Here is a 72089-nt window from a genome sequence, read left to right on the forward strand (position 1 = left end):
GACACATTCACCTCAATAAGAACCACAAACATCAAAACAAACATCCATTACCAAAATCAATTGCATTTCACATTTTCCTTAATAGCAATATTTTATTCCTTATTGAAACACATTATTATTTTAAAACACTGGTTCATAAATGGATGGGAAGACCGGCTCCCCTCCAGTCCACAAGAGGGCACAATGGGAAACAAGGTGGCGGCCATCTGGTAATTGCTTCCCAGGCTTTAAATCCGGCCTTGCCTCTGAATGTGGTTTTGACTGTTAAACCAAAATAAGGTGCAGTGGCTGCAGCCAGCAACCAAACAAACCACCCATGAAAAGGTAAGAATTAAATTTACTTCAAACTTATAGTTTTTGGGACCAGGCCCATCACAAAGTTCTCTGGTCAAATGGCACCTCCTTGACCCTCTCCCTGTTAAACTATCTAGCAGACACGGACAATGTTTATAAAGGGGTAGCTGTGTAGGGGGCAATTAAAAAGCAGAATGCACACTCTTGGCTCCAATATGATTTACAGTAATTGACACTGTTAACATTTATCAGGAAACACAAACATGCCTCAAAAGAGGCTTTACTCTATTGTATCAGTAAACAATTTATTTTTAAGGAAGTGATGCTCTTTTAAGGTAAGAAAGTTTAGCTGAAATACCTCAAAACAAGAGTGAGCAATTGACGAGGAGGACAATTTACAAAAATTAAGATAAAATTAATTGCATTCTAATTTATTAAGATGGAAATTCCAAGGTGCATATCTTTATAAAGCAGCAGTAGCCACATATCTGTCTGTGTAAGGCTGCCATCGTAATGAGCCACTTTGTTTGGAACACAGCAGTTGTTTTATGTTTCCACTTAGTTGAAATAAATTAACCCATTAATTCAGCATTAATCCTTTGCTTGATTTGCAATGGTTACAAAATTCTAATGAGATAGCATGCCAGTAAGTAAAGTATAAAGTAATCTTTCATATTATGTTTTCAGGTCTCCTAATTTATTTCTATACCGAAGCACAATTATGCAATATTGAAGTCTAACAGATTCAGTCATATACTGTATGTTAAACATAGACCCAATCAAACAAACACACAGGAATTGTGAAGAGAAATATAGATCAAATAATCATTTTACAGTTCAAAGTAAATATATTATATTAACACTGTCAGAATTAAAGCATTGCAAATGTATTCAGGTATGAGTTATGATCTGTTTGGTCAACAGATCTTCTACTAGACTCAGGTTAGGATAGAAAGCTGGTCAAAGTAAGACATTGTTTTCCTAAAGTTCCATTTCCTCTATACCAACGAACTTTTGCAAAACCCTTAAAAAACACATTCCGAAGTCCTTAGGATCATTGTTCAATAGGTCACATGCATAACAGAGGCTGTTTCCAAGACAGCAGAGGACATCAACTCCTGGAACTCTTCACTTCCTAGTTTCCAGCCAAGTCTTCCTCCAATTAATCAGGTGACTGAGGGCAGCAGGTCATTCTCCACACCCGTCTTGGAGATGTACTGTAGTTCAGACAAGATATGACTATAGCAGGTTGCCTAGTTTCTCTGCATTTTAATCTTTAAAAATAATTCACCTTTAGCCATTGAAGCAAAAAAGTTTTTTCTGACTTCATTACAACTACAGTTGGTGTTCCCTAGTCACACCAGTCCACTTTTGACAAATTACTTATGTCTTCTAAGAGTTTGAGTACTGTATTGATCTAAGGATCAGTTATATAAGCCACAGGACAATTATGAAATTGGATGGGTGTCATCGTTTCGTATGATTTTGTCCTTAATGCTTTTCAATACGCTCAAGCTTTCCTGAAAGCCTGTTTTTCTAGTTATGAAACTTGCTTCTTGGTGTACTGTAGCCTATCATTTGAGGAACTGTTAACTATCAGCATGTTAAACATGCATTTTTTCATAATATGCTAATCAAGTCAAATTTTCCTTAACTTTCTCATCAGAAAAGGCTTGTCCCTCATTTGTGAATGGCATACACACACAAGGGGTGTAAGCTACTTTGGCAATAGCTCCAGGAATTATTTCTGTCTTTAGTATGTTTCTAGTATGTCTAGGTGTGTTTGCAATGTTAAATGAGGATAATTTCACTTTAGTCCTTGAAGCAGATTACTGGTAATGCTGGTCCAGATTTGACCTTCACACTTCCACTTCAGGCATAACCCAAACCATCCTGTGATCAGCCTCTTTTAATCCGGACAGGTCAAGGTAAATTAAATCTTTGTTTACAGAGACAGTAAGATGTTACATGGGGCCACCTCTCATTAAAGTTCTTTTACTATAGTTCTTAAGAGCTGACAATTATTTCGAATGACAACGCAAGACAACAACACTAAGGTTGACAATAATAGTCAAACAATCAAAACATGAATCTGTTCACTGTATTGAACATAAATGATTTTATATGTGACCAGTGAGCTATTGATATAATTGTGCTTGTCTTTCTTGACTTCTGTCAGTGTCTCTCAAACAGATAATCCCTAAAAGCATTTTGGTGATGAAATGTACAAAGTAGAACAAGTACAGTCAGTATTTTGAAAGGATGATCTTCATCTAAGATCAGGATTGCAGTATCCTACTTTTGTCATAAAAATAGTGAGCAAAAAAGAGCCTGTGAGCCCATGCTAGGAATATATGTGGTATTATAAACACAAAATAAGAAAGATTCCAAACAACACTAAGACATTTGGCCCATCTAACCTCTTTGGTAGTTAAGAACTAATTTATCCAGGGATCTCAACTGGATGTTTCTTGAAAGGAGTCAGGATATCAGCTTCAACAACATGACTGGTTAGCATGTTCTATACTACCACATTCCTTTGCATAAAGCTATTGGTATTAGTATTGCATAAAGAAATGCCTTCTATTCTCAGTAATAAATTTGAATTAATTAACTGAAGTTCAGGAGGGGTTAAGTCACACTTCTCACACTCAGTATTACAAGCATTCACAAGCACTCAGTGAATTCTTGGATATTGTTGTCCCTAGTGATATACATTTTGATGAATGCATTTGACTTTATTTACATCACCTGACAGGTGGTTGAACATTTATTAATTTAATTTGCTGTTTCTACATTGTTGACTAATGCTAATGTGTTGGTATTTAAAATTTGACTAGTTTACCACATCTACCAGAATATAGATCATTGATATAAATGAGGAAGAGCAGTGGTTCTGGTACAGATCCCTGAGGTACTCCACTAATAACATCACCTCAATTTGAGTATTCACCCCTCATCTGAACTCCCTGTTTTTGATGTATTAGTCAATTCTGAATCCAAACGCACAGATTTCCCCAAATGCCTACCACCTGTAACTTGAGCATTATTTTTTTATATATAAACAGCTTAATCAAAAGCCTTCTGAAAGAAAAATGCCTCGGGTCCTTTATGATGCTACAGTAATTTTGTTCTAATCATTGTTTCCATAACCTTACGTCCAATGGAAATCAGACTTCTTGGTCTTTAATTACTTGGCTAAGTTTTGTAGATTGGTACTGCATTAGCAATTCTCCAGTCTATTGGTGTTACCCTTTCTTGAATCACTGTTAGAAGATTTGTGTCAATTATAAATAACAGCTCTTTTTCACTTGATTACTATTGGAAAGATGCCAGTTGGACCCCGGGAATTTATTAATCCCGAGTAAAACCAAAAAAACATATCTTCTACTGTATTAAAATTATTTAATATTATTTAAAAACAAGTATTAAATAATACTATTTAATAATAAAGAAATTTGTCCTTCAACTGCCTGGGGCAAGAGATTGATTTCTGAAGTGAACACCTGATTAAAATATTCATTTAGTACATCAGCAATTTCCCTGTGTCATGAGTTTTCCATTATTGTCCCAGAAACATTTACTTCATTTATGGTTGTTTTGCTGTTGCGGTACAGAATATTAATTTCCATCACTCTCTTTCAAAGTTTTTACTAATGCCCGTTTTTTTACCTGCGTTTGCAATTCCATGTATTCTACTCAATTTATTTTTTAAATCATTTTACAATATTCTTTCCCTTTATATAAAAATTATTTCAAAATTCCCAATCCAATTGTAAGCTTGGATGCTCGAGTCAAGTAACAAGTACTTGAAACAGTTAAATGTATTTTTAGTGTATTTGTAAATGGTAAACGGTATTTAGTTTTACATGTTTAAAAAAAAACATGTTTAGAAGGTTTTCAGTGTATTTGACAAAAAAATATCAGCAAGTATGAAAAAATTATGTCTTGGATTCTTCCTGTGAGTTATGAGAACATTCTGATAACAAATTCTGCTGACTAGATTAAAACACCGTACTGTAAATAGCCCTATATTTGTATTAGCACTGAGCCCATAATTCATCATTGTAACTCCATTATTTCCATTATTTAACATAAACAAATTAATTAAATTAAGATTTGAAGTCATGTTACCATTTAAAAAAATAGTGTTTCTTATTACTAAGTTTAACATGGTTCGTGTGGTCTAATTTATATAATTTGTAATTCAAGAGTACATGATATTCTTCATCAGAGAAGGAAAGCAAGAGGGGCCAGTTACATTCTTCCAAGTCTTTATTTGTTGCTTTTTGTATGGCCTCAAATTCCAATGTAGGGTTTTAATTACATTTTAACACGCTTCAAACTTAGTGGCATGCTGGTACAGTGGTTAATGTTGCTCCCTTGCAGTGCTGGGGCCCTGGGTTCAATTCCATCCCTGGGGTACTATCTGCATGGAGTTTGTATGTTCTCCCTGTGTTCACATGGTTTTCTTCTGGGTGCCTTGGTGTTCTACCACTGTCCACAAATATATTTGTAGGTTGATTGTTTCTAGAAAAATATGTCCTAGAGTGTGTGTGCGCCCTGTGTACCCTGCTTTGTGCCAGTTGCTTGACAGATAGACTCCAACTCCCCTGCAACCCTGTACTAGATAAAGCTGTTAGAATATTTATTGATGCATGTCTCCAAGCTTATATACAGAAAGCAATGAAGAGTCCATTCTAAAACACAAATTGATTATCAGTTTGGGACTGTTTCACAGTCATTTCAAAATATATACAATTGGATTGCATTGATACACTCATCTGCGCCAGTATGTTCACAACTCATAACGCATCAGTGGGGTGGAGAACCGCGCGATGAAACCAGTTCATAGATGGGGATTATTAGGAGGCCATGATTGGTAAAGGCCAAGGGGGATATTTGGCCAGGACACCAGGGTCACACCCGTACTCTTTTTTTTTTGAGAAACACCCTTGGATTTTTAATGACCACAGAGAGTCAGGACGTCGGTTTTAAATCTCATCCAATTGACATAGCCTTTTTTGCAGTATAGTGTCCCCATCTCTATACTGAGGCAATAGGACCCACACAGAACTACAGGGTAAGATCTACTGTACCTACTGGCCCCACTAACACTTCTTCCAACAGCAATCTTACAGTATCTTTCCCAGGAGGTCTCCCGTCTCACACCTGCTGAGCTTCAGTGGGGTGCTAGTTCAGTTGTAGGGTGATATAGCTGCTGGCATTTCAGCTGGGCAAGTAAAAGTGTAGGTGTGACATGAAGAAACATGAAGGTCATGAAGAAAAAAGTGAAGGTAAAAATTGTCTTCATCATTTTCATTCCTTTTGGGAAGCTTCTGTGATGTACAGAAGCAGACCTAAATGCATCAAGCATTCTGATATAAACAGAAGGTAGCTAAATAAACATTAGCTTTCGCATTACAGACCCCAATTATAAAGAAAAATTAGAGACTCCTTGAAATCAAATTTACACTTGTAAAGTGTAAGTTCATTCACTCAGCACCATGGCGACCATTAGTCTGAAGTAACAAAACATGGCAGATGAGATGAAATGAAATATTCATGAATGACGAAATCATGCTAGATTGAGGAGAGTATCAGAAGGGAGGAAGAATATAACCAGGATCCTGCAGAAACCCCTTCCTCAGTTAATTACAGGAACTGAGAGTTAATGCCAGTTACCATAGCAATGAGCTCCTTTGAGCATTCCCTGTCTCCTCCTTTCCTCTGGTTTCTGCTAATGTGCTGCATTGCCAGAATCACAGAATATGGCATTTTTCAGTTCACTCTTGTCACTGTCCCCACTCTTCCCGGACAGTTTAATAGCTTTATGGTGGAGAAGATCAAAAGGTGACAGGTAAAAGACATATTTGAAAAAAATGGAGGATTATTAAAGGGAAAAAAAGAATTTCACTGTTTTGCAAAGTTGAAGGCCTCATGTACATGTGATAGTCACAGTTCCACGCAGGGTCGTGCCCCCCAACACCCATTCCATCCCCCACACCTGGGGTGAGAACCCAGGTCTCCGGCGTAATGCAACAGGGAACCAACTGTGTGAGCTGAAGGAGACTTCCCCCAGCCCAGGCAGCTGAGGCCCCTGGTACGCGCAGTGAGGGCGATGACATCACCACACTAGCTCCACTACATATAGTAAATAATATGTAGTGAAATCATGCAGTAGGGAAAGAAGAAGAGTTATAATTCATAAACACACATAGTGGTTCCAAAGTTTCAGGCAGTGATCTTGACTTTCAGATGCATATATTTGATTTTAAAGGATACTACACCTTCACACATATAGGTCTGCTTGCGGATCAAAGCCCATGTGGAAAACTAAAGAAACTCTCATGCCTGAACCCAACTGAGTATATCTGGAACAGAATCAGATTTCCAGTTACCCACCAGGGTAACCCAGGGAGAACATCTAAACTTCACACATAAGGTACCCAGACTGTAGTCAAGACCAGGACCCACGATCTTTGAAGCTGCAGTGCTAAGCTTTACACCACAATGCCACCCCACTAATGTACCAAAATGAGAAAACTAAAAATAATATTTTACAAATTTTGGGCAATGTGTCAGTCAGTGCCTGTGGTGCAAATTTGTGTTTATTGTTCTTCATACTGTAATGCACAATGCCAAAGTACAAATGTGTTTTTGTACGGTTCATTTTCTGCACGGCGATTTGTAGAAATTCCATTAACCCTGTTTTAAGGGTTTTCATCATACTGTTTACAGTACACATTGATATATATTAAGGATATCTTCTAGCTAAAAATACAGTCTGATAGATCCATGTCTGGGCTGTTAATCAAATTCTGCTACTCTTCAATAGTAAAAAAAATTGTAGGCACAGTTTGAATATCAGCAGCATGTACTATATTGCTATATCTCTAATGCTTCTGTGCAAACTTGCTGAAAGGACTCAGACGTATGGTGTGTGTGTGTCTCTCTCATGTCCTTGAGAGATCATGTCTCTCAGGTGGGTGGTCTAGTTCTAAAGAAAATGCCTAAGACTAGACCAGATGCCTGCAGCAAACTGAGGTTTTCTGCTTGGCCACTGCTTCGGGAATCCCGGCTAGAACTTGCTCATGAAATAGTCCATGCTCCACCTGGTAATGGCAGGACTATGAGTCCTTTTACTTGTGGAACACAGAGGCTATTCAACAGATTCATATTTGAGTGTCTTTCATACATTTCTTAAAAATATGCACTACACCATAGCACTACACACTACAAGAGACCATTTTAAAGCTATGCCCTGAAAATTCTTATTTTAATTAACATAATCGCCACAAGCAAGGAATGTGGATAGTTTAATGCCATTTCCCCAGACCACCTTTTCGCCAACCATTCTACACCTAACCTGCTTATTGCAGATTTACCTAAGGGTGTTCTTTAAAACAGATTAACCCATTGTACAATTATTTTGAGACCTTCTGTGGGCTCATGATATAAAATAACAATATTTTCCATGATAATGCTAATCTATAATGATTAAAAATAAATCTCTCACCCAGGAATGATAAGCCCACTAAGAAACAGAAATGCATTTTCACTAAGAATAATAAAACACAGTTCAAGTGCTCGGAGTACCCTGCACAGCCTCTCTAATGAAAAGGATTTTGCTTTCCATCTTGGCACATACTGGGACTGAAAAAAAAAATCGTAGTCTGTTTTTCCATTAACTGCACTACTGGCACTGCCAGCTGCAATATTGTATAAATCAGAGAATCTTGAAGCAAGCAGTGGTTGCCATGGAAATTCAATTTCTAGCATAGCTGATTTTACCTGTGCTGTAGTGTAGATGACCAGATAGTTCGGCTCTACAGCTGTTATATTACTTCTAGGCCTGTGTAGGGTGACCATATAAGTGTAGCATAAAAAAATAAATAAAAAATAAAGTGACCCAATCTCTCCATAGTTAAATATTAAAACACAAACATGTTACAGGCCATGTGAGGGTACCGCCATCATAAAGGTTTTTAGGCTCACATTAAAGGCTTACATTTATGTAGCATCTTTTATCACCCACATAAAAGGGACCCAGCTCATCCAGTCATCGTGCTTATATTCTTGGGGAAAATAGATTTTGTTTCCCAAATTAATCAATGGGAAGTTTTAGGAAGATCTAACTATATATACAACTGCAGAGTGGAATTTAGCCAGGACACCAGGGTTAACACCTTTATCCTTTAAAAAAAAGGATTTCTTGGAGACCAAAAATTAAGAAACTCTCATCTTATAGGACACAGGAGGCACCACATGAAGGCTTTAGCACAGAGATTTTGGTCCAGAGAGAAAAGTGCCAACTACACCATCACTAGCAGAAACCTACATATATTTCCTTGGAGGTTCCATAGCCAACTACCAGTCCCAGCCTAGCTTAGGTTCTGAGATCTTTTGAAATGTTACATCAGAGGCAGCATTTTGCGAATGAAATCAAAATGTTCTGCTGTTTGTAATTAATGCAGCGTATAAAATTAAGTTCCCTTGTATTTGATTTTGGAAGCTATCAGTGAGAAGGATCACAGAGTGATGAAGCCAATTTATAGATGGGGATTATTAGGAGGCCATGATTGATAAAGGCCAAGGGAAATTTTGGCCAGGACATCGGGGTTACACCCCTACTCTTTTCTAAAACACACCCTAGGATTTTTAATGACCGCAGAAAGTCAGGACCTCAGTTTTACAGTATGTCTCTTTCAAAAGACAGCACCTTTTTACAGTATAGTGTCTCCATTACTATACTGGGGCATTAGGACCCACATAGGCCACAGGGAGGAGGTCCTAATGGAGATTCAGGAGGTCTCTCATCCAGGTACTGTCCAAGTTCACACCTGCTTAGCTGCAGTAGGTTGCTAGTTGTGATTAGCAGCGTTATATGGCTGCTGAAGACATCACTCATAATGGTTTTGGTCCAGATTTTGATAATTAAGATCACACCTTGCCAGCCTCAGTTCTTGATCTCTATAATCTTTAATGCTTAGGGCATTGCTATGAGCTGTTTTGGAAGTGGAGAGATTACAATACATGACGCTGTATTTACTGCTTTTCAGGTTTAAACCTACAGTGTTATATGGGATTCTACACCAACTCACTGTGCATAACAAATACAGTATGTCATGTCATTGTTGATTACTTACTATACAATGCCCCCACCACAATATTTTATGTTTGTGTAGGTGATCTTAATCAATGGTTGCAGTTATTGTACTTTTCCTCTTTAACCCTCTTCATCTCTTCATGAACACTGAATTGAGCCACACACTTCCCTCTGTATGCACATCTTATCCTTTTTTGAATGTTCTCAGCCATCTGTTCCTTTTGTGTAGAATTGTATCATTGTTCTTTGCTTAAACACATTTTCCATGCAGAACACTATATTAATTGGGAAACCAATGCCCTCTAATGAGTGAGAAAGCAATCACATTTCTGCCTCTTGACTTTTCAAATGATGATGTCCAACCTGCTTGGTCATATTTAGCATTCATAGACAGGATGATATCATTTTGTGCATTAAAAAATCCAGACATTGTCCAAATTATAAGCAAAGAGCAAAAGAAGATTATATTGTGGAATCTTGGGTAAGTGCTCACAATTTTCATAAAGTTGCCCTCTGTAAGTGTTTCAAAGGCCTCATCAAACATGTATTGTATTGTAAACTGTACACATTTTATACAGAAGGCGGCAGTTTTGAATGAATAAGGAATTTAAATGATCTCAGAGCTCTGTTATTTTGATTTAGAATAGAAGTGTAAAGAGGATCTTCAAAAATAAATGAATAATGTATGTAAGCAACATCCCTTAAATTTATGTTCTGTTTCTCTTTTTAGTATTCACAAGTATACTTTAATGTTGCATTTCCAGCAATACCAATAAGTTCCCCACAAAGTTTTTTGCAGCCAAAACAACATTAGTCTGAAGTAATTTCATTATAAAGACATGGTAAAAACATTGTTGAGTATACAGTCTGTAAATTGGTGGGAAATGTGTAGAAAAAGCATACAGTATGTACAGTATCTCTAACCTGTATAGCAGACTACTGATACAGTACAGTATGTAATCAGTGGACATTTAGCCTAGTGATCACAAGACTACCACACAGATTTACCATTGTGAACTTTCAAAATGAAAGTCTTTTTACTCTGCCCCCACAATGCCTTGCCTATACATAGAGTGCCTTCAGAAAGTATTCACCCCCCATTGATTTTTTCTCGTTCTGAGGTGTTTCAAAGTCAAATTAAAGCATATTTAAATGTGATTTTTTTCCACTGCTGTATAAGTAATTCTCTATAATATTAAAATGAAATCAAGTATTTTGATGTCTTCAGAATTATATTAAAAATAAAATTCTGAAAATTACTTAATTGATAAGTTTTTACCCCCTTTGTTTTAACAACCTAAATTGGGTTCTCGAGAGATCACACTAAATACGTTAACAAAGTACACTCTGTGTTCATTTCAAATCCACTTGTGTTCAATTGCTTGATTGCACAGTTGTGAGGTCTCACAACTTAAACAGCAAATCAGATCAGTCCTGCTGTCATGAAGACCAAGGAGCTGCCCATGGAACTTTGATAAGAAGTTGTTAGCAGGAAAAAAGCTGAAGAACGCTATAAAAAGATTGGCAAAGCTTTGAACCTTCCTAGGAGCACCATGAAGTCCATTGTAACAAAATGGGAAACAATCATGGCACAACCCAGACACTACTAAGATCAGGCCATCCTACCAAATTGAGCAACTGGACAAGAAAGGCAATTGCCAGAGAAGTGACCAAGAGGCCAGCTACAACACTGACAGAGTTGCCGAGCTCTCTGGCTGAAATGGGAGAAACTGTCCAGACATGAACAATCTCTTCAGCAGTTCACAGATTCGTCTCTTTGGGAGAGTGGCTAGTAGGAAGTCTGTTCTGAGAAAGACCAACATTAAGTCGCACCTGGGGTTTGCTAGAAGGCATGTGACAAAACCTGAAACCTTTTGGATGAAAATTATGTGGTCTGATGAGACTAAAGTTGAACTCTTTGACCTGAAAGCAAACGCTATGTTTGGCGCAAACCAAATACAGCCCAACACCCAGGTAACATTATCCCTAACATCAAACATGGTAGTGGAAGCATCATGCTCTGGGGTTGATTTTCAGCAGGAAGAAATGGACAGCTTGTTGCCATTAAGGGCAACATTGATGGAGCCAAATACAGGCAAATCCTTGAGCACCTGTTTCAGTCAGCCAGAGCTCAGCGTTTAGGGCAAAGATTCATTTTCCAGCAGGACAATGACCCAAAGCACATGGCAAAAACTACCAAGGAATGGCTTGAAAAAAAGGAGGTTAGTATTCTGGAATGGCCCAGCCAGAGCCCAGACTTGAATTAAATTGAAAATGTGTGGTATGACTTGAAAATTGCTGTCCACTGACGCTCTCTGTTTAATTTGGCAGAGTTGATGCAAATTTGCATTGAAAAATGGGCTAAAAATCCACAATCTAAATATGCAAAGCTCATACAGACATACCCAAGAAGACTCACGGCTGTAATTGCTGCTAAAGGACTATGTACAAAGTATGACTCGGGGGGGTGAATACTTTTGTAAATGAGAAATGTAAGTCTTTAATTCTAGAGAAAGGAATGTTCCTGAATAAAAAATGTTTTGATTCATAAATGTGTTTAATTTATTGTGCTTTTGAAGGGAGAAAAATATTTCAATGTGTTAAAATTTGGAGGTGTACTAGGAGCAAAATCAGAAAAAATTCAAGGGGGTGAATACTTTCTGAAGGCACTATAGTTCATCATCTCTCTGGGAGTTCCAATGGAGCCACACCAACATCCCTCTGAGGAATTCTGTGGTCCAAAACAATGGGGAACTTTGGACCTCTGCCCCCTTATTGTGACAAACCTCCCAAGTAAGGAAAGATATTCTGAAGTGTTTCTGCAGTTGTAGCATTGTTTAACCATGTTAATGCTATGTATTTACTAGGTTTGGCAATTGTTCATATTTACTTCATATTATCCTTTTAGCCCTTACCATCATTTCACTCTTTTTTTACTGCACTATACATTTCTTTTACCTTAATGATTCATTTTTTAGATTACCTTATGATTTTAAGAGGTTGCCAAATGCTTGTATTTCACATTATTAATCCTTTGCAACTCTGTTTTATTACCTTGTAATTGCATATGTTAAACATCAGTGTGTCGGTTGTCAGATAGAACAATTAACATTGGATAGAAAGCAAGATTTAAATGACAATGGGGCAAAGATTTCCAATCGGTCAAAACGGTTTACTCCATTTAGATGATGTCTGCTGGGATTCTGATACTTCTGTGACATTTTCCTCAACTCTTGATTGTCTTCTTTCATGGCGCACCTAAGCCATTCATTTCAGGGAGCTGTTGCTGAATAATACATGCTATCCTTGAAATCAGAGACACAATAGAAAAGGCAAACATGAAACTCTACAAATGTGCGAGTAGCCTTTTAAATGCAAAGTACATTACAAAATGAAACCTGCACATTCCATGACACCAGAAAGTATTGTATTCAGTACAACAACATGGAAACAGTTTCTTAGATGTCATTATGCATAGTCCAGAAGTATCCAGCTGTTCTATTACTTCCCAGGTTGATTTATTGGACATTGAATTGATAAAAGAACTATGGAGTTGAAAGTTGCTGTGTCTCATTTCCACACAAATACCTTAACCTAGAATTAGGAACAAATAACTGTTTTTCTTTTATCAAAGACAAGTAACACATTGTGACATAAGACTATGGCACTGAGCCCTTCCACAGATTGTCCTGGACTGTCACACTAACGGATGCAGGACACTAAATTTATCTTCCTTACTGTGGATGATACAGTACATTGAGCAAGCACTGTAAAATCCATTTTAATGTCACTGGGCAGTGTCAGGTGTCTTCAGGATTGCGAATGAAGCAGGACAATTAGTGCTACTTTCCTCTGTGTGATATTAGCAAAGTGTTTTTCTCTTACTTGTAATGGATGTAGATCTATGGTCATTGATTTCCTATACCGGCTCAGGGGTATTATGAGAGTCAAGTGTTTTGACAATTCTAGCTGAATTAAAATATCTAATAATAAAAAGTGGCTGTGTATGACAATACCATCATTTGCAAAATAGCCACCTCTTTGCAACAACAGATGGATAGGTTGATGTATCGATTCAAATACTAATTAGAACTTTTTTGTTCTGTTTGTATAGTTGCTGCGTTTCTGACAATTTCCTCAAGAAAAAAACTGCCACCAACAATTTTCAGTTTGCATTTCATCCACTGGAGGGATTTCAATTCTGCAAAGCAACACACTTTATATTAATGCAGCATGTATTATCTTCTGCACCCTGATTTTGAATCTATTGCTTGAAGTGTTTGAAAGGTTTTGTGCAAAGCAGCCAAATTATGTTACCCCAGCCTGCAAATTCCAAGGCCATCCTGTCAGGATTAATAAAATCAGAACTAAATCTGCGATGCTGAACAGCATCCCTTACAATCTGGAGCCTGTAAAATGTTTTTTTTTCAAGCTGTCCTTGCTAGTGCTACCTTGTGAATGTGTAGGGAAGTTTATCACGTCTAAAAGTATAAAAACTGTTACGTATAATGTTCCATGGTACTGTATGCCAGTGCAGAAAATACAATAGAGTAAATCATAAGAGTCAATATTAAAAAAAAAACTAAGTAATTACTCAACTATCTTGCATTTGTGCAGTATTTTTTGTCTCGGAGCCCTTAACATATAAGACCCACTTTATTCAGTACTGAAGTACTGTCCACTTGGGTGACACATAGCAGCTATTTCACAATACACAGCAGGTCAGGTGGAGAATGAAAGAGAAAATTGCTGTGGAATTTTTAAATGGCCGTATAGACAGGGCTTCAGTTTAATATATGATTTGACACAATATCCCTTCAACAGGATTGTATCCCTACACACCAGGGGCATTGGTTTTTGGATGTTTTGGTCCAGTAGGAAGAGTGCCACCTGCTGTTCGACCAACACCAATTGCAGCAGTGACCCATTTTCCTACAAAGTGTTCTATCCCTTTGACTAAACACCTTTCAGTCTTTCTGATCTTGTGAGATCTGACGAGGTTAGGTTACAAGATAGTTATGCTGCTGTGTTACTTTATTTATTTGGAACAGTTCCAAATTTTCATATTGGCCCTATAGTTGCTGCAAGGATGATGTGTTATGGCTCCATGCACTACATCGCCCTAGATGGGAATGATATTTTAATTACCTTAAAAGCAAAAGTTTGAAAGAAAGGGCTTCAGCTTTTCAAACTGTTGCATTTGGCATTTAATGCACTGGCATTTTAACAGTTACAGCTAAAATGTATTTGCTCTTTCTGAATCTTAACCTTTTTAACCCTGAAACAAGGCTTATCGAGAACTCCATTCAACACGCAATTTCTAATGACAGAATACTGGTCAAAAAATAAAATTGTAGCATGGTTCATACATTTTCTTTGGTTTGGCAAGATTGCTGAGTGTTTTAAAGCTAATATACCGATGCCCTGAGGTATATTTTCCACTCAAATGAGTGGAAGGTTGTATTGATTCTTCGGAGACAATCTGAAGCCCTAACCCTAACCACCCAAACCCTTAGCTAGGGTTAGGGTTAGGATAATTAGAAAACATAGAGGATGTTTGATGGCATGGTTGTGTTCTAGGACAGAAAATAATTTTAGGAAAAGTGATATTTCAGTGTTGTCTCCACATTTATTTTTCTTGCCTATATGGCTCCATGCACTGCATTGCTCTAGATGGGAATGATTTCTTAATTACCCTAAAAGCAAAAGTTTGAAAGAAAGGGCTTCAGCTTTTCAAACTGTTGCATTTGGCATTTAATGCACTGGCATTTTAACAGTTACAGCTAAAATGTATTTGCTAATTCTTAATCTTAACCTTTTTAACCCTGTAACAAATGCCAGTGAATTAAATGCCAAATGCAACAGGACGCACTAGCATAACACAGATGCAGAACTCCTCACTGATGTTGTTTGTAGAGCACAAGATTCGGATATGCGCCAGCCTTCATAGGAATACAGATTTATGGTTTGATGCAAGAGATTGGAATTACTCATAGCTAGTTATCCTGATGCAGACGTGGTGCAGGAGCCCTTTGAAAGGTACCACTAGCTGTCTGTGAACAAACTGAATGGCTGACTGAGAAAATAAATGAGACTCTTAGGACTAATAGCAAAAGTGGGCTTGAACTACTGAATAAAGAGCACCTGTGTGTTCTTTTTGTTATGACGGAATAAATTAATGCAGATTCCAGGTGGAACTGCACCCCCCACAAAAAAAGACTAATGGTCGAAGTGGTTAGTGTTGCTCAATGAGAACAAATAGGTGTTTAACGTGCTAAAGAATCTTCACTGGGGCCATAGGTGGAAACTGGAGGGAAAGGGGGAAGAAAGTCGGGGGCCAGCACTGCATCAACTGGACACCAGCAGTTTGGAGGGGTGGGAAGTGGTTGTTCCAGAGATTGAGAAAGAAGCTCAACAGAGGGCTCAGCAGGAACAATATGAGTAAGAGAGCCAAAGTGAGGAGATTAGGAATTTGACCTCCACTTTAACATTTGTATTACAATCACCAAAAATAATGGTTGAAAGTAAAAACTTACTAACCTGTATAACACATTTCACAGCGCTCCAAATCACTTTCATGTTGTGCATTGAAGTTAATTTCACCTAAGCAACAGAAAACCTCACATCGTGATTAACAATGATGAAAAGATTTTGAAGTGAATGCAAAGCAGCAGATTCCTACAGTTCACCCAAATCTGCCTTTACTTGCTTCTTGGCTTTGCTATCTTGCACCTCTCTGCCAAGTTAGAACCCTCAAAACAGGCAAAAACTCAGTGTGGCTGCAGGTAGTTTGTGTAGCCACCATTGGAAACAATACAAGCAGTACATCTACACGTTATGACATATTCATAGCACAATGTTGAGGATGAAAAACATGGATATCCCTGTGCTTGTTCACTAGTCTCTGCTCATCACAAAATTGTTCAATGGTCTATATGTCTGGTGACTGCATTACTACTAAATTCTTATTGCATATGAAAGCTGTTGTTACACAAGCAGCATGAGAATGCACATTGCTTTGTGGGAATGTTGGTTAAAGAATAGCAAGTGTTGTCCCAGCATTTGATCAATGCAGTCTGCTTATCATCAATCACTTCAGGTTCTAAGGCAACTGTTCCTGGTCAGATCATTTCCCTTGGACCTTCACTACATTTTGGCGTGTTTATTTTGGGGAGGTGTTGGGATGAATAGTCTCTCAGGTTGTGGCCTGTCATTGGACTGTTTTTTGGACTGCGATTTTGTCTCAGTCCAATGTCTAACGTACTAAATCATTTTTCTCTGTATAAAAGGGGCATACTCGTTAATTTCTATTAAGATTTTCACAGTTCACAGCTCAATGGGTTAAGTGACCTCAATAGGTGTGCCTAATATACTCACTCATAAGATTTAGTGTTTATGCAGCAGAGTCACACGTATCATGGTCAGTACATGATAAACTAATCAAAATGAAATGATCAGTGTTTAATAAATATCCAAAATCTGTATACTTCATTATAAATAGTGCTGTTAATTTAGATGCTTAGTATGTATATACCCTATAAAAAGCATGTATAAAAAGTCTCAGATTCACAAAGAATGCAGTGATTCAAACTGAAAAACAAAATACAACAATGGCCATACTGTAGCTCCCAATTTGGCCATATGCCTCTTAGCACCACTCTGCTTATGTTCATATCCAAAGTCTGCTCAGTGACGTGCATTGTCATCTTTAAACACTGTCATTTTTGCATATCAAGCAGAGATGGAACGTCTGGATTATCACGCGATTGAGGTCTTTTCTTCATGGGAACTAAAAATAACAAGACAGTGATTACTCACCATACGTAAGCAGCTAACGCCTTAGTTACCTAATAAAATACATGTTTAATTACCTTCTCAGGGTATTTAAACCAGCATTGTTTGTAAAGAGCTTTCATTATTCACAAATGTGCTTTGTGTTAATAGAAGATTAAAGCAGCCTTTTCACTCTTCTGTGTCCTGAGTATGAGACATTGAAAGACAACATAGCACATTATATTCAACCATTTGGGACTGGTGAGAGCTCTTTGTTATATTTTAGTGGCATAAATGCTTTTAGAAGTGTGAATACACTCTCTATAGTACTTGCCCTCCAGAAAATCTTAATTTCTTATGAATAAAGAAGGAGCTAGATTGCTGTGTAAATTACCATGCCTTTTTATTAAAGTTATTGACATGCTCTGTGCCCTTTCAACTTTATTGGCTTCTTTTCTTAATATTTTCTTCATTCCTTAATTCATTCTTTAAATCATATTTTTAAATGTTTATTTTTACAATTTTACACCCACTGAATTGAGTTTGCATGATACACATTTTATTGATAGTGTGATGTTTTTGATTCAAAATTTGAATGCTTAAACTGGACACTTTTGTGTGTGAAAGAAGTCAAATGTCAGCAAAAGACAGATCAAAAACTAAAATATCTTGATGGAGGAAACTTTGGTATTGAAAGTTTATAAAGACGTAGTGACGTATTTGAGAATTTGTCACCAACAATTTTTACACCACAATCATGCAATCAATTTTTACCCATTCTTCTTTGCAAATTTGCTCAAGCCCTGTTTGCTGATGGACAGGAAGCTTCTACTGTAGTTGCCAGAGATTTTGTTTTGGATTCGTCACGATTTTGACTGGGCCACTCTAGGACATTGCCTTTCTTTTTGTTCAGCTACTCCAGTGTAACTTTGGCTTTCTGCAAAGTCCTGAGTCCAGTGTAGAAACCACAGTAACAATGTATTATGTAAATATTGCATATTTAAATTAGAAAACATATTATTTCACAGTAATTATTGCAAATCTTTTTAGGCTAAACATTTTTTAACATGAGCAATTTCAATGGTTTAAAATGGGGATATTCCTGGAGAATCCCAATCCAGTTAGCATCTACTGTAGATAGCCTCTTTTTGAATATTTTGTAAAAACCTAAATGTTTTTGATCAATTATTCAAGTAATTTATTAAACTAAGAGAAGATTATCGAGCTTTGGTCCCAAAGGGTTGCTAAATCGTTAAGTTTTGTATACTGTATCAACTGCGTGATTTATTACAATTGTGTAATAACATTCTTGAAATATTTTTTTTGTCAAAAGGTCTTATTTGAAAATCATTTGTTTACATTACACATAAGGTATGAATCACAGGTTGACATTTTATAACTTTTCTGTTTTAATAATACATAGTTTCACTTATCAAATACCAAATGGGACAGTGGTCAGATGTTTTCTTTAGCCATTGGAATCCTAAACCTAAAACATGGAAGGACCAAAGAGGTAATTGATAATTATTTGTTTCATGTTAGCATTAAGTATTACTGTATCTAAGTAACCATTCCTTCAAATCACCATGAATGAATTTGGATGACTAACTGTGATGACAAAATGGATCATTTTAATTCTTTCTCAATATATAATAAAAGTGAATGTCCTGATCATGCCTTCAACAACAAAATATCTTTTTTTAATGAAAAACGTTTGCTATAGATAGACCTTACAATGTCTTTGGTTTATGTTATACCATAATTAGTATGATAATCATGGATGGTGGCAGTAGTGTACCAGTTAATTTCTTATTGGAATGATGATGGTCCTGGTAGATTATTGCTGGATTTCCATGTGGTATCAGATCTCACAAATATTTAGCAAATTTTGAGACCAAGACAATCAGACAAGCTTTAATCAACCATCCACCCATTTTCTAACTGTTGCATCCAATTCAGGGTCACGGAGGAGCCAGAACGTATCTATCCTGACAAGCAAGGTGGGATTCACCATGGACAGGATTCCAGTCTATCACAGGGTACACACACACAGACACAGAATAACACCCACCCACTCCAGGTCTGATGTTTCCAGACACCATATGACCGACCAGCACATCTTTTCACTATGGGAACAAACTGGCGCACATGAAAAAAACTCACACAAACATGGGGAAAGCATACATACTCCATGCAGATAGCACACCAGATCCAGAACTGAATCCAGGGCACCTGTGCTGCAAGGCAGCAATACAAACCACTGCACCACTGTGCTGCCTTGCTAGAATCAATTATACTGAATTCAGATTTTTTAGGAATGACAAAATACTTTGTGTCATTTTGACACAACACACAAAATACACCATAATGTGTTCAGTATGACTTTGGTTCATTTTCCATAAATGCTACATTGAAAAACAAAGAACACTAAAGCCGTTTAAGTGAAATAAAGCAATGCACACTGCATGTGAGATTTTCTTATATACTCTCTCTTAACATGTAGGAGGCAAGAACTTTCTCATGCATTTTAATACTAAATATAATTCTTGTCCATGACACACAAACCAACAGCATTTATCTTACTTTTTTATGGATAGTGTGATGATTGCTTTTTGAAATCATTTCCATGAACATCATAATAAATTGTTGAATTTCCTCCTTCTACATTTATGTGATGTGAGATCAAGTTAGATATTGATCTCACATCACATAAACGTTTTGTGTATTTAAATTAGATGTAGGTTTGCTTTGACAGATAATCACTGATATTGGCCAAACTCATTTGAGTTTGCATGTATGAGATTAGATGATTTACTGCTATTTATTTCTTTTTCCAGGAAAGTGATTTAATCAATAAAAACTCTTGCTTTAGCATTTTCATCTGTAATCTTAATATTGGGTGGCTCTGTGTAAATTACCGGTTGTATGTGAGAAATGAAAAAGTGGAAAATTGGCTTGAGTTTTTTGTTATTAACCCAGTGTTAAAACCCATTTTTATTTTTACATTTTATGCCAGTGAACTAGCAGTTCTATCCGAAACTGTCTACTGTTTTATCTACAAAAATGAAACATTTTCTCACAAAGTCTGGAAGGGTTTGTGAATAACTTGTCTACATGAGAAGTAGACGTTCTCCGTATGTATATGTGGAAAATCCTCCCTATGCTGTTTTTCTGTATAAATATTATTTTTTTGTTTTGTTCCATCTTCTTGGCAATAATATTTAATACATTTCCACATAATCTGGAACTACATGTACTTTTTTTTAACACAGCCCCTTACAGTATATATGATTCCCGTACCTCTTGTAAGAGAATTAGTCAGGCAGACATGCTCCTCTGACACACTGCTCTTGCAGATCCATTTGTCAGTTGAAACTTTGTGAGCTCCACAGAGCCTGGCAGGAGAGTCAGTGCTGATTGGAGTAGTGCCTAATCACTCACTGATGTCACTGCAAGCCTGCAGAAGCCTAGCAAGTTGCAGCAGTCATTACTTGCTATTGGGCCAGTTAGAAGGAACTGCTGCTTGTCTAGGTTCCATCCCTATTCCTGGAAGACTCCTGGTCACTGCTGGTTAGGTACATGACCCAGCTTTGAGTTTGCAACATCTCGGCCACAGAGATCACCCAGCACACTGAACAAGTGTGTTTACTGGTGGAGTTTCTTGAGAGGTCTCTTGTTTTATTATTTAAACAATTGATTGTTCATGTAGACAAGTAGTTAATGTGCTAATTAGCAAATAATAGCTTTTTTATTTTGATATTTGTGACCACATTCAAAATACTACAAGTTGTAGTAGTATTTATTATCCAACTGTGACCATGCCTTGGAGTTACAGTAACTTGACTCGACTCTTTAAAACCACATTAATAACTGTTGGGCCCAGGTCTAGAACATGGACAAGAGCCACACTGTGAAAGTACAGTATGATGACCTTGATAATGCTGACAGACTTTTGAACTACACTAATCATTGAGTGACATGAATACAAAAAGCCAGTCCTTTTCCTATAGTATAGCTTTCTATTACTGTATACTTATTAAATACTCATATTGAAACTTAATGCTCTTTGCCATATGCAGTATTAATTTATCAAAGACTCATTTCATTTCACGCTAACAGTGATAATACCACAGTCTCAGTTCAATACATTTTATTTTCATTTTACAAAAAAATAACATTTTTCAGAAAATGCATTTCCCTGGAAACGATAGTTGACTAATTTGTCGAATCTGTGAAACATACAGTAATTGTATTATTTGTAAATGCAGGAGTTCATTAATACATACTATTGTCTGAACGGGAAGTTGTATAACTCTTTAGAAGTGACTCATGTTTTCCACTGACACATTGTAACACCTGGTGATGATGTAAGAAGATTACAGAGATTTTATTTAAACTTCCAAGTGAATCATCTCCATTCCTGTCAGAGAGACCTAAAGTTATTTTTATTCTTTGAATTTAAAAACATGCAATTAAATTATAAGATACCTTTCATTCTGCATTTAATGTATATCTCTTTATACTTAATAAGTGCTTACTAAGTCATACCATTACACATGATTTCTATAATTCAAAGCACTGGAAGAGGAATACAGCATTGAATTAATACTAAATATATATATTTAAACTCTATGACATTATTATATCTTGCTCAGCAGGTAAGAAATTATGCATTAAGTAAACACAAAAAAATCATTCAAAAGCAGTAGAAAAATAAGTAAGAAATAAAAATGACTAAATGTGTTTGATGATAGAAGAGCAATGCCTTTGCAGAGCAGAGTGAAATAAATCTCCATCGAGTGGTAACGTGCAGGTAGGAGTCATTGATAAGTCAGGATTAATCAAAGTAGTCAGGATTAGCGTAAAGAAGGAATACCATTGAGCTGAACACAGTAATGGTGGCTAGTGAAGTTCTTGACAGTGAGAGAGAGATCACAGCTGCAGTCTAAACATAAAGGTCTTGAAGAGATACTGGAAAGGGACTGAGCGGTTCTGATCTCAATGGGCTGTTTATTCCAGCACTGCGGAGCCAAAGGAAGAATAATCATTGGAAGTGGCTGAACAGAAAAGAAAGACAGACGCAGTTTGGCAGGGAAGGAGGAGAGCAGAAGTCGGGGAGGGGAGTAAAGAGAGAGGTGGTAACTCTCTGTCCCCCCAGATCTCTACTGTCCTCAGACGTGAGGAACTGACTCCTTGACTGGAGAAAGACTGGGACAGAGAGATTCAGACATTCAGACTGAGGCTGCAAGATGAATGTTTTGAACACGAGGTATACAGCTAGAAGGCACCAATACAGTAATGGTGCAGCATGAGAGAATAAAATAACAAAAAAAAACAGTTTCTGAGTAGTAATAAAGACAAATCAAAATTGTCACTTGAACAGGAAAACAATGTCCTAAAAGTGGTAAAATATGGTGGCACCCACAGTTTGGTTTGGAACTAAAAGTTTAAAATTCTTGTGGGGAGTGATGTTCATGTCTGGTGTTTGTCTTCCAATTTTGTTTTGGAACAAAACACTGGACCATCATCAAAAATGCTGTTATTTGTCCATCATTGTTGGCTCAAACGCACCTCCCTACACAGGATCTTTTGATATCACAAACAGAATTGGAATTTATTTACAGATTGTCAGATGTGGCCTTCCAGTGCAATAATTAACATATCATTTTCTGACAGATACTCCACCACGCAATTTTCTTATGTCTTACACAGATGGTTTGTTGTAAATTCCTGTTCCCCGCTCCATCACACTGGATTGCCAATGAAAATTAAAATGATTAAATAATTAAAATTAGTAAAAAAAAAAGCTGAACATTACTTATTTCAAAAACAGAACTAACAACAACAACAGCATTGTAATCTCAAGAGACCTGATGGTGAAAAAGCAGATGAACTGAAACCTTGGCTGTGTTTTTGATCCCTTGAATCCCAGACTCAGGGCCTATGATATAAATGTTGAAAGCGCCAGGTTGAAATTTGTGCTTTAAGCCACATCAATTACAATTGCATCAGTGGCTATGAGATGTGCTCTAGTTATAGATGCATTTACATATTTCTACAGATTTTTTTAATGATACAAGTAGGAAAATTAAATTTAGAAAATCTCGTTACAGCTTCTCTCCTAAAAGTATTTATTTGTATATATCTCAGACTACAGAGCTAAATGTCAAGAAGTGCCATATCCTCAGGATCAGCAGTAGTAAAGAGCATTGAAATGGCCATAAGGCAATGCCTAATCTTAAGGAAGAACAGAAGCTGTTGTTTGGAGTTGTCCAATAGAATATGCTGTGCTCTGAATAGCTATGCCTCCTGTTCCAAGCAGCTGTTTTCAGCTCCATGCTAATATGTATTCTAAGGGATTGGAACAATATCACTTTAAGCTGTATGCTTAAATACATGGAACCAAAAGCAATGTTTTTTTATCATTCTGCCATCTACTTTATGGCCGCTCTTTCAAATTCTGGGTCGTGGGGGAGACAGAGCCTACAGTATCTCTACAAGCAATGGGCACAAGGCAGGGTACACCCTGGACAGGATGCCAGTCTGTCACAGGGCAGACTGACACAAACACGCACACACTCACACATGAAGCCAATTAACCTTACCAGCATGTTTTGGGACAGTGGGAGGGTACTGGAACGCCAGAGACATGTTAAGAACTGCACCACCTCTGTTTCTTTTTCCTGTTTAACAAAATTCCCTCCATTTCAAGTTTTTTGATGCTGTTATTTAAATCATGAGACTGCTTCTGGAATACTATTATGATCTCAAATTTTTTGTGACAAAACACACTATCAAAGTACAGTATACTAAATATATTCTGTAGATTCACTCCATAAACTATGAAAACAATCCGGTAAGAAATACATATGAATGTTAAATTTAAAGAAAAAAAACATGAATATACTTTACTTGTAATAGCTATGTATGGATAGATATTGACCTCAAAATTCAGGATAATTTGTAGCCAAGTACCGTACTCGACCATCTATTTTTATGGATGTGTGGACCCCAATAACAGGTTCTTTATATCTCCCAGCAACAATAGTGCAACAATAGTGCACCCAGAGGCCAGACAAGACAGGTATCATACATAATTTGCCTTTTTATTACAGTCTATCAATCTAGCAGTTACAATATCTATCACTACCTCTGTGACAGACAGAATATTGTGTCACAAAGTGCCAACAAGAGACTCATCCACTCACAGAATTGCATGAACCCTCCATAACCTGTTTCCCTGTAGTGACTAGGGAAAGCTAGATGCTGCTGGAGCCTTCCTCTATTGCTCTCTGTAGAGCCCTCCTTGGGTATCTGAGTCCTCTACTGTCTCCAGTGGTACAATCTGTGTTCCCCCAAATTATTTTCTGTCATTTCTGCTTCTGTGAGTCCTCCTGACTGGTGATTATAAAGCCCCTTCCTGGCCTGAATGCTAGACTCATTACAAAGAGTGGACTTTATGTCCCATGATGCTTGCCACTGGTGCAGTGGTGATGTCCATATATTTCACCACTGCCTCCAGTCACTGTTCACAGTTCTTCATAGGGTGTCCAATCCATCACACCTTAGGCCATATCAGTTCATCCTCTCCATGGGTTGAGCAAGTAGCATAAGTTGGTGTTAGGACAGGGTTTCTCATTTACAGCTCTTGCCACCTTGGCAAGCAATTTTTCATCCTAGTCCTTTAGGGTTGGGAAGATATTTTTCAGTTATAATATTTGTAGTTTCTTTTCTCTTTATCCTAGTAAGGGAAGCTTAAAAGAAATTCCCATTGTTTCATTTCATTTGTCTTGTGTAGAACTTTGCAATGTCTTCTATCACGTTTTGGTTTGTTTGAGATGTTTTATGTACTTGCCTGATAAAACATGACTAAGTAGATTGGGTGATCACTGGTTTCTGACTAAAGGGGACATTACAAAACATGACTGTAATTGCAAAAATTTTATTCGAAGAAAAATGTTTAATTCAAGAATAGGTCATTATTTCATCCTAACGACCGCTACAGTAACCTGTAAAGTTTGATCTGCTTTTTTTCTGCCTTCTGATCAGCTTCATGAGTAAAGTATGAGGAAGCAAGAACACATGAACATAAGAAAGGTTATACACAAGAGAAGACCACTCTGCCCATCCTGTCCCATCTTGACCTCGTCAGTGCAGTTTCAGTTTAATGATGATGATGGTAGCAGGACTTTGTAGTGTTACTTTCCTTTCACTACAGATAAAACTTCACATTTTTCTATTTCAGGTATTTTCTTATTACACGTTTCACAAGGTTTTTTACCCTAATGAATGGAAATTCAAGGTCATCAGCTTTTGTTCCAATTGGAATGAATTAATTAGATAAAATTTAATTGCGGATTAAAACTATTGCAGAAATCATGTTTATTGCATAAAACATTTTATGAAACTTGTGATGGGCTAAACAGGTCATATAACACCTCCACATGGATGAAATGAAGGGCTGGTTAATATCTGGGGGTACTTACAGTATATACTGTAGCTTATGGAAAATAAAAGCCACTGAAAATAAAAGCCCCCAAAAAAGGCTAAAAATACTCTAAAACCAATTAGTCACACAAGTTTATACATTCTCTTGTTAAAAGAGGTTTCCTATACAGTAGAGAGAACTGAGAGAACTTGGTACTCAAGGTTAGGCTAAAATTTTATAGTCCAGTCTTAGAAAAGAGAAATAACATTATCCTTCCTTCATTTCAGGTCAAGGAAAAGTAGAATTATTTGTAATTCTGTTTACTGTAGGTTACTATAAATGCTATAGTATAGCTGAGGTGCACTCATTGCACTTTTGTTAAAATGAGATTTACCTCCATTTAAGACAATCTGAATATAAATCAATTTTTGTGACTAAACCACCTGGCAGTAAGTCAAGTAGTGGCCAAACAAATTGTGAAAATATATACAGTAATAGGTCAAAATGGTGCAAAATATGTGTCTGTTTACTGGTGGTGTCACATCAGAAAATCAAAATTAGATTAATTTGCTACACCATGATCTTAAATACCCTAAGCTCCTATTGATGGACAGTAATCCTCCATTTAAATCAGGAGCAAGACAGGTTAGGTTCTGTAATCCCGACATAAAGTGGTGGGACAGACAGATAGCAATATGGATCAACAACAGATAATACAAAATACAAACAGGCAATACATAGATTCATTTAACAATATTTGTTCCCCACTCGGGTGGTACAGTGGTGTAGTGGTTAACATTGCTGACTCAGAGCACCGAGGGCCCTTGGTTCAATTCCCAATCTGGGGTGCTATCTGTGTGGGGTTAGTACTGTATGTTCTCCCTGTGTTCTAGGTGGGTTTCTTCTGTGTGCTGTTTCCTACCACAGTCCAAACATACTAGTAAGTCAATTGGTTTCTGGGAGAATTGGTGTCTGTCTTCCCTGTGAAGGACATACAGGGTATACCCTGCCTTTTGCCAGTTGCTTTGCCAAAACAGGCTCCATCTCTGCTGTAACCCTAAAATGGAAGAAATTTAGTGTGTAATAGAAAATGGATTGTTGGATGTTTCTTATTCCTAAAATACAAGTCCAAAGATAAAGAAATAAAGAACATTATTTCCACAGAAGGACAAGGATAACGTAATTTGTGGGGACTGGTCAGAGAATGAGAATAGTGTGATTTTTTTTTCTACTCAGCAGCAAAAGTGAGAGTAAGATAGTCTGTTCCGAGTTTTTGTGCTTCCCCAACTCCATTCTCCACATAACACTTTTTTTCCGTATTAATTAACACTTCTTGAGTTCACGGCACTTCTTGTGAAACCTCACCTAAACCTCAGTCAAAATGTAACATGAGTCTAATTTTATACTGTTTGTGGTTTGCCTTACCAATGGTCTCCTATGCTAACTGGATATCTTTATTTCAGAGATTGTTCTTTTTGAGAGAACTAGAAATACTGAGAATCTACTTTGTTTCAGTATCAGTCAAAAACAAACGGTCTTTATTTAAAGAATGTATTACCATTTTGTCTTTCTTTTAAATGGCAGGCAAAGCTACAGCAGGAATATAGTAACTTTCTTAGGTTCAGATTAATGACTTATGATTTATTTATCATTTATGACTAAAGATGAAAGCTGTTGTAATCGTTTTGTGGCTACATTAAACATTAGTGTTTATGTGCATGTCTGCTCAGACTATCTTTATCTTAAAAGAGCAGCTGGTAATTTTTAAAGCTTACAATTTTCAGGAACTGAACTTCAAGCCAACACTTTGTAACATTAATGCCAGGGCTATGCAATCCTGATCTTGGAAGGCCAGTGCTTTCACAGGGTTTCATTCCACCTCAGATCAGCTACACTGGCTAGTTACTTGCTTAACTGGACCGATGTTCTCTCAGCTCCTCAGGTGTTGCTGCTTTAAAGAGACCTTGAACACCAGCAGACATGTTAGCCTTCCAGGACCAGGAACTTGAACGGGGTTCAGAAATCATTATGGTTTAATGCGCAAACTAGCTTTTAGAGACCAAAATAACAATCTGTACTATATGATTCCAAGACTATGACTTTTACATACTTAGAATGCTAATTTGTTGTTGCCTTGAGTTGGAAATTAAACCTGGTGTATGTTTTCATACATGTGAGTCAATTGCTTGAGAATGCTGGCAAGATGGGCCCCTGATAAACAGGATCCATTGGAATTCTGACACAAGCCAGGAAATCATAAATAGGGACAATTCTCACATCTTCAGTGATGAATTTTCCATGCAGGCATCTCTTTGATAGGGCTGAGACAATCCACCAATGAGGTACCTACTGGCTGAGGACACTATACCTGATCACCTCTCAACTAATCAGGTGTTGTGATTTCTTTATTTAAAAAGTGCTGCACAACATGTAGGAATTATCCTCTTTCTTTTCAATGTCAGGCATTTATTGGCTGCCTGAAAGGCTGACTGAACACACGACTGCTAATTAACACACAAAATGAAATTCTAAGATTTTTTCTGCAACCAAGAAATCATATTAAAAAATCCTTCTTGCAATTTTGCCTGAGCAAGAAAACTTGGACTTTTGTCAACACCATTGAATATTCAGTGGCCTTTCTGAGCTTCCCCCCAGCCTAAGTCTTGACTAGCAGCCAGACCCCAGGCCAGACTCTTGTGCACACTTTCTAGGATTGCTGAGTTCAGCACAACACAAACATGGAGTCCTTTCCTTTTCCCTGTGCCATAAGACATCTCTGACAAAGGACCAGAGGAAGAAGGTGACAGCTGCAAGCTGGAATCCTGCATCTTCTCTCTCTTTGTGTGATTTTCAAATGTCTTTTAGACAGGTATTGGCCAGCATGTATGTTATATACTGTAATTAATCTTCACATTGAAACACTTTAAAATTATTTTTTTCTTCTAAACAAGTGTAGACTAAGAATTATTAATTTTATACAATTGAATTGAATAATTGAAATGTTAATTTAGTGCATGAATGTGTGTTTATAGATGTGACTGACATTTACAGGTTGACCACTAACCTAATTATAGTCATCATATCTTAATCATTCACTTAATTCTCTTTTAATACCATCCATATGTACATTTATGTTGGTTATTTTACGTTTTTATTATTTGCATTAATAAACATGTATATTGTATCATTGAGATCCACTTTTGTGTTATTTGCAGTGCTTGACTTATACCTAGCAAACATTAAAGTCCATTTTTAATAGTTCCAGTAAATTCAAACAATCACCACTAGACTTCATATACAGTAAAGTGAAGAGAGCTTAATTTAGTGTTGAAAGTATGTATTCCAGCATTTATTTTTGAATTTGTGGATTCTATCATCCCTGTAATGAAGTACTAAAGTCTATATGATATGTATTTTGTATTTGTTTCTCTTAGTTTTATCTGTTTTTGTGTCCCATTTATTTCAAGCACAACACAAAAAATTCTAACAAACCAAATGGTTGGTTTGACAATAAAGTTGACTTTGAAAGAAGGTGATTTAATTTGTACAGATGTCAGGACCAGGGGACATAAATCCTAAATGCAGTTAAAACACTGCAAGTTGGAAAACCTTGAGTAACTCAAGGTTCCTGTCCTGTCATAAGTACCAATTTCCTTATAGCCCACAAGTAATATTCAGGAAACCACGAAGGACAAGTACACTGATGTCTTTGTTTCTTAAGACTGCTTTAGAGTGTGAACTGTCTGGCCTCTTTCTACCCTGATCTTGTCATTCATTACTTTCTCCCTCAGCACTGCACTCTGTCATATCGTGGCCTTCTGCATCTCCTCATGTGCCATCTCATAATGGCAATGTTTGCTCTCTTTCCACTCCCAGCTTTTCTGATCCTTAAGAATTTAGTGTGTGCTTTTGGCTGTTTCCACTACCTAAACACTTACCAGTGTCTGTTGCATCCAACTTCAGCCGTTGTCCTCTTGTGAACCCCACCCAGTGTAAGTGTTCAGGTCACCTCAACAGCTGTTCACACTGTAATTCCTTCTGGTTTTACCACCCTGAAGACATTGCTCTAGCATTTCCTGCATCAAAATTCTCCTGGTCTGACTTGGCCTTTCCCTGAGAGTAACCACCAGTATCCAGTCAACCTCCAAATGTGAGACAGGAAACAGGAAAAAAGGAACCTGTCCCTCAGGGAAGATACATTAGGGCGGTGCGGTGGCTCTGTGGCTAAGGATCTGTGCCTGTGGCTGGAAGGTTGCCGGTTTGTATCCTGTGGCCGACAGAAGAATCCTACTCTGTTGGGTCCCTGAGCCCAACTGCTGTAGGGGTACCGTAGAAATGGCTGACCCTGCACTCTGACCCCAAGCTTCTCTCCCTGTCTGTGTGTCTCATGGATAGCAAGCTGGGGTATGCGAAAAGACAAATTCCTAATACAAGAAATTGTAGATGGCCACTAAAGTGATCTTATTAATTCTGCATTTATGACCTCAGGCACAAAGTTCTTTCTTTATTCAAACTGAATATTGTATTGACTTTACAGTTAAAATTGAAATTCACTGTATTTATTGGTATGCCTATAAAAGCAGGTGTAGGTTTATGTACTCTGGTGACGTTTATATATTTTTAGATAAGATTACACCTAGGTGAATAATAGAATAGCTATTATGAGTGATTGAAGTGGTCTGGACTTTAGTCTGTTACTTTGGGAAACTAAGTTTTCTAGTGTTAACTAGAAACTAGTGTTTATTCTTCTGCCTCTGATGAACCATCTGTCCCGAAACCCACTGTTCCCGTCTGGAATTCCTTTAGCGAGGCAGCTACTGCACCCTTTTCCCAGCACCTTGTTTTCCTCTGTGCAGCTGCCTGTAGCTATGTCATCCCACTTTAAAACCAGTTTACTGCAGCTGCTTGTTTCAGAGCGTTCTCAGATATTTTGGACACACGTCTAAAAGTGCTTCCTTACCTCTAGGCACAATGTGGAACAAGAGAGAAACCTAACGCTAACAGACATGCAATGTAACCAGGGCACCTCGTCAATCCCCCTTCAGAAAAAGCACGGGGGGCACTTTGTATTGAATAATAATATTCATCAACATCAAACCAAAGAGACTGTTTGACTGTTTCAATACGAATAGAAACAATGTAAACAGAATTTCAAAACTGGAGCATGAAAATGAGTTCTAAAACAGGGTTTAGAAGTGCAGACTGACTACGAAAACCCATATGGACAGGAAAATCATTCCACAATCTTGAAGCAACAAAACAGAAAGCTCAGAAGTACACAGAAAATGCATGTGTGCAGGAGGTTAACACTTCAGTGATATAGTTGGGGATCATGATGTCAAAGGTTAGCAGCAATATTTTGAATTTGGAGGTCAGATTCTAATCTTGCACTTCCTCTTCCCTATGCATACTGTATATGTTATCCGCTTCTCTTCATATAAAACTCCCCTGGGTGCACACAATGATCTCCCACCAGCACTGTCATTTCCTTAAGCAGGCAAGTTCATACCAAAGTATAAAGTACACTATCCCTTTATATTTGTAGGATTCTTTCATCAATAGAATTTCACCAAACTACTGAAAAAACAGATTTGGAAGCACCAGTTGGTAATGGATTATAATAATCAAGCTTGGGTAAGACAAAAGCATGAATTGACTGGGAGAGAAGAGTATAGATATAGGCAAAGTTAATAAAGGTCACCTTCACAAAATGGCTAGCCTGAGTTTCATTTGCAAGGCTTGAGTTAGACATGACCCCCAATTTTTTCTCCTGAGTAGCTGGGGTGATTATCCAAACTACGTTTGACACATTTGCTGAGTTGATAAGAAGAGCCGATCAATATAACTTTGGTCTTGTCAGAGGTGAAAATGAAGTTTTGTTGCTTCAATTTTTTATCATCATTTAGATAGAGTGGCAAGGCAGATAATACTCAATTAATGTCAACTTTCATGCAAATTGGAATGTTATTGGCATAGAAATGAAAGATGATGCTATAGCTATAAAGAATCTGACCTAATGGTATCGTATAGAATAGACACTTAAAAGAACTGGATGGAGAAGAGAGGATTGCAGGATGCCAGTTGTAACCACCTCTACTGAGGTGGAACAATGACTGATTTGATCAAATTATTTCCCTTCAGTTGTGCAACAATACCATCAACATCATCGCTCTCTGAACTATTCAACACAATGTGTTGAATATACTCCACAGTGTAAAAGGCAGCACATACAAAACACAAAGGGACAAAAATAGAAAGAATCTACCATTTCCAGGCTTTAATTTCAGAATTATGGACAGTATTTTTCTGTAGTACAGTATTTTGCTGGAAAGAATTAGACTCATTAAAAAAACATATGGATGATTTTCCAAAGTTCCATGAAATCCCAAACTGGTTGAAGAAAGACAATTCCATATTTAATGGCATATTTGACAATGATAATTGTACATTCCAGGATCTCAAAGTGGACAATTCCTTATGGTATGCCTTGAATTATTTCGATGCCAGCAGTCGACGGGATCGATCTTTGCCCTTCACTGCATGAAATAGTTTACAGAAATCTTATAACACCTTAGGTGTCTGGTACAGAGAACACAGGAATTAGTGATTCTTCGCTAACTGGTACTTTAAGTAGTTGAGCCAGATTTTGTGAGGTTTCAGAAGTATTCATCAACTCATACATTACACACCTGCAGAAGGCTGAACAGACGAAATGTTGTGTCTGTTTTCTTTTTCCTTCAGCATGAAATAAACCCCTACCTGTTCCTTTGTTGCCTACACATGCTGACGCAGCTACCTACTTAAACTTCTTCAACTCATACACTATAAAGTTATTCACAGGGCCTATGTAACCCATTAAAGATGGTTGTGTATCAGACTTATCTTACAGTTTTCTTGTAATATTTACATCTTATGTGCTATTTTTTCTCCACATGTCTTGGGATGGACCTCTTATTACAACATTTTGGAAGCAGCTAGAGTACTCTTATATTAAAGCCTGAGTTGAGACATCTTCCCTGTTTAGTTCTGCTTAATGATGACTCAGTGGTTTAAATGCAATGCAACATAAAGTTTTATTGGCAGGTTTAACACCAGAAAAGAAAATTATCCTTAAACTCTGGAATGAGCACATTATGGTCACATTCCATTCCTGGCAATTGTGTTTAAAGACATAGTTCATCTTGAGCAGTAAGCTGTCAGATTAAATAGTGTGGGTTTGTGTACGTGGAAAGCATTGAATCTGGTCTTTGCTTTCCAAGCCAAGTGTCTGTTAGAGTGATTTATCTGTTTACAGCATTATTAGTTTTACTTTATTCATTTCCTGTATCTGTGCATTACCTGTTGTATATATAGTCCCATGTGTTTCTGTTGTTTTTCATATTTTTCTCTTTCAATAAAATAAACTGTTATCCACAAAAACACAGAGACATCAGTCATAGGCTATAGATTATTAGATAGATAGATAATTTATTGATCCCGTGAGGGAAATTGCAGTGCAACAGCAGCTTAACACAGACAACACAGCCACAGTGTAACGAATGATACAATAATAATACTACAATACAACAATACAATCAGTACAGTGAGGGGTGCACTAAGAAGAGTTACTCACAGTCCAGAACACACAAAGAACAAACCAGAACAGAACAGTACACAAAAAAGTTGTATTGCACAATTTATAATATATATTAATATAAATGTATTGCACAGGTCCCTGGCATATATTGCACTAAAACGGTTGAAAACGGGAAAAAGAAAAAGAACAGCTGTAGCAGTTTACTGTTCAGCCAGAAACAGGTCACTGTCAATGTTGCCTCTGCCCAGACGCAAGGTGGATGCGTTGTACAGTCTTATGGCAGAAGGCAAGAATGACCTCCTGTAGCGCTCCCTGTCGCACCATAGATGGATCAGTCTATTGCTGAACGTGCTCTTCATTTCTACAAGCATGTCATAGAGGGAATGGGAGACGACGTCCGTGATGGCCTCTAGTTTGGACACCATTCTCCTCTCAGACACTACCTCCAGGGGGTCTGACCCAGACCCATTGACAGAGCTTGCTCTTCTGATGAGCTTGTTCAGCCTGTTAGAATCCACTGCTCTAATCCCAGAGCCCCAGCATACCACTGCTTAGAAAATGGCGCTCGCCACCACCGACTGATAGAACATATGTAGCATCTTACTACATACATTGAAGGACCTGAGACTCCTCAAGAAGTAAAGTCGGGTCTGACCCTTCCTGTAAATGGCCTCGATGTTTTTAGACAATTCTAGTCTATCGTCGATGTGCACTCCCAGGTACTTGTACGAGTCCACCATCTCCATGCCACTCCCATGGATGTAGACAGGAATAGGTTTGACTCTTTTCCTCCTGAAATCTACCACCAGTTCCTTCGTCTTTGTTACATTCAATTGCAAGTGGTTCTCCCCACATCACTCCACAAAGCTGCTGACCAGTCCCCTGTATTCCTTCTCCCGCCCACCTTTGATACATCCCACAATTGCAGAGTCAACTGAGAACCTCTGCAGATGGCATGACTTTGAGTTGTATTTAAAGTCCGAAGTATAGAGGGAAGTATTAATAACCCTAACCAGGCATTTGGCTTTCCTATACTATGCATGAACCTACACTTGTCCAGTGCAGTTCATTTGCAGGTAAGTGTGCTTGTAACTGAACAGCAACAGCTCCTTCTAGAATCTGAAATCAGTAAGTTATATATTGGCCCATAATTACTGAACAGTCTTAACCAAGGGATAATAGCAGCAAGTGTAAGGGCCAAGGGAACAATTCCAAACCTTAATGATCTGTGGATAACATGCATGATAAAGGGACTTGTGAATTGTGAAATTTGACCACAGCAGGGCAGTGGGAATAAAATAAAAGGAATATGTTGCGGATTTCATTTTAATGATCATTTCAGAAAGCTGCTGAGGAGAGACTGCATGAAACTACGCCAGGAGAGTTGCATTAGCAGATTACATATTTTATTTTTGAAAGTAGTGTGACACAAAACAATCCTATTCTGGATATCTTGAATTGTAGATTAAAGTAGTTCAGAAAAACTGTTGCATTTGCCTGTATACTATTCTAAAGTGCTGTTCTTAACTGGATTTAAGAGATGCCGAATTGAGACAAGGATTCTAGGATTAATTTATCTTCTTCAGATTATTTATAAGAAAATGCTGACAATCAGTACATTATTATTATTGGATTGCTGGTGTTGCTTGAAGGCAAAATGTCCCTCCATCTTCACGTTTACACCCAACGTTTGTGTGGAGTGAAGCTGGTTGTTGTACCAAGGGGAATTATGGGAATGAGGGATCATTTTCTTTTTGTCATTGGAGACAAGCAATCTAAAATTCCAGCAAGGGTGGAATTTTAAAGTGTAATGGAGTCCCCAAGTCTAGTTGGCTGAAGGCCAGTGACAGAAGAACTTATAAAGGACTGAGAAAACAAATCTGGATTAATAGACGCGATGTTGCGAAACTTAATATCACACTTGTGGTTTGTGAGTAGTTAACAGAACCTCTAGATCAAAATAAATGTCTAGTTGATCTTGAATGCCTAGTTCAAGGACACACAGGTCACTAACAGCAGAGCACAGGTGGCAACAAGGTCTAGGATGTGCTTTTGTTATGAGTGGGCATATTCGCATACTTAATAAAGTCAAAACATTTTAGTACAAAATCTTGCCAAAAGCTGCAGCACGGGAAGAAAAATATTAAAATCTGGAGGGGATGGGGGTGGCAAAATATGGTATGAGGGCTGTGTTTTGATGGGAGCTAAATGTTAAGACTCCTGCCCCCTTAGTGTCTTTCACTTCAAAGATCCAAAGAAGCACCCCTTGTGTTATGTAGTACAAATCAGAAGATGTGAAATATCCCCAGACCCAAATATTTGTTGTCCCATCTATCATCTCTTTACAATGTAATGCTAATTCAAAAACATATAGGCAAGATCCATTCAAAGGAAACAGGATGAATCCAATATCATTATTTAAACCTAGGGGTGGCATAGTTTAGACATAAAAATCCATTGAGATTTTCGCAGACTTTCTGTGCAATTTAGTTTATCAATAGTACAAAATGGAGGACTGAAACATGATGTTGTGCATCTACACAATGCAGTGCTACTGAAATGTCTTTAAATTAATTGCCTTCTATCAGTAGAACTATTATGTTTGTTAATGCACATGGGAAGTTTCCAGTTGGTTCTACAGTACATACAGTATAGTAAATTGCATGGACATGAATAAATGCACACTACTTTAACCTAAACACAGTCAACAAAAGACTTGATGTGACTAATTTTAGTGGTATAAGTAATTTTAGTAATAGAACTGAAAGTACTTTAGATCCTTGTGTAGCTAGGCTGTTGGAAAGGAATACTCAACCTGTGGCCCCTCCAGTCTGCTATTTGTTGTACATTGATGTAATCACTTCCTTTATTGCTATATTGATCCTTTTAATTATCAATTAAATAACTATGGAACAAGTTGGCGGGGCAGCAATTCATCATTGGCTGAAGCCGAATTCTCACGTCTTAGGACATTAAGCAAACATTTTTACATTATACTTACATAAATCTGTTTTCTTCTCACTTTGAAAAATATGAGAACATTTCTTCTTTCACACATAAATATGTGCTAAAATATCCCAAAGGCAAGGTAGCCCAGAGCATCACAAGAAAATATCTTGTGAAGCCTTTGAATTGCTTCTTTTCTCATATACAGTAGCAGCTTACTTCAGATATCTTGGTCTCAGTGTTTTAATAATAAGAAATTAATTGAATTCAAACCAGCAAGGGAGACTGCCAAACTGATAACTTAATTCAGGAAAGATTAAAGTATTTTTCATTCCAGTTTGCCATCAGCAAAAACAACTCAATGATGTTATTAAACAACACAGAAGTATCCATCCACTCAATAGTTTGTTTATACATGAATCTTGTCAATCTATTCCTTCAAGGGTTGTTAGGAATCAGCATCATTTAACTTGTCTAACAGTGTTCCATAAATTCAGCCATCACTCAAAAAGCAAGCAACAGTGACTGAAAATGACAGTGTTTGCAAGCGGAACATTTAAGTATGTATGGCAGTTCAAAAGAAAACTTCATTATGACACTTATGTTTATTACAGATGTTGTGTCCATAATTATATGGGTTATATAAAGATATTTTTAGTGAATCAATATTTCTTTTAGAGAAACATCCATCCAAATTGTTGTTTCTTTCTAAATGCTATTCTCTTAATATCTTAAATTACAAATAATCACCCTACAGCAGTGAAAGGCATGTTTTATCAAAATATATTCATTGTTTTCTTTTGTAAATGCTTTCATTAAAGGCTTTGATGGTAAAATATGGACTATACATATGTACTTACCAAAACTAGCTGAAGCTTGTCCCTTAGACTTCAAATCATTAAAGCAAACAGACTTTCATTACTGACCACATTTGGAGATTTGTGAAAGATTTAATTTATGGGTGAGTGCCTCATTGATGTATCTACTTCTCTTCACATAGGTAGCTATTTAACTGTGACTTGAAAGTGCATAATTTGACCTGAACAGGTTTTGCACAGTGCAGAGCAAAAGAACAACAAGACAGTCTTTAAGTTCTTGTGACATTTAAATCCTGTAACACAAAAGCACACAAAAATTAAGGTTTTACAAGCCTCATTGTTTCCAAATTAAGAAAATGTTGGGTTAATGTGATAAATTTGAATTACTTTTTACCTTTATTTTAAACATAAAACTACCACCTTTCAAATTATTGAACATCTTTACTTAGTCAAATCTGTTGGTCTTTCCACTATACCCCTTATCTTTAGCACAAGCTCTTTATATAAAATGTGTATGTATATGATATGATAAATGCAATATAATATGATGTGTAAAAGCTGAAAAGACATAACCTTTACTGCTTGATATTTGGTAGCCCTGATAGCCCTGACTACCAAATACTCTCTTGAATTTAAATGCCCAGTAAAGACTTCTACATGACCCTATAGATTTAGCATTCTGTCAGTCTTAATGGACTGATGTCTGTCAGCTTTATAACTGTGAACAAAAAATATTAATTGTACAAACCTTTTATTAGAATTACTCAGTGGGTCAGAAATCCATGGGTTCTTTACATGACAGGCTTTGTTTCTTAGTAAAAAAAAAAAAGAATGCTTGTTAAATTGGTTTTTCATTACATGTTATTTCAATAATGCACATCTAACATAAGATGTTAAATAATGAATAATAGATCTGTTCTTTCAGTCACCAAGAGGGTATTACTTGGAACTGAGTGGTTTCCTATTTAACGTGGCACCAGTGCCTTGATAATTAATTCAGTCAGGATTGTTCGCAATCAGCAAGGTCAGTGGAGTCTACAGCATACTCTAGTCAAAGCCATAAGATTAGTATTAACTTCCAAATGGAATTGGCCAAGTCAGTCCCTCCAGAAACACCTGCAAAAGTTCAAATTCTAATATAATATATTATTTACAACTAAATCACAACCTTTGAAATATAAAATCCAGCTTTTATTCTAATCACTGTGTCTCAGTTTATTTATAATTAATGTTATTGTGCAGTGTCTCATTATAAGTGCCTGGTTGGTTATGTCCCAAAAGTACACTTATAAATTGCTCCAGGTCATCAAAATCAAATATAACAGGCAGTCATCTTCCATCTTCATCTGTGGATTTAGATGTATGAATGTATATCTTCAATGTTCTCTAGGCGGGCTTTAAATCCAATCAATGCTTTCTTGGACATTATATTTGGCCCACAGCATGTTTATCTAAGGTAGGTCAGATTTATGTTTATTTTTAATGTTCTTTTGTCTGGAAAAGTTGAAAGGCTGTCTGAGTTTTAAGGAACATAGTGTTGCAGAAAGCCTTCTCAGATGATACGTGAAACACTCGATGCTTTTAAGCAGAAAGCGGAAGTCAGTTAATGGATATACAGTAATGAGTTGAAAGGCAATAAAATGTGAATCTACTGTTAATGGTCCTGTCTGCATTTATAATATGAGATGAATGGGTATTGATCGATACAAACATTTTTACTCAAACAAAAATAAAAGAATTGGAAGGGGTTGTAATAATTCTGAAACTGGGTTACTTCAAAATGTGTGCCAATGAAAGATCCATTCTTAGATTTGTGCACTTATGAAATGAAACTCATTTGCTGCTCCTAAACAAAAAAACACCATTAATAGTTTATTTAATATATGATTTGTTACAGTACCTTTCTGTATCTGTAAAATTTACATTGTACAGTCTGTTATACAAATAAAATATCTGCTGCACATGAGACTATAAGCACAAAGTTACTGTACATTAAGTCATTTCTTCCAGACTGTTCCATTCTTGAGTTTTTACTCATATAACGCCTACATTTTCATAATAATGTTCCTATTTAATCATTAATCTAATATAATTGTGAAGTCAAAGATAATTCCTAAAGCAACAAGAGAAAAACATTCTCTTCCTTACTCTGCAGAAAAACATTAAAGACAGAAGTGAAACTGTTTATGTGGTATACAGAATCAATTGAATATTAAAGGGTAAAGCTATAGGAAATATGCAGATAACAGTTTTGACAGACACATGAAAGCCCTGTTTATTGCAAACCTCCGAACTCAAATGGGGAAAAGAAACAATAAACAGAAGAAAAGAGAGAAGAATTGTTTTAAGATTCTTCACATTGATTACATTTTTTTTATCTGGCAATGACTGATATGCACATGAAATGAGCAGGAGTCCGTATTTGTTAGCTATAAATAATGCAACCATTGACTTAGAATTAATTTCTGAAGTAAGCAATTTAAATTCTCAGAAGGAAAAGAGCAGAATATTTGTTTGTTATTGTTTGTTTTTTTATTTGTATTACTGGTTTTAATGATTTCTTCATACTTTCGAACTGCATAACATATACAACACCAAAAAAACTAAGCTTTGCTTCCCAAATCTTTCACACTGGCAGGAGATGGCATACATCTGAAATTCATTGTGAATGCAAAGCGAAGTAAGAGGCTTCCAAATCATTGTACATGTCTTATTGTATACGTTTGTTACACAGTCTTGGATATACAGTATACTGTATACATAGAGGACAGAAAAGATATGCTTGTTTATAAACCTTTGCTGTGGTAGAATGAGCAGCTTTGGCACAGAGATGCCATAGCAGACCCAAACACAGCAGCAACTCATAGCTTCGTCTTGCGCTTCACTACTTCCTTCCTACTTGAACTTGTGCTTCAGCGAAGGTAGAATACTCATGACCATGCATGTTGTTTCCAACATCAACATACATTTCGAACCCCAACTTGTGCACATTCTTACCCCAGCTTCTAAACATTACACACGGAGCAGTTTAACCAGACCATTCGATTCTAAAGCTCTTGTACTGCAGGAAAAGTGTGTAGATTGCTTACTAGTACATGCACAAAATAGCTTAGCATCAAGGCTAAGTTCAGTATACAACAACTCCGCGTAACCAGACCAGCTTCACAAAGGTTCATTGGAATAAAAATGGATCGTTGGCTAAAAACAGGGTGACTGCGTTGGAAGACAAATTACTTGGAATCGCCACAAGCCATTGCCTGCAATGAAAAATGGGGACCTAATGTTACAACAGAAAGAAACAGAGGGGCAGCAAGAAAATGAGGAAAAGCATGGGGACCTATTTTGGAAAAAGTACATAAGGGAGAGTCACAACCAAACAAGTAAAAAACACAAGTATGATGAAAGTTATATTGGAGTGGGACTTACTTAGATTGGTAAACCTGAAGTTTCCACAGCTACAATGTGTAGTATGTAACAAGGTCTTAGCTACCAGCTGCCTTTAGCCCTCTGATTGACGTCACCACCTACAGACTACACATACAAAGACAAGCCAGTTATTTTTTAACAGTAAACTGGAAGAACTTCTAAAAAACAACTCTTGCAGTTCAACACATTGGATCTTGCAAGGATGCCTGAAAGGTGCCATATTATGTTAGCAATAGAGTGGCTAAAAAAAAAGAATGCCACACACAGAATATCGATGTTTACCAGTTGCAAAAGATATGGCATGTTGTATGATGGGCAAAACGGCAGCTATAAAGTTGAAATCAGAAATCAGAATCATCTTTATTCACCAAGTACATTAATGTACAAGAAACTTACTTTGGGGTACCTGATGCTGCAAAAACATTTTACAGTACATATACCATACACAAACAAGACAATATAAATATCAATACGGTGCACATGTAACTAGGAATTTGGGGTAATGAAAACGTCAGCCCTAAGAAAGTAGTTGTTCAAATACCAAGTAGTGCGGATTTAAATAGACTGGTGGTTTCTTCCTGGGGGACGTTTATGAAACAGGTGGTAACCTGGGTTGCAGGGGTCATCAGGTCATCTCTTCTGCCTGCTTCTTTGCTCCGGAATTGCACAAATCATCACTGGAGGGCAGATGACAGCCAATGAGCTTCTCCGCAGAGTGAACAAAACGCTGCAGTTTGCCTTTGGGGTGTGCAGACGTGTTGCCAAACCAAACTGATGTAGTGGTAGTCAGAATGCTCTCAATAATGACTCTGTGAAACTATTGATTGGTTGAGCAACACCAAAAGGATTCAGATGGAGAAAAAAGCACATTATCTGCTGTGCTTTTTTCTGTGATACACATGTTATTCATGTGCTAGATGATATTCATGTACACCTTACTCACAGCCACATTATGGATAACCACTGAGAGTGGTTTTGGAGAATGGCTCTAGAAATAAGTCTGTTAAGCCTCAGATTGTTGTCAGCACACCATGATACAAAACGACTCACCTCCCTTCTGTACCTCCCTTCTCATCATCACTAGAGATGAGACAGACAAGGGCAGAATTTGAAGAGGTCATCAGAAAGCACCCACTATGATCATCATTAAGGAGCCCCTGTTTTTCAAACCTACAATAAAACTCGTTCTGTCTATCTGGCAGAGCCAGGTCAGCTGTAACTTTGGGAGATTTCTTTTTATGATTCATGATAATCTGAAGGCTTCTCCAAGGATTAATGGAGTCATTATTTACCAACTGCTGTTCTCATTCATTGATATATTGGACTTTTGTAAGTCTTGAGTTGACATTTAGTTCTGTCATTCTCACTGTCTCCATTCCAATAATCCTCTTCTTTTATTATGCAGTTTTTTTAGCTCTTTACTAAGCCAAGGCTCATCATTATTGTACATGACAAAAAAAAATGTTGTTGGCATAAAGTGTTGGGATATGTGAAAACACAAATTCCTAATGCAAGAAATTGTATACGGCCAATATAGTGATTTTATCTTATTCTTAAGCACCGGAGGTGCCATGGAGGTCTGCCACAGGGAGCTCTGGCTCACCTGGGGTCAAACAGTTACTAAGTGATTGCACATTGGAAAGGAGCAGGCCAGCTAGCATCACTTGAAAACTGCATCTCCTTAATTTCACAAGAGAACCAGGACAACTCCCCTGTCTTCTCCGGTGCTCCGGTCATTTCATCTGGGGCAGAGGGTCTTCCATTCAATGGAATCTCATGTAATATCTCTGTTGGTATGTATCTGAATTCGGAGTGAAAATACATTGAAACGAAAAGTGAAAATGTGCAACGAATGTTAAGGATTAATCCCTCTTTCAGACAGTGCCGCAGGTCAGTATCATGGAGGAAATCCAGGAGGTTTGTGAGCACCTTCATAGAAATGTGTAGATTAGGGCAGTGATATATCATTATAGGGGAATGGGATAGGTCATTTTGGGCATTTTTGACTCTTTTTTCTTTGCAGAAGTATTACTACTGTGATGTTGCAATATTCAGGTATTTTTGTTTGTTATATAAATTTCTGTAAAGACTTGCATGAATGTTTGTCCATTCATCTATATTTTCTTCCAAAATGTAAGGTAATATGCGATCAGTTCCAGATTTCTTTTTATTTTTTACTCCCATAATAAAGTTCTGTCAGGTGAATTTCGAATACTCCTGATCATGATCTTAATAAACAATTGTTTTTTACTTGTTCTGTTTATACAGTATGAAGGAATGTTTTTTTATCTGCTGCCCTTGACTTTCTTTTGTTTCTCTTACTTATTGCAGTTTAATGATCTGATGACCTCAGTAATAGGTTTCCCTACAGTCATACAGAGCTCAATATATACAGTTTTGTAACTTTTTACAGTTTGTTTTTTGTCTCCATCATGATTTTCTGGTGACAGTTACTGTCTGAGTTCCCAGTAGTGCAATTTACTGTATATCTGAAGCCATGTGCCACTTGTCTTACATTTATGCCTGTGAATTTTTCTAGGTCTTGAAGTGCACTGAATCTATTTTCAAGTTCTGCCTGAAACAGAGGTGCTTGCTTTCTGAGATGAGCAAGATCAATAGATTTTGAATTTAACTTCTCATGTTATCCTCCACAATTGCTGTATTCAAGTGCAACTGCAGTAGTTGAATGTTTTTTCCTGCGTATTTAGTTTCTGTAGTGCATCTCTAGGAGAATGGGCTTGTGTTCTCTGTGAAATAAATTAATCTGTACCCTCTCTCTGTACATACAGTATATGCACTGTATTGCAGTACACATTAATAATGGCTGGCTATTATATTTGGCTGCCCATTTTCTGTGTACCTTTAGATCATATTAATCCTGCCAATTGTATATCAGATGGTTGCATTGTTTCAGAAACCTATTTAGTCCCAGGGTGAGAAAATATAGCAACCCAGGAATAATGATGGTTGTTAATCTTGGAAATTTTTAACTAGATACTATTCATCAGGGAGAAATTCTTGAGCCAATTGTTTTCTTCAGTGAGATATTTCCCTGCAGATTTTATTGCAAATAACTATGGAAAGGTAACTAAAGTAAGGCCTAGTTGAAGTGTAAGGCCTAGGGGTATTTCTACATTTCATTGATGATCTTGAAGTAGTCTTTTTTCGGTTGCAAAATGTCTCAGCTTTCAGCAATGAACTATGGAATGACTTCACACAGGGTAGAGTGAAGAATTACAGGCAGACTCCTATGACCTCTTAAATCAAGTCCCTATATTGTCTTCCTTGACCATCGATAAAGACATGTACTGTAGCTCATTTAATCTGTCCATGGTGGACATCATATGGTGACAGCAGTGTTGTAATGTTTTACATTTTACATATTTTAATGTAGATTATATTCCATTAGATAACATTAAATTAAATTACTGTTGTTGAAATAACATCAACTAGAATCAAACAATGGATTAGAATAATCCTTAAAACTAAAATGTATAGTATAGAAAGACAAACAATTAAAAAACAAATATCAAAGAAGAACCCGGGAAGAAGTTAATTATATTAAAGTTCGAAAGGGGACTAAGAGAGTCAACTCAAATAATGTACTTGCACTAAATCCAGAAACTAACTCCAGGGAATAGAAACAGAAATCACACAGAAGATGATTCAGGATGGCTTCCCAATGGCTTCGCTACTAAGAGCCTCCACTTTATGTCTGGGGATCACTGGTTTGAACTTAGTCTAAGACTTCAGCCAACTGTTGCAACTTCAATATACCGTAAGGCATGAAACAACTGATTGGGTTTGTCAAGATTCCCCTGGCCTGCTGCACAAGAGTTATTCCAACAACCCGCAGGTATCTTAAACTTTTTGTCCTGTAACTTTTTGTTTTGTGTCAGACCTGTGTCCGTGTTCTGTCTGCTTCTAATCTGTGCTTGTACAAAGGCCACAGTATATGGGGGGTTGTAAATTCGTTAAGCGAGTCCAAATTAGATGGAGAAGTGAAAAAAACTAAGAAAAATAAATGGCAAGTATAAAAATTAAGAAAAAAAAATTAAATGAGGAGGCATTTGTTTGTGCTCTTCTAGCGGTGCATGGACTAAACTACCAAGCCAATTCACCGAAGACCGTTCAGATTAGCATTATTGTCTGAATGGTCACCTCTGATTTGTATTTGCTATTTATACTAAATAAAGCATTGAAGAAGCTTATACAGTGTGTGCTATAACATTTAATGAATCATTGGACTTCCTGTATAAACTAGAAATGGTTCTTGTCTGACAGTTTTTAAAGTTGTATGCAAAAAAGATGTAATATTTGTAAAATAGATTTACCATCCTAACTAAATTAAGTGATTAGGTTCTTAACTACATCCTAATAGAAGATTTTATTAAAAACATAGATGCTTCATATGGGTACCATACATCAAACTGACAAAATATGGTTGGGGTTGATATAGCACAAGGTCCTTTTATCATCATCTGCCCTTATAAAAGGCAGTAATGTGATAGTTTGGGAAAATCAGCAATCCTGATTTACAGATTTGAAGCCCTTTCCTGAATCTAAATGAGCGAGTTTTAGGTCATGTTTTCCATAACAGTACAGCTCTCCTTAGAAAGAAGGACAAGTCTCTCCGAGATAATCATGAGTTAGAATAGTATTTTTCAAACCACCAGCTATTCATTGGCCTAAGTTACACTCTGCACTATGACAAGCAGTGTACTATACTGTGTCCTTCTTTTTAAATATTAAATAAGAATTTCTGGGCATGACACCACATCAACAGTGAAATAACATTGTCATGGAAAACATAAAGATCGTGATTCATCAGAACAAAATGACAACGCTCCAAATGATGTAGCATCTGTACCAGATAAATCCATGAGGGTTTCCTACCACTATTCTGTTGGATCCCATTCTGTAACAGATTATTTGGGAAGTCTCATATTCACTTTAAAATGCTCTTCCACATTTGCAGCACTTTACTGGGATTTGCCTTTAATACCCTGAGTATTAATAACGAATTAATGAATAATTCATAATTGTTCCCTCCGTTGTCTTTTGAATTATTTGAGTCTTTGGGAATTGGGACATGCTTTATTACCCTTGATAAAGTGAGCAGCTGTATTTTACATTACCTTACATTGCAAGATGATTCCATACAAAGTCAAAAAGACACCCAGACTAAATGTCTTATTGACCATCTATGCAACCCCTCTTATAAAGCCCGCTAGCTCTTTACATCTCTTGTTCATGGTCTTGCTCTCTAAAGACTAAAGCTTCATCTTTACCATAAGGGATTGTGGGAGTGGAACAAGTTAACTCTGTCTGCCTTTCAAGAAGCACATGGCTGAGATTCTTGGATCGATTAGCCACAAGCAACCAAAAAAGAGAGGTGGCCAAATTGCGTCATCTGAATTGTCATCTTTTTTATTTTCTTATGTTCACTGCAACCAAGCAAAGTCCTATTTTAATTTTAAAAAAGCCAGACTCCCTAATATCTAGGGCAGACAAAGTTTGACAATGAGACTTTATATCATGCTGGTAACTCAGGATTTGACATAACAGATTCTGTATTTGTCACTGTCTGTTATTATATTGTGTGAAAAATAAATAATAGGGCCATCTAACAGTTTCAGAATGGACTACTGTATACAGTATATACCGTGCATGTGTGTCCACATATTCTCTAATATGGTTTTGCACTGCACCCTGTTAGTCATGATGAGAAATTTCTGTGTGCTCCATGTTTAATGTTCCTGCTTGTGTTACCAAACTGCATCACTCTTATTTGGTTATAGCTTTATTTGTATAGGTGTCACTCACACAGACAGGCTTCTCATGACAAGGACAATTCATTTGCTCTACAGAAACTGGAAAAATAGATAGGGTGATTTTGATTTCGGCATTGAAGCGTTTTTGTGTTTGTTACCTGTTGGGTTTTTTTCTACTGTACTGCATGTGTGCTGGTGTTAAGCATCAAACAGATTTTCTCCTTTGTGAGATCAGAAATACATCTGTCTTTACGTCCTGTCTACAAGAAAAGACTTAAAATCGCGATACGCAATTGTTTCTTAAACACGCTTTATAAAATGTTATTCTTAGCCATTGAAACACCAAAGCACAAAACAAAACCAGAGTGACAAAAACAGAACGTTAGCTGCGGAAATAGGACGTAACTAAAATTGTAGCCTTTTTCAGTCGTTTAAGATAAAGTAACCCTGCAAATGTAAGGTAAAGTGGGTCAGCGATTTATCTCTGCCATTCTAGTTTGAACGGATTTGAGGTCAACACTTAAGGCTACAACTGAACATATTTAACATTAAAACACATTTAAGCTGATAATAGGGCAATAATTTATAATAATACATATGGCAGTAATCATAATAGATTTTGCATAAAACCGTTATTCTATCGTATTCCTTATCGCACAAAAAAATATAACGTGGTAAGTTCAATTAGGCTCTTTTTGTATCTTAAGCATTGTTTCATATCTTAGGCATTGCTGCACTGGCACAAATACCAATGTAGGTACATACTGTACATTTGTTACAATGAGCAAATAAGAACTAGATCGCAATAAGATTGGATCCAGCTACAAAATACTGTACCTTTACGTAAACCGAGTATACCTAACTTCGAAAATGACTTCAGGAAAATGATTTCAGGAATTTCTAGGAAAAAAATCCTCGAGAGATGTTTTCATATAGTATAAGACCATTTTTAAGGGAAAATATACAAACCAAAACCAACTACTGTAACTGCTGCCCTGCTACCGTTTCTTACTAAATTAAAATTTACACCCATCCGTGTTCAGAATTATTATTACACAATGCATTTCCACTCCTTTGAAGTTATACTGTACATACGATGTTGACATCGTTTCAGGTTAAACAGAAAGGTTTAACCCGAGCTGACGTTGTAAGAGAAAGACAAAACCAACGAAATGAAACATATTTAACTAATTTTACAGAATTATTAAAGTGCAAGAATGAATCAAACTTGCAGCCATCTTTAAAATGCCACATGCCTCCCAAAATTCAATTCGATCAAACTGAACTCGGCAAAAGGTAAGCTAAGTGGTGCACTGAGTTCCACATGAAAAGAAAAAAAATCGTCTTTATCGCAATAAAGATTTTGTCTTGATATATTTCAACAAAAGCAAATGCCTCATGCATATTACAATAACAATAATTAAAAATGATTGCATGTTAGTGCTTACAGAAATGGCATTTAAATTTTGCAGAAATTTAGCAATAATTTGTTATTCCACTGCTTAATATTATTATTACTTGTCGAAACGTTACGAGAGAAAGGCGTTCATAGGCTTTTAGTGATCGCCAGCAGGTGTTTGCTGTGAGTTTTTCTTTCGAGCAAAGCTAACAGCTATCCTCCCCTAGAGCCACTGGGTTTTCCGTCGAACTACTGTATATATAACTTCTATTGGCTTGAAATTGCATACCATAAAACAAAACTAAGTTCCGATAATATTTATTTATGTGAACGCCTTAATTAAAAGACTGAATCTAAATTAAAAGAAAGGTATGGTATTTTTTAAAAATTATTAAATCAATTTTATGTTCATTCTTCTCTGGTATTGTCTGGACTCGGGGATCAATCAGCAGTCTCAAAAAGTATATCTCACCGTTCCTGAGTTTCCGACCTTTTGCCAGATTTTAAATCAGTAAAAGCAGCTGTTTTGTTTGATTGATTGATTTGCTAAGTGTTTGATTGCATACGATATTCATATTTGAAACATTACTAAGTAGTTACACGACTGGAAAAATATTTTTCAAACCAATAGCATAAAAATCTCTGCTATAGCCTACACTCAAGGCCCCCATGCTTGAGTATGACCAGATGGAATCGTACATTAGAATCTGTACACTAAAAGGCATATTTGTAAACAAATAAGCAAGAAGCTAAAATGTTCCGATATAGAACGTGAGCGATAAAATACTAAGATGGAAGAAGTTAATATAATGAAGTTAATGTATATGAAAATAGACTGGAAAGCATTTTCATCCTTCAGATTATGACCAAACTATCACCGTGGTTAAACGAATTCACGAGAGTTCTAAGCAAAATTTAAACTCACAGAAAAGCGTAGCTGCATCATAGACAATATAGACACGAGTCAACGGAACGAGCCAGGAGAGAAAACCATTTAATTCTCCACGAATACCTTCCATTAACCATTTACAGTATTAGCAGTGGCACACACGGGAACATACAAAAATGGCTTTATTGTTGGGAAAAGTACAGTATGTGAGTTTAAAATGTATTTGTATTAATTTTTAATCTCCTGTGCTCATATCGTATATTTGACTGTAAATTGCTTAAAGCACGTTTTTTTCATTTGCAATTCTTGCGCTTTCTAGACGAGAACATTTCAATTTATAATTAATTCTCTACTTAATCTGCAAATTAAGGACATTTATTTATAGAACGGTAGCTATGGTTGTTTTGCGTTCATCCATATTAACGTAAAAGCTGTCAGTCACGTCTTTGTGGTGGTCCCTCTGGAATTATTGCAAGGGTTTGGGAAAAGCAAATCCTAGAGATATTTATTCATATAGTTTAAGACCATTTGTCTTAAGGGAAAATGTACCAACCAAAATCAATTAAATGAAAACTAGTATTTGTGCATTATTTTAGCTGGTTAATTTTACTACTAACAATAACGATGGCATGGAGTGGTATACCTATTGTTGCGAAAAACTATAGAGAAAATAATCTTTTTTTTTTACTTTAAGTCTACAACCATTAATTTAACAAGCCTTTGCGAGTCATTTCTTTATATATTTCGTACTGTAAATAATAGGCACTGCTGCAGGAATTAACTCGTGATATACTGTAAAATACATACCTAAATACACGGTTTATATCACTCATATATGACTGAGAAATTACTGAAGCAATAAAATGGTCGAACGATTTAAAAATAATAATCTTAAAAGCATAAAGAAGGCTTCACATCTTGAGGCAGATCTGGAAAACGAATTCACGCCCCCCGTCGCGTCTGGGTTCACCTTTGGTAGTTTAGAAATAAGAGAAGTGTATTATTTATGAACGCTAAGACTTTCTGTCTAACTGTAAATGCAGCAGTGCTTCATCACATCTTCCCGTTAGGTTTACCCTAAAATCAGCTACAATGTAACCTTCATAACACATATACAGCAAGGAAAAGGGATACTTGGTAATTTCCATATTAGGTCAATCCGAAACGTGTTTCTTCAAGGTTATCATTAGCGTTCTGGATAGGCAACTAACGGTTTTTTTTTCAGGGAGGCTGTACTTCGGGGACATGCATGCATATTAAGAGGTAACACGCTGCGTTTGATTAATGAAAAGCAAAAAAAAAAACATCCAGAGCTCACGTTGCATCTAAAACAGGCCAGGCTTGCGCTGGTCCCCTTGAAACAATTCTTATGGTTCGTTTAATTTATGGAGTTGCTTGGTCATGAAAAAAAACGCATCCTTTTCTTTCCCCTGCTCTCTTATACCTATCCTTTGAATCCAAACCTAGGTGCCTGCTTTCTTTTCATCCCCGTTTCTAACAAACACACCAGCGAGCTAAAAATAGATGACTGTTACAGTTTTCCCTGCCAAATCAGTAGGAAGCGACACAGTGCCATATTCGCAGATATGTCTTATTAATTATGGAACTATTTGTCTGATTCCAGCATAGACACATTTTTCGTTATATTTACAGGCTTGTGAGGAAGATCTTGTCTGTCAACTTTAATCATTTAAGGACTATGTAAACCTTTGGATCTTCATATTGAAGGTGCATCACAGACTAATAATAATAATTGTTTAACGAATAATAATAATTGAACATTTAAACATATACAGTACCCACGCAAAGGTTATCCACATTCATTACATCAAGGGCTACCTCATTTAAAACTTTAGTATAAACATTTAGCATTACGTTTTGCAGGTTTATTTTATAATTGAATGTGAATTAAAGTATTCCCATTGAAATGAATAGCCAAAAGAACACCACACACCTTCTTTTCAAACAATAACTGGTTTATTTAATATATATCTTTATACTTTGTAGCTTTTTTGAGCTTTAGTAGGCCTTATATAATGTTATGTTTTGTTATATATTTTATTTTACTCATCTCCTTTTCTCAAAATGGTTTTCATATACATAGTCCTTTGTATATTCTATACTTTTGAATTTTTATATTATATGCAACATATCCAAAAACAAACGAACAAACAAACCATACATGTCGTTTAAAAGGCAGTGAAACGTGGTCTATGCCTTGGCAACATCAAATAAAGCTAACATATTAACTTTATCCAACTGATTTATTTCGCGTCCAACGGGATCTCGTGTTACAATACTTTGTTGTATGTAAAAACATTCTATTTTAATGACTGAAACACACAGTGAGTCTGATTGGCAGCTAGTTCATTTTCATTTATTAATGTACTATAATGAAGTCACGGCCTATCTTCATTTTTTTTCTTCATCCGGATTCCTGTTTCCCCTCGAGCACCTTATTAACCTGCTTTCAGACCCACCTTTAATTAAATGGCTAACGCCGTTCCTGAGTTTTTTTTTTTCTCTGAAGGTGGCTGAGTCTGTTGAGCTTTGAAGTGAAGCGAGAATAAAAGTGAGGTCTCCCGCCTGGCTTGCACTCGACTCTGTAACAAATTTGGCAAATAAAAATGGGGGAAATCACGAAGAGGTGGTTGACATTTCCAGCAAGCCCAAAAGACTGCAGGTTTGTGCGTCACAAGAAAAACACGTCTTTTGTTGTATTTTGTTTTCTTCTTCATATAAATCCAATGCTGTGTAGAATTCGATCACTATATTGGCTGTCGTTACTTTTGCAGTGGTTTTGTGTTTTTCTTCTATTGTTGTATCGTTTCTTCTAAAAAGCAAACCATGTCACTAAAGCGGAGAGTGATATAAGAAAAACAGTGAAGCCAAAATGAATAGTGGATGTCGGTGCTCCATTGCCTCCACCGCACAGTTCAAACAAGCTGCCTCTGAACTCCAGGTTTTTAGACTGCTTTTTGAGTTTTTCCCAGAGATCCGTCGCTCCTTCTTGGCAATCTGCGAGCGCTGTGGTAGCGCACGAATGAAAGTCATCCCAGTACCTGCAAACCGAATAAAAATATTTCAAAAAAGGTCTGTAAGCGAAAGGTAGTCACCCTCACCCGCATTGTCTTCAAGGCGTTAATAATTCAGCAAACCCCACTTCTATTGCACTGCATTCATGCTGCATAACGTAATCAAACAGACTTATTAATAATGTATTCTTCTATTAAAATCGAATTCAGCGCTTCTTGTGCACTTTCGTCACTTCTGTGGTTTGTATGAAAGCATTTTATTTTTTTAAAAGGTCTGCAATAAAAATACAACAACGTGAATAAAATGACGGCCTGGACACTTCATTCAAATGTTTCATGTACTTAATAACAGATGTAACATTACAGTCAAACGAACTGAAATCGTAAGAATCGTACGTTTCCTTTAATTAATCTAATCTTTCCATATGTTACTTTTGTCCTAGACACGGTGATTACCTCATATAAGAAACATGGCTTTCACGTGCAAATGACGAAATCATGCTGGAATGTAGTTCTATGAAGAATTAAACTAAGTATTTGAGTTTCAGCTATCTGGTTCTATAAATATACCCTTAAGAATAGCGCCAGGAATAGAAGCAGGGGAAGTCGCACCAAATATGAGTTACCTGACACGTGTTTAGCCACTTTCTACGTTATCATCATTATAAATAGCCTGTCTTTCTGTGTAATTAAGATTACCGTGTCTTGCATAACACTCGTTCCCGAGTTAATTCTGTGAGTTTCATTTATTTATTTTTTATTTGCGTTTATTTTGGCCGTGGCGTATATTTGCATCCTGATTCTCGAGTCGATCCACGGAGGAGCCTTGCTGTTGTCAAGTTGAAATTTACGGGCACTTTTAAGTAGCTGCAGCCTCCACTGTTTGATACAGCTGTAATAAGTAATGAGATAGCGAGATGCCAGGTCGGCCGAATGTGCCTTTATTGCAATATTTCTGGTGTAATTGCAGCTCCCCACGGGAAATTAAAACGTCCTCCATCTCTTATCCTCTACACGTCGGTAGAGCAAACTCAAGACTGCGGAGGGGAGACGCCTGCACCTGACGCGCATTTTAACCCTTTGCTAAGAAAATCAAACACAACCAACATGTAATCTACAGTCCACAGTTGTACTCGATGAACTGGTGGAGAGGAGTTTTGAGTCTTAGTAAAAATGAATTATTAATTAATTAACGCTTAAGGAGAGTATAAAGATTTCTATCCGAAATGTCTACAAAGCAAGGAATTTGGTTTCAAGAAATGTGGATTCAAGACTATTGCAGGAATCGAACAGATTCAAGTAAGGCTACATCAAAAAGTAAGGAGAACACAAGGAATATATATATATATCTTTTCGCCACTCTCCGAGAAATATATAAAATGGGTAAAATGTGACTTCATATACAATACACTTGCACATAAATAATTGAGCTTTACATTTTGAAAACGATTATTTATCTGAAGAAATATGATGTCGGTCCTACTACTGTAAAAGTAATACCAATGTTAAACTTGCTATTACCATTGTCTATTAATGTCCATAAGCTTCTATTTTTGCAGTCCATATACTGTACATTTTCTATATAATACATTTACAAACTGCTTGTTCAAATATTCATAACAACAAATAGAAATAGCAACACGTATCCCTTAAATATGATGGGTGTTTAATGGTGCACTGCTCGATCCATAGGGAAGGAAAATTATAAGCGACTCTGGCGCAAGTTGCAGCTGCTTCTATGTGTGACACATGTAGGCACTGCGTTCGGAAACTCGCCATGAAACAATCGACTTTATTGATGTCGACCCTTCAACCCCTGGACGTATAATGGTCTATTTTATGACAATTAATGGATGAAACGTGAATTCTAGAATGGCGTATTAACACACTGCTAGATCCTTCAAAGTGACGTGGAGGTCTCCCACCATCTGTCTCTTCGCACACAAAGTGGCTCGTGCTGCGCCCGCACGCCTTATTTTCGTCGACTACACATCGCGCGAGCTTTGCAGGGTTTTGGTAAAATCTCAACTTACGAGCAGATGGTCTTAAGATTTTCTTTCTCGTCCAGGTCCTGTGGGTAGTGCACCATGCTTTCACCCAGTCTGAGCAAGCAGTCTGAGAAGCCTTTAAATACTGTATCACATTTCCCAGCCGCTTTCACTGCTTGTAGGAGATACACTGGAAATAGTGGAAAACAAAACTATAATTTTGTGCAGTCAAATTGTAACAATTATCATCAATAACATTACTACTAGTACCACACTCTTTACTCCTCCTCCTCCTATTATTATTATTATTATTATTATTATTATTATTATTATTATTATTATTATTATTATTGCTAATTTTGTTGTCTACTGCAGAACAACAACATAAAACAACATAAGCAGTTTCACACTAGACCGGGAAGACATTTAGTTTATAAAAGAAACGGTGTACAATTTTATTTGTGTGTGTTTTATTTGTAAATATTTTAAAACTCTGTCATTATTAAGTACTTTGCATTATCAACATCATCATCATCATCATCATAATAATTCATGTTAATAATAATAACGTTAATTTTAAGGTTTATTATATCTATATTTTATAAAAAGCTGAAACAAAAGGTATAAACTGGACGGAAATATTCAAAAACATTGATTAATGCGTTGATGGGGGCATTAGCACATTTCCTCCTGGCATTCCAATAAATCTTCATCTTATATCAAGCATAAATAAAAATGCTAAAATTACAAATTAATAATGGAAATTAAGTGCTAATTATTACGGGCAACATAGTCATGAATATTGTCATGAAGTAAACATTCGTATTTTCTTTGTTTTTGTGTTTGGATTTTCTTTCATATTATTGTCAGTTGCGAGTCGCGATCAAGCCTACCATCCTTTGGAAATATTGTAAATACTCGTTCCTTGACGGCTTTCTTCTATTTTTGGTCTTGAAAGAAAAAAATACATACCATACAAATAAACCTTTGTCTATTTACCATTGTTAAACGTAGAGTATGGTTACATACTATTCGCGAGTACATAGCTGAGCACATACAGTGACTGGTGTGAGGGGTGGGCAGGCGGGTGATAGCTGAGCTACGTAATTGTTTTAGGATTGTAGGGACACCTGAAACATTTTCTGAGATTATAACATTACACTCATGTATGCGTCAAGTGGGGTGGAAGGGGTTTCACTGATTTGAAGGAGTCTCCTTCCCGTACACCAAACAGGGCGTTGGAAAATGCCAACCGGATCGTGATAAATAACAGGGGTTTCAAAAATAATTACTGACTTGTCTCTTTAAACCTACTCGAACTAATTTTTCATGTCTTGACGCTGATCGGCAGCATGTGTTTTCCTTCCTTTCCTTCGCGGTTCGTTGAGCAGGGATTCAGTCAATTGATCCGATTGCAACAATTCGATGAGCATTCTGGGTGAGTGGCTGAAGTTCGCCAGCGGAACCGTGTACATGTTATCTATCCTCATCAATCCGGATGTGAGCGGACGCGAGTTAGGAACTCCTGTCCGAAATGACAAATCAATGCAATTTGCGGAGTTCAAGAGGGAAAAGAAAAGCGCCCGAAATCCTCAGATGTTTTATTCACAGACTGGGCAAAAGATCCAGTTTCCAAAAAAAAAAACCTACGAAGTATTATAAACACCTCTGCGTTTTCGTTCTTATCCTCCACAACTACCCTATTTTATATATACTAATCTTTGCATTCGTATTCTTCTATTAACATTTGTTGGTGATGTAGTAATGCAGGGAATTCTACATTTTAACACCAGGGTGATTGTCACTTCAATTCAGAATTTGGCGCGGTACTGCAGAAGAAAAATAATTTTAGGAATGCGGTTTTTGTAAATACTACTACTAATGGTCTCCGTTATTTGATATTTTATACCAGGAAGTTTTAACCATACTTCTCCATTGTAATGTCAATCATGAAGGCACAAGTTTTGAGCTACAGTACAGCAGGAATCTTCTTGTTGCCTTTTACAGTATATTCAGCGGTGGTTAGGAAATTTAGACGCGTCTAGCGTACGTGTAACATATGTAGGATACAGATTCTCAGGAGAAGTGGAGAAACATTAATGCAAACACGAAAACTGAAATTTCGAAATCTAAAAAAAAATCATAAAATAGAGTGAATAATCAAGGTGAACAAATTCCAACGATCTACTGAAGCGTATAGTGAAAATATAGTTTATACATGAAAAAGTTATTACAATATAGACGCGACTTTAGCTGCTAACGCAATTTAAAGCAGTAAATTACTCTGGAAAGAAGCTTCGAGGTTATATATAGACATATACAGTATTCCACAGATGAAACCCACATTTTCAAGACACAGAAAATATATTTCAAAAGTCGAGGCTGAATGTATCCCAAAAGAAAATTTGGAGATCTCTAGATCATAACCACTCATTTGCTTTTACACGACAGGATCAGTGGGAGGCGTTATAACAAAATAAGGTTATATTATCTGATAAATGCAGTCTTTTCTTTTAAGCGCTTAGAGTACAGTCTACATTCCAAATACAGTATACGAGGATCGCAGAATAGAAGCGTATTAAAAAAATTGCGAAATGTGTACAAAGACATAGGGTAAAATGAATGATGTGCACTGAAAGTCGCCGCAACAGTAACGCACGCAATAAAGAGAAAACGAAACGTTACCCTTCATTAATTTTCATTATTATTTCATATATCTCCATTTTACCCAAGTCGGTTACCATCTGAATATTTAAAATAATCGCCAGAACATAAAGTTCACACATAAACACAGGTTTTCCTAAAAATACATAATATGGTTGTCCATCTTGATAAGAAAATATTAGTTGATGTATTAAGTTATCGTCATTATAAATAATACATCACTGTATTAAAAAAAGGGAACCATTACTTTAAAATAGCGGAAATACAAGTTCACAAGAACATTGTAATTTTGGAGTTTACCAAATGACCAATTATCAAATATATGCTTTATACACTGTTTTGAGAAAAAAAAATGTTATTTCTTAAATGTAGTATTGCATTATTTTTATGTCCCATCATGGTATGGTACAGCCACTAAATTAAAAGTTAATTTGGAAAAGATTTCTTAAAACATTGGTCTGTCGTTTCATTTTATCGAAGGCATAAATATTGAAAGGAGGTACAGTATCAAAACACTAATAACAGCGTATTGGATGTAAATGTTCTAGCCCGCATTGGCACCGTATTCGTTATCCCAGTAGTTTCTACATTGGTCATCCATATTAACTTCTGTAGCTGAGATAATAATAAAAAGAAGACGACAAATTAGCAGTAGACGCAGTAGTAGGTAAACGGTATGACTATCAAACTGAAGCAGTTAACTTTATAAACACTCAGAGTGATGGCCACCTTGATTTCGAATGCCTTAAAATTCCTTAAAATAATTACTTAGCTAAACCAATTTGCGCGCAGTTCCCAGAGCATTTAAACGGTGAAGAAAATACTAACAACTGGTCCTATTTACTGCCTCACAGCCTACTATACGAATCTATGCAAAACACATTTACTGCAAAAGGATTCTTCATCATTACTGTGCTGGTCTCCCTTGAATTATTTATATTTGCTTCGCCTTCTGCTGCCTGCTCGTAAAGACACGAATGCAGCTGATTTATTTCCAGCTGTAACATTATGTAACAACTGAGAAGAATTGGTTGCATTTTGGAGCGGGGGTCTCAATGCACAACCGATCTTTTAATTTTAGGTTAGGTATAGATTGTCGTGTCATAAAACAGATTTCAGGCAGCTTTTGTAAACAAATGTGTCGCACATACATTGGAATACTTTGGAAAGTGATGCCATAACGAATAAAACACATACAATTGACAAATAAAATACCTTCTTCTCGGTTGGAGCTCGTCAAATTAAAATCCTAACGAAACGCAAGGAAGATCTCCAAGGTCTTCCTGAGCAAAACGTTAGAAAATAATGCTCGAGAAAGAAAGAAATGGTTACATTGCTATTTATTCGAATGTCATCCGCGTCTCGCATATTTGATAGACATACATACGTGCATTTTAAACCAAGCACTTTACTTTTTTCACAGTCTCCAACTGTGATTAACAGATTCGTTTATTTAAATTAAAATAAAGAAAATCTGAAAGAAAAAAAAGCAGCAGGCATTCCTTTTACTGGTAACGTTTAATCATGCACACTCACCTAACTGTACAGCCAGAATAAGTGCAATATATCTGCCGTTCAAAGTAAATCCCATCCTATATTTAGTAAAACCATTGGAGTTTGCAGATCTTAAATAGTTTGAAAGAAAAACTTGAGACAATTCTGCACGCCAGGCATTGCCATCAACTTCCAGCGGTAGAATTTTTGCACAGACAGGCGAAGTGGAGTAAAATGGTGCACACCATTTGGTGAGGGCGGTAATGCTCTTCCTCACGCCCACATCGCTTCAGTGACGTAGAAATGACACTGACAAACCCTTTCCTTCAGTTCTGTACTCGCCAGATTAGAAGAGTCTTCTTCTACATTCATCAAGAGCCACGGCTATCAAAATCTCGACCGTTAATGTGGCTGCAGAGATCCCGCCCGCTTTGAAACGCACTGGACCCCAGTGCTCCAGAACATCAACCCCTTTAAGTAGCGACCGCTGAGCGAGGTGTTAAGTCACTTAAACAATTTGGTATCTGGCTTCCCAAGGTCACATTACCAAAGGATAAGCACAATGCAGTTTCTTTATTTGACGACGCAAATGCATTATATAAAGCTTACAAAGATGCAAGTTCATACACTTTGAAAACAAGATCATTTCATCGAGATCTGGATAAAGCATACTAATGAATCATGAGAAGTCCATACACACAGATGCATGTGAAACGGGACGGTCTACGTACACAAATTATGCATCAAATTGATGGCTTAGCAGCGAAACGGGTGGGCAGGGGCAGCTGAATTGGTGTGGACCGGACAGGTCGACAATCGGGAACTGTGTGGGGATTTCCAAAAGAGGTGTATGACTTTTCTCCGATTACTGTATGATGACCGAGCCTAATGTCGAATGGTGCTGTAATTGGAAGCCTAAAACAGAAATTTCATTCCCGTCTTAAAACAAAGGGGGTCTCCACGGAGTAACCCCCCCGGCAACCACCACCACCACCCAAAAAAAAAACACAGAGTCGAATGACGCTGTACTTCAGTATTTGATCAAGGAAATCTTTCTCCCCCGCGTTGACGTCAGTCAGCCGGACTCGGAGAGAAGCCGCAGAGCGTCTGTGTCGAACCTGCTCGTAGAATACTAAAGCGCGCGCGTGCGGGAGGAGAGGAGCCACTGCAAGGATCCAGCTGAGTCGCTGTGTCATGTCCCCCAGCAAGAGGACTTTTGCCCTTCAGCCGCACAGATCCGCACAACTGCTGAGTAATTAGGTCCCTCGGCAGCTTATTTAAAATAGCAGCAGCGTAATATGAATTTAGATAAATGGTTCCAGGATGGCAATTTTCCTCGGTTCCCTTAAGGACACAGGCACGACTGGCTTTATTTTCATACTTGTTTTGGGGCTGCAGTCAGCCAGGGAAAAATAGAGAAATGTATTAAACAAACATCGCTCAACATATAAAGCGATCGTATGTAGTAATTTGTTTTTTTTTTTTAAATTCATTTGCGGCCCAAGCTTTCAAATCGCCTTGACAGTGTTCGACAGACATAAAATACATGTTACATTAACACCGGTTAACTTGAAGTCCAGAGCATGGTATGTCGAAACAGCTTTCATCACTGAAACGATTATCACCTGCCAGTAGGCCACAAAGCGGACAGGATAGGAGGTGGTTAATGGAGTAAGCCAGAGAAGAAGACGTGTTCATTGAGTTTTAATTAAAACATGTACATCAACAACACTGATAATACAAGCGAGTGATTTTGACTTGTGTATTTTATTTTCAGAGAACTTAGTTCATGCAAGCCGCATTTTTTCCACCGTGAGATCCGCACCCTCTTGTGGTGATAGTTTGTAATAATACATTTTAGTCCCAAGCTTTTTTTCCGTCTTGAATTGTCCTTGCTGAAACTCCACGCTAAAAGGAGGTAAAATATGAACTATCTCGGAAATGTATTTCTAAGCCTCATTATGGAATTCAATAATATTTACCCAATTAATTTCTTATTCAACGAGTTGAAAACGGATACGCTTATACAAGCTCTTCCAAAATTACTCAATTAGAATCTCAAAATAAATTCTAGGAATTTGCTTTACCACCCAATCCGTGTCTTTGTCACTTTTGAAAATTGTTGACAGTAAACCGTTTATTATTTTTACATGAATACATGCTGCTTTCTGATAAGTATCACAGACGTATCTGATAAGTGGTTTAGACTTAAACCATAACACTAACCTGAATGCATTGCTTGGTCATTAAAGATTCTGAGACCATGTTTAGTCCTGGTGTCCCGTTTAGTCCACTGTGGGGTTACACAATCCAGCGTACCTAAAGTTCTCCTTTAATTCAATCGATGAAGAGCTTTCTTATCTTTCTACCCGATGTGCTCTGAGTGGGGCTGCTGGTATATAAGGGACATTACATCATCCTGAAGTTCAGGAGGAATAACAACTACAAGTCACACTCACATCACTGTATCTCATCACCATCAACATAAAATTAGCTACATATGAAAGACAAGCACCTCCCTTCACATTTGTCTCAAGCATCCCTCCTCCACTCCATCTCCACCATGTAGTTACTGTACCTCTTGGTTCATTACTGAATGGGGTTCGACCCTCCTCATGCTATGGCCAGGAGGCTACCCATTAACAAGCAGGTTAAGCCGGTTGAGTCTTTTCTCACCAAGTGTTTCAAACATTCACAGAGCATTCAATTCTTGGATGTTGTCTCTAGTGAACTGGCTGCTGTCAATCCCCCAGGTGGTGTATGAAGGGTGTCCCCTCCTACAGTATATGTAAAGAACTATGGCATCTCTTTGGACAAAAAAACACTCTGAAAATGCAACTATAATTATAACTTTAGTGTACAAAGCGGTCCCACATTTGATCCCATTAACTACAGAGTCATTTGCGTGAGAAGTAATCTGGAGAATATGGTCTGACGTTTTCAAAATGCCTCGATACTGACTTTCATACAGTGTCTTGAGTGAAATGTTACATTGATTCATTTCCTACCAAATCAATGCACCTTTGACCATATTTACACCCTGCACACCCTCACACAAAAACGCATGTGTACCAAGGAAACAAAGGCAAAATATTTCCATGCGTTATTGACTTGAAAAATGCTTCTGATTCAATTTCAAGGGGGGCTTTAATAAAATCTCCTCTAATGTGGAGTAGAGGGAAAGTCTATGACATTATAAAGTCAATAGACATTGCAAATAAATGCAGTATAAATAAAATCAATGCACAATGATTTCTTCACCCAGAAGAGAGGAGTGAGACAGAGCTTCAGTCCAGGCACGAACACTCTCCACGTCTATATAAAATAATTAGCCACAGTGCAGGAGGAGTACATACTGTACCTCCTTGGTTTAAACTACTCCTCAAGAAAGTTAAATGTCTGTTCTACACAGATTACCCAGATGCAGCAGTCACCCACAGGACAGTGGCTGCAGCCAGTGGCGGGTTAAGGTGATCAGAGGCCCCATGGCTACACGTTGTGTAGTCCCCCCCATCCCATTACCAGAAAAAAGCGAGAGAAAATACTGTAATAATTCAGTGACGCGTTCGGAGTATGAGCCTGCTAACGCCGATTCAAACGGAAACACACACATACACAGGCAGCCCAAATACACACACACACACTACAATAGCCTGTAATGCAAGTACAGCAATACAACCAATATTAAAAGATTCACAGCCAACCTGTGAGCTGACAACAGAAATCATGCGCACGCTTACTTTAAAACCGACGAAACACAAGAACAGCACAGCAGAAACCAATGACCACCCTGTTTGAGGGCATTATTTCAAGAACAGCAGGACACTCCCAACTCGTGCAAGTCCATTGTAGTCAACAGACTCAAATCAGTCAATACACTGCATCGACGATTAAATATTTTTCTATATGGGCTTTCAAGAAGGGATCAAACTCGCAAACTTCGAGGACACCCATGAAGTTCCCGTTGTCGGGCGCCCGAACATTTCGCCGCGTCCCTTAAAAAGCAGCCCTCGCTCTGCTAAAAACTTCATCACTGCAACCACCCTTTTCAAGACGTTAGTCCAATACCCATATTCATGGTCAAACTTTTTTTTTAGTTCGGAATCTATCAGACTATTATCAGCACAGCGCATAACGTATGCAACCATAGCCTTTCTACGGCTCTCCGACACTTCGTGTTCAGCCAAGCGTGCGGCGGCATTTTTCCAGTCACTACAGCCTACGTTCAGTCCGGACTGATCATCGCTGTCCCCAAAATTACATGCGAAACAAAACACTACCTTTCAAAGGGGAATACAGCAGCCATTCTCTTGACACACACTCGCCGTTTCCGAGTTTTCTTTTGACGAGGGTTTTAGGGAAATACCCCTTTCGGTGTTTATGTTGTCTTTGTGATGCTGCAACATCCGCGTCTTGGTTTTGACACGATCTCGGACAAAATTTAGCCCAGTATGGCCGCATCTGTTAATCTATTTTACCCCCAGCATGCTGGGTCAGAGCTATAGGAAGCGGGAGCCGCTGTCGCGGAATCTGATAGCTCCACGGCAGCAGGTGCAACAGCCATGGCGGCGGCTCGGGCGTGTTGGTCATGTGGAAATGGTGGCGTTCCGGATGGCTATTTCCCCTTTGATTCCGTTGCGGGAGCTGACTCGTCCTTATGACTGGCATGGATGTAGGCCGTGCCCAGGCTAGAACCAGCTGCAGATAAGTTTTCAACCGTGGTTGTTGTAGCACTGGCTGATACGTTGGACAAAGCTAAATTTGAATTGCGAACCCATTGCATCTAACCAACCATTGGTTCACAAATTATTCAACGTTTTTATGGACCAATGGGGGCCCACAGGTCCGTTTAAAAATACTCTGGCCAATTGGTGGCCCCTAGGCTACAGCCTATGCTAGCCTGTTCGTTAATCCGCCCCTGGCTGCAGCAGGAGAATAATACATTTAAGACATCTATTCTTAAATGCATTACGCTGATTAATGTTTGCCATCATCAGCATTGATCAACAGGGTGTCACAGTCGTCATCCCTCCTCTAGAGGGTGCTCAGACCCTTTATTGCTAAGTTCATTATTACATTCACCTGCCCCCTTGTTCTGTTCTTTTTTTAAACCCGGTGCTCTGGAACCCTGGTGCCCTGCATTGGAAAACAGACGTCCGGAGGCCCATCTAGCATCAAGTTGCCCTACGTCTGCGGCTTGAGGGCTTAGGAATCAGATCTGCGTCCCAACCTGCTGAGTCAGGGGCTCGGAGAGCATGGCCTTGTCAGCCTGTTTTAGCCTCCTGTCCTATTCCGGATTCCGCTACGGATTTTAACCTTGTTCGTCTTGTCTTGGATGGATCACCCGGCTTTGGATTTTGGACTGCACTCAGATTTCCCGATTGGACTTCCCTGGACTTGTTTGTCTGCGCTCCCCCCTTGCACCTGACCACTGTCGGCACTCTCCCCTGCCTGCCATTCCTTCCTTTCCTAACTGTGTCTTTCCTGTAGCCCTTTTCCAGTCACTTCTGGATGATACCGTCTGCACAGGGTCCTAAACTACGCTTTGTAACACAGGGGCTCTACTGTGTAAATCACAGGCTAGTAGTGTGTGGCCACTGATGCAAGCACCGCAAGCTATTCTTTTGCTATGCTCTCTTTGCACCAGGCTGCCAATGGCATCATGCTCCATTCCTCTCTTAAAACCTAGTCTGGTCCCTTGCCTCAAAGACCGAAATGTCACATGCTGTCCCAGTACACACTACAAGTGCTTGATGGACCTCAGGTGTAGAGAGTAGGATATGCCAAGGGTGGCTTTGTTGCTGCAGCTTTCTGTTTCTCAATTTCAGAATCAGAATCACTTTATTTGCCAAGAACTGTACCTTACGTGTACAGTACAAGGGATTTGATTGGGTGTCTCGGTGCAGTCATAGACTATCTTTTCTGCCTAGCTTCTTTAGTCTGTGTTTATACAGGTCTTCAAATGGCATCCAATGACTCTGTCTGCTCAGCAAACAGTGCGGAGCAATTTGCCTCTGGAATGGACAGATGTGTTGCTAAACCAAACAGTTACAGAAGCTGTGAGAATGCTCTCAATAAATGGGCTGGAAACATTGAGCTTTTTCAACTGATGCATGAAGTACAGTCTCTGCTGTGCATTCTTTGTAATGCTGGTAACATCTGCATCCCATTTGTTGGTGCTAGAAATGGTTATTCCTAGAATCTTGGAAGACACCACCATACTCACTATGATGTTGTCATTTCCTAGGGGAATGGGTTTTGAAAGGTTTTTCCAAAAGTCATTTAACATTTCCACTGTTGTGAGACTTTGAGCAGAAGGTTGTTGTAGACACACCATGCCGCCAGATGATCCACTTGTCTTCTGTACCTGGTCTCGTCTCCATTGGTGATAAGACCCACCAAGGTATAGAGGGAGTAAAGTCATTGTCACCAGGTTTGACACTCAGCAGGTTAAATCTTATCACCACCTGTACCTTGTCAACTCTCTCACATATAAGGTGATTAAGTGCTTAAGCAACAGAGTCAGCTCAGTTATGAATTGTCAATGAATCTTAATGATGCAGAAAATATTAAATCAATACATTATTAATATTCAAAATCCTTATACTTTCCAAAAAACATGCTTAACAGAGTTATACATTTTTATTGAGTAAGAACATTACATTGAGTACAGATACATTATAATTAAGTCTAGACGTTTGTGTCTGAATTTGTCAGAGGTTTGTTGTCATTATAATATCTTGCAGTGAAATACATGAAATACATTCATCCATCCATTTTCTAACTGATTTATCCAATACATGGTCACAGGGGAACCGGAACCTATCCCAGCAAGCAACTGGCTCAAGGTGGGATACACGTTGATGGGACACCAGTCCATCACACCGCACACACAGATCTGAGCCAATTTACCCCAGAACCCAATTAATATACCAGTATGTCTTTGGACTGTGGAAGGAAACCTGAGCACCTGGAGGAAACCCACACAAAGATAGAACCCCAGGAAATGTACCCAGGGCCCCAGCACTGCGAGGTTGTAATGCTAACCACTGCATCACTGTGCCACCCCATGAAATACATAACATGCTCATATTAATGTATGAGCTACGTCCCTTTCTTTGTCTGAAGGTTTCCCATTATTTCCTTTTAAATATTCAGTTTCATCATTTACTGTTCTTTTGTAGAAAAAAGATGCTTATGAATTTATTTTCAATGTGCAATATTCTGTTCTATCTTTCTCTTTGCCTCTATATTATCCTTTTTAATCTGTGATTGTGATTTACTATATTCCATTTGTTTAATGGAATTCTTTTCATTTTAAGTTATTTTATTAGATGTCTTTTCCTTTTGTTCATCTCAAATGATCCTTTAAACCATTTGGGCCTATGTTTTCCAGTCAGTCTTTGATTTATTTACTCCTTGGAAAAATGTGTGTTACAAGCAAAATATCTTTAAACTGTTGCCATTCATTCTCTACTGAGTCCACATCTATCCTATCCCATTACACTTCTCTTTAACCGTCTCTCATTTCTTAATTGTCTGCTTTCATGAAATTGTAAACCTTTGTTCTGGAACCTACTTTTTCAGTTTTTAAATATACTTCAAAGCATACCATACTGTGATCACGTTTCCCTAATGGCTCACTTAACTCTCTTTCTTACTGGATTTTGGTTTTGAAAAAGACTGGATCAATACAGGCAGTCCTTCATGTAGGTTCCCTGACCACCAGAGAAAGCTTTTCTGTCTGCCACTGTGGTTTCAGTTGCTCATAATGCAAGCTTAGTTGAACTGTCTCTATTTCTACTATGTAATGGCAGTTGAGGTTGGAGATGTATTGAAATATGTGATGCCTCTAGGTCTTGCCTGCTATACTATTGTTGGTTCTTAGCTACTTCTCCCAGAAAGAAACTGTGCAATGGAATCGTTATGTGGTATATTGTAAATGTGTTCAATATCCAGCCAGATAAATAAATCAATGATGAATGAAACATTTCATGAACAATGTCCAACCCTGAAATCCAGGCCTTCAACTTATACTGTATGTTTTTGAACCAACAACACCTTGAGAATGTAAATGCAAGTAACACAATCAGACTGGATGCTGTATGGCCATCATTGACATCAAGAACTGCAAGGAAGGTGCACTTTATAGATAAGATGAGATCACTTTATTGGCCATATACAATTTCTTGCATTAGGAATTTGTCTTTTCACATACCTCAACTTGCTCTCCATGAGACACACAGACAGGGAGAGAAGCTTAGGGTCAGAGCACACAGTCAGCCATTTATAATGGGGTTAAGGGCCTTGCTCAGGGGCCCAGCAGAGTAGGATTCCTCTACCAGCCATGGGATTTGAACCAGTAACCTTTCAGCCAAAGGCACAGATCCTTAACCACAGTGCCACCACTCTGGATATATACAGTACAGTGGTCTCTCTGGTGTGGCTGTTGTATCTGCTGACTGCTGACTGAAGGTCTGTGGTGTTGATCCATCTTTCATGTGCTGGCATTTTTCCACTTGGGTATCCTGGATATGTCATTTCGATGATGCCATGTTTGAATTTATAACATCTCAGATCTTTAATGCTTTTTGTTTCTGTAACTTCTAAAGCAGTTCACTATGGCTTGGTGATTGACCCTATGGTTGCTTGACAGTTCTGCATATTCATAAATACACTGGGTCTACATTTTGCATATGCAATTAAAGGAATTAAATGCTATCTTTTTTTTTTGTCTGGTAACTAATTTAACTCATACTAACTCTGTTTTTCTGTGTAGTTACATAGTTTTTTATTTCCTTAAAGGAATAGCCATGGGATTCAACTAATATGCAGTCATATTTTAGTTTTCATTTATCTGGTAAATGCCAACCAAATCCAGGAGGAGTCTGCGTTCTGAGATGTAGGGAAAGCTTGTCAGTGCACAACAATATGTTCTGCAACTTCCTACAGAATTTCTTAACTCTTGATTCGAAGTCTAGAGTTTTTATCTGATTTCATTTAAATGTACTTGAACTGGGCTGTCTATATCTAAATTCTATGCATAACCATTACCTGATCTGCATTATTTATTTGAACTTTTCTTCCTATTTGGAATAAATAAATATAAACCATTTTCGTCAGATATTAATTTGGTATTTTAGCAAAACTACTTTTTATCCTCCATGTGTGGAATGCTTTTTAGCATCATTGGGATATCTTGTTCAGAAAATGAGAATAAAAACACAAATTGGTACACCCTCTCATCGCTATATAATGCTTTATCTACAAATTTTCACTAAAACAAAGCTCTTATATTTTAAAACCTGCTTTTTACTGCTGAGCCACTTCTCTTGTGATATTATGAGTGATTTTGTTGTTAAACATTCTTCTTTTTTTAACATCATGTCAGCAAAATATGTTGCAAGTGCTTTTACAGTGACAAACAAAAAATATATAAGGAAAGCATTTTTCTGGCTGTAAAATTTGAAATAATAGAAAGAATTCAAAAAGGTGTGCTGCCATAAGACATTTGCATTATTATGAACGGAATTGCACTGAGCCAGTTTTTAACACTGTACAAGGTTTATGCATTGCTTGTATTTTCACAATTCAATACTCACGAGGCAAAACTGAGTAATATTAGGTGATATTGGCAAACTTGGGTTCAAATTGTAAGCTTCTACATGTAATGGGATTTTAATTTTTGTTATGTGAACTTTTGATTACAATATGAGGTACAGTTCATATTACCTGAGTGTTACGTGAATATGTACTGTATAAGAATTGGTTAACTGAAGGACCGAAATGCAAGTTATACAGTTGGGACCTTTGAGATTAAAGGGATTACATCATCACCTATACCGTCTTCCTGAGTGACTAACAAGACTAATAACCTGTGGTGATGTGAAGTGAAACATCAAATGAAATGATTTTAACTGGGAAATTGTAACTGCAAAAGGCCAGTTTAAAGAGACATTACATGAGGAAACAATAAACACTAAAAAGGCAGAATATGATTTGCTACATATAAACAATATAAAAAGGAAGAAATTAACTTCTAGAACTATTGCTATTGCTCTTTGGCAACAGTTACCTGTTGTGTACATATCAATTATGCTGGTTTTCCATTCACCTTTGCAAAGAAATCTGATTTTCTCCACGTCTTTTGAGTTGCACAACATTTTTCTGTTCTTAAATAATATAATTACAAGGCCCTTGTTGCAATCCATCCATTTTCAAATTGCCTCATCAAATTCAAGGTTGCAGCAGAGCTGGAGCCCATCCTGGCAATGGATACAGGGAATGATACACTCTGGATGGGATGCTAGTCCAGTGCAGGGCATACAACCCTTATTACCCTTATTACCATATTCAGCATTTTTTGATTTTCCTTTTAAAATCATATAAAAACATTAGGTAGAGTTTCAGTACGACTGACACAGTGCTTCAGTTGGTGAGATTGCTCCAAAAAGTGGAAGAGGAGTTCAGAGGAAGCGAGTGTAATGGTATAATTTCCCCCATTATTTTCATGCAAAGACACCACTGTCTCAAACTAGATCAGCAAACAGGAATAACAAGGTTGGAGAAAGAGAGATCCACTTTGAGCCCTGCTTTTACAGAAATGTTGTAGTAAGGGTATCACCTGGGGTTGTAGCTTGGTGTGTGGGCTAGACAGGTTCAGACAAGGAACGACTTGGATCTCAGTCATATATGTGGACAATATGTTTAGCAGCTCTGCTCTATGCTATATAAAGTTAAATGGGAAATTTTACACAATCTCCAATATCAATTTTATAGAGAATATAGTCATGGAGAAAAGAGACATCTCATAATAGCTGTTGAATCAAGTCAAAACAGTAGTGTCTCACAGTATCCCATGGGCAGAAATGACTGAGTGATGTGTGATAGACTTAAACTGGAAAACCCAAGAAAGGAGTACATCTCACTAAAAACCTGAAATCACAGGCACTGGCCTTTGTTAACAAAGATATTGGCCAGATTATGAACATTTCTTCACAAGGGTGAGTAGGTAAAGGGCTGAGATCCCACCTGCCAATGGGAGAGAACTATTCTAGATCATGGATTGCATATGGACTTTTGGGGTGACTGTCAACAAAACAGTTGGTTTCCCTCCATATTTCAACTGACTTTGCATCGATCGAACCAATTCAAGTCAAATACCAGCCCTTGGGAACAGATAATTAAAGATCCTGAAGTTGAAAATTGGTTTATTGGTTAAGTTGGGGGCCATGGTGCCAGTGTCACTTAATCCATCCATACAGTAGGTTTTATCATCTAAAAATCCAAACAATAACAACATTTCTGATAAGGTGCAACCAAGGCCAGCAAAAGCTTTGGATGGAGAACTGTAAATTTGTCAGCTAGACCATTTGCTGCTTCCTCCTCCAAATTAAACCAGATATTGTCCAATTAATTTTTTCTATTTTGGTGGGAAAGAAATACAGCTAACAATAAATAAGGAGCTAACAATCCCATCTTGCCATATATACTGATGGAAAAAAGAAACAACCTTTTCTGGAATGAGAATACTATAGTTATAGCTGATGTACTTTCACAAAAAGTTGTTAATTTGTTTTAAGCCCTCTGAGCAGCAATACAGCTTGTGCAGTGAGGCATTGCAACTTGCCAATAACACGAAAGCTCGTTAGGTGCACTTTTACCCAGCGAGGTCCTGGTGGAACAATGCCTGATCAGGTCACCTTTAAAAAGGCCTTAATTCAAAGCTTAGGTCACTGCAAGAAAAAGGCCACACTTTCTCAGTTTTCTGTGCATTCCATAACGCCTCAAATGCCACCTGAAGCAAGGGAGAGGGCCATTAGCAAGCTGCAGGCAGGCATGTCATGTGCCAGCGTTGCCGGACACTATGGAGTAAGCCGCTCCACTGTGTCCCGACTGCAGAGAAGGTTTCAGCATACTGGCTGGACAGATGACCGTCCAAGATCCTGTCACCCTCAAGTGACCACACCAGATCAGGACCAACACATCAGACTGGTCCATCTGAGAGATCGTTTCAGATCTACCATTTGTATTGCTGCTGAAACTGCCAGCAGACACAATGTCCGCATCAGTGACAGGACAGTGAGGCTCCATGCTGCTGGCCTTAGAGCAAGGCGACCCGTCAGAGGCCCTCTGCTCACATCTCCTAGACGTCACACCTGACTGGCTTGGACCAGACAGAGGCTGCGATGGACTCCTCAGCAGTGGCATCAGGTCCTCTTCATGGATGAGTCATTCTTCAGCCTGTTCCACGCAGACGGGAGGGCCAGAGTGTGGAGGAGGAGGTGTTGTGTTTCTTTATTCCATCAGTATAGTACAGCACGTAAAGACGATCATCTAGTCAAATTTGCTTTACTGTTGTTTAGGACCTCGGCTGTGTTATTAATATGCTGAAAATTAAATTGTAATACTCAGATGAGTGAATCCAGCGGACTGCAACTAATTAGGAAATGGATGGGCTCAGAAGCTGTTATAGCAGTGTGATTCAAATGCATAAGGATTTATCTGAACCAGTTTGTTTCCTAACCTGAAAGTCAAGAAAGTCAAAAAATGTTATCAAATCAATTGAAATGGTCAAGGTCAGGGCTAGAAATGCCAGAGAGAGAGGAGAATGTCATCAGCAATGACAAGGAATGAAATATGGTGTTTGGATTGCAGTATGAGGTGGCATGATGGTACAGTGGTTAACATTTCTGCCCCAGATTGTTGGGGCCCTGGGTTTGATTCCTGGGCTGTATCTGTGTGGAGTTTACATCTATTCCCAGTGTCCATGTGGATTTCCTCTGGTTTATTTCCACAGTCCAAAGATATACTAGTAGGTTAATTGGCTTCTGGGAAAACTGACTTTGGTGTCTTTGTGTGCATTTTAGTATGAGCAGCTTGTTTTTATCTTAATTTGTTGTTAAATAATTGTTCCAAGACCCAAACTAGTACAGTTTGGATGTTTGGCACTTACCTATTCCTCCTATTGCTCATTAAACTGTTTCATTGCTCAAGTCATGAACCCAGCTAAAGAGATGTCCAGTAGATTGGTGTTGATTGAGAGATCCAAGATTGGGTTCGTGCTCTACAGTGCGAAAAAGCTGGGTGATCAGCTGGTTCTTGCCTGTTCTTGGCAGCAGTGACATTTTCAGAAGGTCAGGTGCTGCATCATTTTTAAATGGCTTGTTATGGTGTGCAGCAATGTGATGAGATATATTCTGCACTTGGCCTTGTGTGAAAGCCATTCCTTGATACAAATTAGAGATGGCTGGCTATATTACAAGACAGATATAATATTGTCTTGCATTTCTGTTTGTAAAAGGGGTCTTTAAGCCAGGAAACTCCATCTCTGTCCTCCCTTGTGGTCTCAAAGCCAGCATTCTAGAGAACATTACATCCATATATTTATTTACCAGATTTGGGATCAATGTTTCTTATTTCTTAATAAGAGAATGCTATTATTTCTATTGGGGAATGCTAAGCAGCACCTGCCAATGCACATTATTTTGTAAACGTCTTGCATTTTAAAGAAACAATAGTCATTTTCACCATGTTCAGCAGGTTCTCTCAATTTCGTCCTGTCACTCACTGTCCCAACTTTCTTTCTGATGAATGGAAGTTCTGGACCGAAGTTCGGGAGGAATAACAAGCTTCCTTCATTCCAGCAGATCTAAATTGCATTTCCTCTGGTGCCTCAGTCCTCTACGCCATCTTCACCTTTGCAACTACTCTTTGCACAGGGTAAATCTCAGTACCTGAATATTCAATAAAAATTCTCCAGTGCAATTTATGGTTGGCTTCATTCCTCATAAACTGGAATGTCAATCTTGCTGTAGAACATGTAGTGTTTCTCCTTTTAACTCACAATATCACCACAATTCTTAATGTTCCTAATATGTTTCAAATATTATATACTTTTTTTCAGAAAAATGTTTCACTTTCTAGATGAGTGAAATAGCTCCTGGTAATATCACATAACCTGATAATAACAGTAATATTTACATATTATTATTATTATTATTATTAATCCCTTGTGAACTTACTTCTACTATGACTAATAATAGTATTATCACCAGAAAGCACCAAAGCAATAAATTCAACCTTTAAATTAAAATTAATCCATCGTAAAGATCAGTGTGACTTACACATTTGTACACATTGCCACAAAGTAAGAGAAAAAAAAATTCTAAAAAAAAGACCTAAGATTTGTCTTGCACTAAAAATGTCAAGCTGAACTTTCGACGCATCGGCTGATCCTGATGCAGTTGTTCATGATGCATTACTGTGACCCCGGTCCTGCAACCTGAAGACAGTATATTTTCACACCTTATTGAGAAAGTCAAATTGACTGCTAAAGTTCACCTACTGATTTACTGCTGTGGCATTATGTTTTCATTGCTGTCCCCTTAAAGCTGGATTGGATTTTTGTCTAGTACTTCATAATTACTAATTATTCATTCAACATTTCTTTGGTAGTTTGATCTACCTAGGAGAA

General features: G+C 37.5%; 1 protein-coding gene across 1 annotated transcript; it reads right to left on the minus strand.

Moving 5' to 3' along the window:
* Positions 1-50387: 50387 nt before the first annotated feature.
* On the minus strand, positions 50388-57996 carry LOC148657403 (neuritin-like). Its single transcript, XM_088643642.1, has 3 exons — positions 57656-57996; positions 53501-53645; positions 50388-51494 (listed from the first exon to the last, which is right to left on the minus strand). Exons 1-3 carry the CDS (start codon positions 57708-57710, stop codon positions 51266-51268), a joined length of 429 nt encoding a protein of 142 aa, XP_088499768.1. The 5' UTR covers positions 57711-57996; the 3' UTR covers positions 50388-51265.
* Between the last annotated feature and the right edge of the window lie 14093 nt (positions 57997-72089).

This window comes from Lepisosteus platostomus, chromosome 8 (genome assembly GCF_059453375.1).
Source record: "Lepisosteus platostomus isolate fLepPlt1 chromosome 8, fLepPlt1.hap1, whole genome shotgun sequence".
Classification (NCBI taxonomy): domain Eukaryota; kingdom Metazoa; phylum Chordata; class Actinopteri; order Semionotiformes; family Lepisosteidae; genus Lepisosteus; species Lepisosteus platostomus.

What these genes read in the sequence shown, in the direction of transcription:
- LOC148657403 (XM_088643642.1), bottom strand. Translation starts at nt 57,710, where the DNA reads ATGGGATTTACTTTGAACGGCAGATATATTGCACTTATTCTGGCTGTA. An exon ending in TATTCTGGCTGTACAGTTAG is followed by an intron (nt 53,646 to 57,655) that starts GTGAGTGTGCAT and finishes CACTATTTCCAG; the next exon opens with TGTATCTCCTACAAGCAGTG. An exon ending in AATCTTAAGACCATCTGCTC is followed by an intron (nt 51,495 to 53,500) that starts GTAAGTTGAGAT and finishes TTCGGTTTGCAG; the next exon opens with GTACTGGGATGACTTTCATT.